The following is a 72,089-nucleotide window of genomic DNA, read 5'->3' on the forward strand; positions in this document are numbered from 1 at the left end:
ATCTATAGAGATAGATCGAGAAGGTGGCTTGGTCTTTCACGGTCGACATATATAGACAGAGTGCTAAAATGATTTAGCATGTCTAAATCCAAGAAAGGTTTCATACCTATGAGGTATGGAATTTAGCTTTCGAAGTCTATGTACCCACACACAGAAGACGAGAGGATTTGCATGGATAAGATACCTTATGCGTCCGTAATAGGATCTATCATGTATGCTATGTTATGTACAAGACCCAATGTATCATATGCTCTGAGTGTTACGAGCAGATACCAGTCTGATTCAAGAATGGATCATTGGGTGGCTGTTGAGATGATCCTTAAGTACTTAAGAAGAACTAAGGATATGTTCTTAGTTTATAGAGATGGTGATATGACCATACGCGAATATACAGATGCTAGTTTTCAGACGGACAAAGATAACTCCAAGTCCTAGTCTGGATTCATATTTATATTAAATGGAGGTGTAGTTAGTTAGAAAAATTCCAAGCAAGACACTGTTGTAGATTCTACTTGTGAGGCGGAATACATTGCAGCTTCGAAAGTAGTAAAGGAAGCAGTTTGGATCAAGAAGTTCGTTACTGAACTTGGAGTGGTTTCATCTTTTATTGAAGCATTACCTGTTTACTACGACAACACTGGAGCCATTGCGCAAGCAAAGGAACCGAGGTCTCATCAGGGATCAAAGCATGTACTTTGCCATTATCATTTGATCAGGGAGATCATTAGTTGGAAAGAAATACAACTCAAGAAAATTCCCACTGAAAGGAATCTAACGGATCCTTTGACAAAGACTCTACCACAAAGCAAGTTTGAGAGTCATGTCTGTGCTTACGGTTTAGGACACTGTGATGATTGGCTTTAAGCCAAGTGGGAGTGTTAGAATTTGAGGGATGTCCTAAGGCAATCGCCTTACGATTTTTTTTCTATTTATTTAATAAGTATAGATTCACTATTTGAGTACATATTATATGTTTAATTATCTTAAACTCATTACTGAATGTCTATAATATAATTCATAGCATGAGAGAATTTTTGATTGGATCATAACTAGTGATTATATCTACATGTATAATTATAAATATATTGAAATTTTCCTAGTCATCGAATTGATGTTTTCGGACACCATCAATTCTGTAAGACTAGCACGGGTTATACTCCTTTGTTCGGCCAAGCAGCTATTTTCTCACTAGCTGGAGACATTGGGATGTCGAGAGTTAAATGTGGATGTTGGTTATGGTAACTAGTTCATTGGAGTGACTCACTGTAAGACTTCATATGGTTCTCTACATATATATAAATATGTCTGTGAAGTTCTTACTATAGCACGAGTGTAAGTTTCCCTCGACTTGAGGTATACAAGTCATCTTGGTCATGGAGACTTATACTTTGACATCTTAAGCAAGCATCTCATTGAGGTGTGGACCCGAGATGATTAGGTATAAGTTGAAGTGCCTGAAGGTGTTTGGATAACCCACACAGGATTCACCGCTCCTTGCGAAGAGACGTATACCCTATGGCCACTCGTTAGGATTATTACTCAAAGTCTTTGGCCAAAGCATCACATGTTAAGAGTGTGAGACTCTTGTACACATGTACGAGTAATTTGAATCGGTAGAACAAGGAAGTATTACTTGGGCTAGGTGTGACATAGTCAACCTATTAGGGACAAGATGTTGGATCGAGAAGTGCTAGAGGGGGGGAGGGGGGGTGAATAGCACTCGTGGCTATTTCGTTCGATTCGAATTCGTAAAGCGTTCGAGTGTAATGCAGCGGAAATAACAATAAAAACAAACACAGAAAAAGACCCAAGTGTTTTTACTTGGTTCGGAGGCTTGGGCGACTCCTACTCTAAGACCCTCGCTCGTTGAGCGATTACTGTGGGCAATTCACTATCAAATCGCAAATTTGGTACAAAAAGAGATTACAATTGAAAGTACTAACAGTAACTTATACCGACAACACGAAGAGGAAAACTTGTAGCTTTGGGTTGTCGAAAACTCGTCGTAGCTTCGCCGGGTCATTTTTTGAGCAGCACGTTGATGAATAACAGCTTTTGAATTGATGTTCTGAGCCTCTGCCTCGACCCCCCTTTTAAACAGTGCTGGAGGCTCCTCCAAGCCTGTCCGAGGCGCCTCTAGGCCGCCGAGTCGCACGCGTGGATCAGCTCTGATCTGGTCGCGTCTTATCTCATTGAAGGCGCCTCAAGGCTGGTCCAAGGTGCCTCCAACGCCTGGTCCAAGGCGCCTCCAGCTCCTCTGGACAGCTGGCTTCGGCTTGCACCCGAGGCGCTTCCAAATCCCATGGAGGCGCCTCGGACACTGTTCATCTGAGGACAAATGTGCTTCTTTGTTCCTGCAAAATGTGTTAGTCTCAAACACAAAACCCTGCAAAACAAAGTTAGCACAGACATATTATAAGTGATATAATCGACAGTCATCGGACTGTCCAGGTCTAACTTCGGATTTCCAACTGGAAACCCTAGATCGACCCGACGCCTACTGTTCCCTCTATGGGGAACGCGTCCTCACCTACTCCACTCAGGAGATTTACCTGTTGTCAGTGCGATCCTCCAGATCGACTGGACTTTTGCTCAACGTTCGAAGCTTCCGGACTTTCTGCTGGACTTCCGCTTCCCGGCCCGTCCAGCCTTTCACTTGGTTCGTGACACCAGGACTTTCCACCTAGGGTTACCCCCCTAGAACTTTTGCTTAAAGCTCTCGACCCGCCAAGACTTTCCACATAAGGTTTCCACCCCCTATGACCTAGGGTTATCACCCCCTAGGGTTTTTCACCTGCCTAACCGCAGCTAGGACTTTTGCCTAAGTATCACTTAGGACTTTCCTGCAAGCTCCATGAACTTGTTAGATCACATGACGACTTAACTTTGAACCCTTTGCCATTATCAAAAACTTGGGTTCGATCGTCTGATGCTTCCCGCACCAACACAAGACACATAGACCATGTCCTAAACTAAGTGGGTATAAGACGAGTGAAAGGAATGAGGCATGACTCACTGTAGCTTCTGAAGGGTTTATAATTAATTCTAAGATCAACTATGATTTTATGACTAATTGGGGATCATGATGTACTACTAGATGTCATTTATGATCGTTCTATAATTAAGTAGTTAATTATGGACAACCAAGATAAACTGTTAACATATTGAGTCACACATACTAACAAGTCTCTAAAAGTCATAAAATAAGTTAAAGAATAAGATTCTTAGATCAAGAGATAAATGTTTGGTTGGACCATACATAAGACAAATATGGAAATATTTGTCGCAATGGAAGCACGGATGTGCCACATATCTTATGGAAGAGTTGGACCATATTGTTGGTGCAGATTGCACTAACGGTCTAACTCAGGTTTTGATGAATGAAAAAGTAAGTTAAGTTAGGTTTAATGTAATCTAACGATTTAACTAAGTGTGCAGGAGAAGTTCAGATGGGTCGACGAGCTGACCGTATATTTGGCAAGAAATCCAGCTAGGTTGACGGGCCGACCGGATAGTTGGTACGAAGTCCAGATAGGTCGACAGGCTGATTGAATATCTAGCAAGAAATATAGTTAGGTCGACGGGCCAACCGGGTAGCTGGTATAAAAGCTGGTATAAAGTCTAGATAGGTCGACGGACTGACTGAATATCTGGCACGAAGTCTATTTTGGTCAACGGGCCGATCGGATAGCTGGCATGAAGTCCAGATAGGTCAACAGGCTAACCGGATGTCTGGAAAAGTAGTTAGTTAAGGTAAGTCACTGGAGGAGAGTGACTTGGTGAGGACGCATTTCCCGTTTGAGGAAACAGTAGGCGTCAATCTAACTTAGATCTATTTAGAAAATCTAAGTTGAGATCTTGACTAGATTCTGGTCTCGAGGAGACAGAATCTAATTACTACTTTTGACTATAATTATGCTAACATTTGTTTTGCAGGGTAATATAACTTGTATTGTCTCGGACTAACTTTATTTTGTAGGAATAAAGGCTGTTGGAAAAGTTGGTCTGGGCGCCCGGAATGCCAAAAGTTATCTCGTCGCCAGCTTGGAGCGCGCTGATTGGATTGGCTGACATCATGGTTCAGGCGCCCGGAAGAGATCCAGGCACCTGGAACTACCTATATAAGCAGCCTTCCGCCAGGAGCAAAGGAGAACAACATTCTTCTGCAATTGCCTTCTTGCGCGCTGCTCCAAAGACGCTCCTGCGACACTGTGAAGCTTCTCCGACAACCTGAGACTCTGATTTTTATTTCCCTTGTTATCGGTAATTTTATATTATAGTTCTTGTACTTATTGTGTAACCCTTTTTATGAACTATTAGTGGATTACCCGACGAAAGCACTCGACGAGTGTGGGCCTTGGAGTAGGAGTCGACAAAGGCTCCGAACCAAGTAAAACTTGGTTTGTTAGCGTTTTTCTTATTTTTCTCTTCCGCTGCGTACTTGATTTAATTATCAATTTTCGACGATTACTATTCACCCCCCTCTAGCGTTCTTTCCGATCCAACACATATTTGGTTTAATCATGAATTAGTCATGAACCAATTTAGTTTAGTTGTGAACCAAACTAAAGGGTTAATGGACTAATTTTTGGTTAAGGGATAATGGGTTGGATTTGAGCTTTCCAATCCAACTCATTAATGAGGGCTATATATTGATATGGGTGAGACAAAATTATACATAATTTTCATTAATTGGCTTGTGAGGTTTTTAGAAAACCTTAACCCAATTTCTCTTCTCCTCTCCCTCTCCCCTTCTCTTTGCCGCCGACCACACAACAACAAGGAGAAGTTTTCTCCTTGTTGCCGTGACCACCACAAGGGAGAAAACTCTCCCTTGTGTGCTTCTCTTCTTCCTCTTGATCCCTTTTCTTTGCTCGTGGCTAGTAACTTTCGAAGGAGAGACTTGTACTCAAGGATTTGTCTTGAAGAGCTCAACGTGGATACAAATAGAGGCGAGGTTCGACAACGTCGCTATGGTGATGCCCTTCTTGTTACAGGTCATTCGTAAGGTACACCTAGCGTAAATTTACTTTCCGTAAAAATTTAATTATGCGATCATGTTTGACATGTTGTATCCTTATATGCATGTAATGCGTGTGATGTAATAATTTAGAAATTATTATTATTTTATTTTCCATTGTGCATGTTTATAAAACATGTTTTTGCAAACACCACATCCGGCATATTCCAACAATTTATATGCAACCACTGATTGTAGAACTGAAACAACTATAGGACAAAGGTTTTCCTATATATGTTGTTCATATAATTTAGATATTTGTAATGAAGGCTACTTTTTTATGGACCATAAATGACTTTTTGACTTATGGTATGCTATTAGGATGGAGTACCGCTGAGATCTTAAAATGCCCAATATGTATGGAGAGATCAAAGTCAATCAGATTGAAATATAGGAAGAAGTCGAGTTATTCTGATTGTCATACACAATTTTTTATAGGATTGAATAGAGTGCTAGAAGGGGTGAATTGCGTGTGTCACTTTTTTAGGGTTTTTTGAAACTAGAGAGATAACAGTAGAAATAAAGAATAAGAGAAATAAACACAATGTTAACAAGATTTGTTTTTACTTGATTCACAGTATGTACTACTAGTCAAATGCATGTGATCGTTGATCACTTTCATTAGGCAATCCATTAAAGATTCAATTAAGTACAAAGAATAGAATATGAATACCAAGTATAGAAATTAAATATACTGACACAAGAATGAAGTGTAGGCTTGATCGTAGTTGTCGGAGCAGTATTTCAGTGTTATAGTAGAGTTTCATAGCAGCGTGAGAGTTGATCAGCGTAGAAGAATGTTGTTTTGAGATTTTGGTCGAAGGCTCTTTTTATAGCCTATTCTAGGCATCTAGAGCATCTCCAAGTGCCTCCACTGAGGCTTATACGATCCACCTTCATCGCTAAGTTATCAAACTCTAAGTGCCTAGACCACTCCCGGGCGCCTAGACTGCTGACGTAGCAACACCTCATCAAAGTTCTATTCAAGTTGCCTCTATCACTTCCCAATGTATGGATTCCTCTCAGGCACCTGGAAGTTGACGTGTGCTAGCCGACCAAGGCATGGCAACTTAGCTTTACACATGGGTGCATCTGGTTGTCCAGACCTCCGAACGCCTGGATCCCTTCCAGGCGCTCGGAATCCCTTGACTCTGGTTACCTTCCCATATCACAGAGTTAGCACAACAAGAATAATAATAACAGAGAAAAAAAATAATTTGACAGTCTCAATATTGTCTGGTCTTGACTTTTTAGTTTTTAGTGAAACCTTAGGTCAGATTGATGCCTACTATTTTCTCTCAGAGAACATTTCCTCACCCACTCCTCTTAGAGAGACTACATGTTTGCCAAACATAAGTTCTCCAAACCTATTTAAAATTTTGCTCAATATCCAATCTTGACCTTCGGGACTTTTCTCTAGACGTATGGTCCTCGAACCATTTAAACTTCTACCTGGTGTCCTCGACCCTCAGGACTTCCCGCCTAGTGTCCTCGACCACTAGGACTTCTGCCTAATGCCCTTGATCTACCAAATCATCTACCCAGTCTACTAGACCAGGACTTCTTTTACCAATTCCATAGACTAGGACTTCCTTACCTAGCTGTAACTAGGGTTTTTCCTTTGCCTAGCGTCCACTATGACTTTTGTCTTGCCTAGTATACAATCAACTTGACCTACTAGGACTTTTTGGTCAAACTGCCTGCACTATTAGTCAACCTTATTAGATCATAATGAAACTTAACTTTGAACCTTTTACTAACATCAAAACTTAGGTTCGACTATCTAGTGCCCCTTGCACCAATATTTTTTGCCACCAAATCATAATTTCAAAAGAAATAAAGATGAATTCACTAAGAATAGAATTAAAAGAACACCTCCGCCATTGAGATTAATAGTGAATAGATTTAGTGTAAGGTCCCACGAGTCAGGTTAAAATAAAATAATAGATGTTTATTAAGAAATGAACTTATAAAATTTTCTAGGAAATTTTAGAATTTTTTTAGGATTTTAAATGAATTCGTATAACAAATTTTAAGGGGATAGATCTATTAAACCCAATAAAAGTTTGTTGTAACACCCAATTAAGTTGGGAGTTAATTGAGTATATAAACCTAAGTTCATTATTAAACCCTAAGTTTAATTGTCCTAAAGCCTTCCTCCGCTCACCCCTCTCCCGATTTTTTTTTCCATATACCACTCCCCATCGACGCTGCTCCGCCCGGTCCAGCTATTCGATGTTGCTCGTTTGCCGAAGCAGCCCGAAGCCAACAACAAGCTTCAACCTTGCCTCCTGATTCTCGTACAGTTGTTCCTCATTGGCCGCTGATCATCGACAAACCAATCTTCCTCCTCCTTCTAATCCAGCCCACTAGTCACTTCCTCCTTGCACCCGACAGTGGCGCTAAATAGGGAAAGGCAAGTAGCTTTTCCCCTTGTAGGTATGAGATAGGTTTTCTTTAGGTAGGCAAGAATAAGGGTTTGGATGTTCTCCTATTCGACGCTAGGGATTTTTGCTCGATTTTCTATGTTTTGCTCCAGATTCCTTTTGCTTCAGTATATGCGACTGAAATCAGAATTTGTTTGTCTTGTCTTGATGAATTTTAGTAAGGGGTGTAGAAGGTGATTTGCGATTTGTTGTGTTCTTGTTTTTTGTTATAACTCTGGATTTCCTCGGGACATGTTCGGTAGGTTGCGAACAATCTTGTATCTATCTTGTTTCTTCAAGACAAGTCAGTTTTGTGTTCTTGGGCAGATCTAAAAGTGGGGGTTTGATTTGGAGATTGTGATTCGAATCAAAGATCTTGTTCGTTACTTCATGATAGATGAAAATGTGAAAAAAGAGGGTGGGATTGCAATTCAATTTTAGTTTACTTTCATAACAGAAAACTTGCTATACCTCTGTTCAAATTTCATTAGTGGTTGTTTCTCCTTGCTATCTTGAAATGCCAAAGCTGTTCATGAAATGTTTGGTGTTTTATGTAGCTCTTCTTATGAGAATAGGCTTAATCACTATGCATGTAAATTGTGGGATTTGCAATTTGATTTTGGGTGTTGGCTCTTTAAAATCGCTTTGGAAGCTCTGATCAAAGTCAAAATGGAGTTTTGGTTCATTGAGAATGTGACCGTGAGATGATAAATGATCCCTCTTTTCTGGGTAGTTCTCTCTAATAGGAAGTGGTATTGTTAAGTAGTGGTGCTAACATTATTTCCTTTAAGTCCTTAAGTTGTATAAATTCTGCAAAGATTTACCAATAGATTATGCATGAAAAGTATTTGTTGTTCCATTATTTCTTTATGATCCTTTGATTCATATTCATTTTGCATACAATTCCCAATAGATCATGTATGAATGTTAGTATAGTAACCATGCCTATTTACATGCGTGCAATAATATATTTTGGTTGTGTTTTATTTTATCCTCATATGGTATATTGAATGAATATGGTATGGGTGATGACAATACGGGATGGGTGTTCTGGGGTGAGCTCCAAGGAGGACTCTTCCAAACATGAATAAAAAAAATGTAGAATGACTATGAATGAACGATTTATGTTCTCTTAAGAGGTACCTCCCACGGGTCATGAATATGGACTGAATGATTGTGTTTTAATAAAGGTTACCACAAATACATCATGCTTACCGCTGGTAAATTATGTTGAAGTTTTCCTTATTTTGTATGTTATCAAATACAACTTGTACTCATAGTAAATGATGTTGAAGTTCTTTTATTGTGGATATTATAGCATGTTTGATTTTCCTTGAAGTTAAATTGTAAAAGAAAGTTCATGTTCATAATTCCTGGTTTTAAATATTGCCCTGTTGTTTCTATCATGTACCTACTTGTGGGAAATATATTTGTGGGTCGATAGACTCACAATGTAAATGATATAGGTGTAGGATATGGCACCAATGGGGTGACAGAGGATGTGGAGGTGGAGTAACTAAGGAGATGAGATGGAATGGATAACACACTATCTAGGGGGCTTAAGAGCATGTTAATAACTATAGTCTTTTTGTAAAATACTGAAAAAGGGAGAATAACTATAAGGGATTTTTTTGGAATTTTTAAAAATTTTCTAAGAATTTTTCGGAGGCTGTATGGTGTAGGTTACGGGGATAAAAATTGGGTCACGGGAAAGCCTGTTTAGGCTACCCCATTTAAACGAGGAAATGTTTAATTTAATTTATTTTTATTTCTCTTTTTCAATTTTTTTTCTTTCTTTTTCTTTCCTTCCTTCGTTTCCTCTCCGCCCGATTCTTCCCCCAACCCGACGATTTCCATCTTCTCAAACCGTCGAACCCCTTCCTTTTCCTCTCCCTCTCACGACGTCGAGCAGCGCCGAAGCCTCCTTCTCTTCTTCTTCGTCGAGCTCGCACCGCCGTTTGACGTCACACCCCTCTAAGCCGATCGCCGGTCGCCACCGCCTGCCGCCTACTGACAACAACTTTCCTCTCCTCTGGAGGCCAGATCGGTGACGCCACCAAGCCACCGTCGCCCGATTCGACCGATTTTCCCGTGGCCTAGGTTGGGCTCACAGCCGACCGACTTCCTCCTCCTTAGGCACGCGACATCACCGTCCTTCTCTGGCCTAGCCATCCCTGCCCTAGCCATCCTCGACGCTGATTTTCTCCAGCCGACCTTCCCTCTATGCCCTGGGATCACAACACCAGTCGTGCCCTCTCTTCATCGCCGCCTCACTCCTCTTCGATCTTCGCTGTGAACGTCCTACCGTCGGGCACAGTCGTCGCTGGAAGAGGGAAATATTAGGGGAGGGCTGAAGGCAGAGCATTGCTGTCACTTGAAGAGTTCTCCAGTGGATTTCACCAGTGGAGAGGAAGAGGTAAGAGGAATAGTTTTGGTGGGAATTAGGTTATGGTTGGACTAGTGATTTTCATTCCTTGATTTGATCTCGTGGTTGATTTTTTTGATCAGTAGGGAAGAATTTAGCAACGTGGTTTCGTTCTGAGGTGTTCTTGTCCAGCAGCTGCTTACCTTGAATTGCAGCAGCTGGCAACCCCTCATTCCAGTAGCAAACGACCCTTCATCAGTAGCTATTTACCTTGAATTCTAGCACAAATCACGGCTGTGAATTTAGGTAAGTGTAGGAAATGAATTACAAAATTAGTTGTTTATGTGTAAATGAAATTAGGGTTGGATTATTAATCTAATGAGTTGATTGGGGATTAGGTAACTAACCCTAATTAACCGTTGGATTTAATTTAGATAGGTTGAGGTTTATGGTTTAGGGTTTTTCCCTAAATCGTTCTTAAGGATTTTATTTAGCTATTCATTTGAGTTGTAGCTAAATAAAAAGGTATATATATTGGTGACACAGGACTTTGACGCGAGACGAGCATCTTGACGTCGGATTTGGGCTGGATTAGACCTTTCTATTGGAGGCGGGTATCTTGACTTATCTATTTTGATATGTCATATTGATATGCTTAGTAATATTTAACAAATAGTAATATTTATGTTCACTGTTGCATCGGTATGTCATTATCTATTACCTGAGCATGCTATATTTATTTCCTGCTATTGCATTCATATTCCTTTGATTAGTAATATTTAACAAATAGTAATATTTATGTTCACTGTTGCATCGGTATGTCATTATCTATTACCTGAGCATGCTATATTTATTTCCTGCTATTGCATTCATATTCCTTTGATTATATATGCCCCTAAGGTAATGATATACCATGCCTTATTATGTTCAGGACCTAGGTTTTTATACCATATCTGATCTGTGTACCTAGACCATTGATTTGATCCATTTGTCCTATGGTACACATTATGTAGAGATGGATAGGATCAGGATATTTCTAGGCTTAGTGTCATGCATCATCTCGCATGATTGCATGCTGTGCGATTGTTGGCTCCATTATTGTTGAGCACATCGCCAGTTACATGGATTTGCACACACAACCACTCATGGGTTAGTAGTTCTTATCAGGCAGGGTGTGTTGCAGCAGGTTGCTTTGTCAAGGGCTCCATTGGTCCACTCATGGGTAGTGTGACGCAGCATTGTAGCAGGACATGGATCCATCCTCTGGACTGGCTCAGGGAGATGAGAGTATTGTGCTCCCCCACTTATGATTTGGGATAAGGAGGATAGGTGTACTTCGACAGCATCCCGTCCACTCGGTCACTCAGGAGCAGTGATGGAAGAGTGCACGGTTGTCACAACCCTACCCACTCGGTTTCACCATCGTGTGTGAGATGACTGATTGGCATTAGGGGTGACCAGAACATGTCATTGACATCATATGTATTGATGCATTTATTGCTTGTGTTTGCTGCACTTATTTGCTGCATATTTGGTGGATGCATATGTTTGACATGCATACAGGATTTATGATACTCTCAGTCTGATGACCTTGTTATCTCTATACCAGGTCCTGGTTAGTACAGTTTTTCTCCTGTTTATTTCAGTTTACATTTTATCATTACTATATCAAGAGACTATACGCATAATTATTGCTATTAGTTATTTCTTACTATACATGTCAGTAGTTACCCGCCGAGGAGTTGACTCACCCTGTTGTTATCACTATTTTCAGGTTGAGGCTATTCGGAGAATTCCAGTCGCTAGTCCCCCTGCAGATCACGAGGATATTTATTTGGTCATTTGGTTTTTATTATGATGCTTGTTACGATTTTACAAGTGCACGAATTTGTCATCAGTAATATAAAAGATTGTGGAACCCACAAGGACTGGTTATAAGCACTAGTGATGACACACTTAAGATTAGCTACACTATCGATGGTTGTAAGTAATCTAAGAAAAGAGATTAGAAAGCGAGGGATGAGAACTAGCAACAAGAAAAATCAACCTGGTTAATGAAGAGTTTTAGGAGTTCAGTTTCATCGTGGTGGTATTGACGTGTCTTATACTATCCTATACTTATTGTCCATCGACAAGCATTCACCGGAAGCTAAAGCAACTATCCTTGAGCACCAAACAAAGACGATCCCTATGAAATCCTGTTATGGTTAACCCCTGTTACTAGGGCGTCTCGGTAGATCACAAGGACATGAATCTTATTGATGTTATCAAAGATAGAATTAAGAAACTTAGTTTGGTCTCTTACTTCTTTGTGGAGGCGTCACCTCTCCTTTCAAGGAAGTACCCAAGATGTCTGTGAATAGGGCCCCTCGAGTGTACGATCTAAGGTATTCCCTCTACGAGGTTGGCAATCCCTACACAATCAATCAACACGACAAAGAGATTGAGTAGTCGAAATAAAGCAAGTGAAATCATCCAATGGATATAAACGTAATATGAGTTTTACATCAAAACCAATCCACAATTACCCCCTCATCCTAGAACAAGGACTCTACTCCATAGACGTTAGAGAAAAACCCGAAGACATAGTAAATCTAAACATACAATCCTCAAAAGCAAAGAGAGAAAGAAGAAGTATGCTTATCCAATGACGATGAGTGATCTTCGGATCTAACCCTTTGCTTCTGGGGTTGATGTGGTGATGAAAGGTCGCTGGATCGATGTCTTAGACGGCGTGGAACAACACCAAAGTGATTCTCCTCTTGTCGGCTCGCCTCCCGGCTCTCTTCCTCGAAAAAGGGTTAAAACCCCTTTTATAGGCTAGGGTGTGGCGCGGCGGCACGACCGTGCCCTAACTTGGCTTTGGATGCGCTGCACGGCCGTGACGATTGGCACAACCGTGTGATGCTGGGACTCGACTTCTGGGGGCACGACCGTGCAGGGTTGCATGGTCGTGTGTTGCTTGGCCTTGGTCATGGGGAGCACGGACGTGCAGGGTTGCACGACCGTGTTCTGATCCACCTCTGGATTGGCCGCACGGCTGTGCAAGGGTTGCACAACTGTTCATTTCTCCTCTTCTGGTTGGCTACACGGTCGTGCAAGGGTACGACCATGCATTTATCCTCTTCCGGTTGGCCACACGGCCGTGCAAGGTTTACACGACTGTGTTCTCTAGCTCACTCTGGTGCATCGACAAATGCTGTTTTCGCTCCGAAAGTTGTTCCTGTCAACACACAACCAAACGAAGAGCAGATATCTATACAAAAGAGTATATATGATAAATACATGATAAAAGAGGTGATCATACAAAGGATACGTACGTATAAAGCAAGTAAATGTGCATAAAAGCATGCATAAACTATCATAATATTTACACACATCACACCCCCAGACTTGAACCTTTGTTTGTCCTCAAGCAAAACACTACAAACTATGTTCATGAGCGCCTGGCATGTGTTTCATAATCCCTAGTGCATTCGCCTAACTCTATCAACTAGTTTCATTGATAAGCATGATTGTGGAGTTACCTAAGTATGACCTAAGCATATGTTCTTTGTGCTCGGTGCAATAAGTAGCTCAAACTCTTCAAGTTTCAATTCTTTGTCCTAGCTAAGTCATCATGCAATTGAGTTCCTAATGTTTCCGGTGATAGACACTTACCTACCACACACATGGTTCATTTTTCTTAAGTTACACAAGGTCTCAAAGGATACTTCTCGGAATCAAGAGAAGCATAATATTCATTTCCCCAGTAACCTAACTCGGTCTCAAAGGGGTGAATTGTTAGTTTCCACTCACGACAACTATTTTTTTATCCCTTATTTTTTTTGGTGCTATAGTGTAGCACTAATCACACATGCGGGATGCATATGTTGGGATTTAGATTTTTTCAAATGAGCTTCCATGATCCAAGGTCATCTAGTAACCAAAATGTAAATAAGAAATCCCCATGGGAACACAAGTACTAAACAATTTAGATGAATCATAACTATTCCAAAAATATTTCTACTTTTCAAGCTTAAGTACTTAGGTGTAGTGTAAATAAGATCCTTAAGGTTAGACCAAAACTTATACCAAACTCCGTACAATACTTAGCTTATTTCATGCTACTAGAGATAGAGAAAGGAGATACACCAAACATACTAACACTATCTTGACAACTCATAAACTAAGAAAATGCTAGTCATTTTACTATCGGACAAGTAGCAGAAAAAGTAGAAGGTTTGATGTTCTCAAATATGTCTCAAAACTAGAAATACGAATAAACAAAGCAAAGTGCAAATGAGATGCAAATAAAAACATGAAACTAGAAAAATGCAGATAAACAAAACAGACTGATAATAAAAATATGCAAAGCAGAAAGAAAATGCAAAAAGAAAAGAAAACGTGAAAACTCGACTCAGGTTGTGGTGCAGACAGATACAACACCCCCCAAGACTTAGACTTTTCATCGTCCTGATGAAATCAATATGGTGGCGGGGTGAGGGATAAGGGGGTCCCCGATGTGTGTCAGGGGGAAATCTAGGCATACCAGGAAGATGGCCAAGGTGTTGATGATATTGATACAGGGCATCTACTTATTGTATAGTGATATCCATATCATCCATAAAATTTCTCATTCTTTCTTGGTCAACATCATAGTCTTGAACGAACCCTGCCACCTGACTATAGAAGTCCCTAGTGAACTGAAAATGATCTTGTACCTCCCTAAACTGGTCGTCAGATAACTTGAAGCGACCCTCCAACAATCGTTGTTGGGTATTTTGCTTTTCATGAAGGGAGTCCAAAGAGGTACGGAAGTTTAAAAAATCAAACCTAGAGGATCCCGTACCATATGCAAAAGAGTGTCTAGGAGGGTCCGGATGTCCGGAGGGCTGCGGGAATCCTGATGACGAGGGCTCTTGGTGGTACTCGGGTTCTTCTACAATGGAGGGCACAGTCTCGGGGTGTAAATCAATAATCACCCAATTCGCGGGGTCGCGAATTGAAGTGCGCTCGGGGCAAGGAAGGGGTAATGGAAAACCATTGGTTCTAGGGAAAGCAAACACATTCTCATCCCGACAAATCATCTTCATAGCAAGACAAGAATCGATGTCGATCTTGTTATTACCATGAATCACTTCTAATCCATCAAGTGCACAACCCAGATTGAATGCTACTTGGGTGATCAATCCACTAAACACTATCATCCCCGAAGATGCCTTAGCTGCCCTCCACAAAGTTTGCAAAAAATGAAATCCCGAATCAAAATCAACTTTATTCAACATCACCCAAAGAGAATAGAGTTCTATCTTTCTAACCACCCCATCACTCTCTCCTCGACCAAAGATCATTTTTGCTCATCACTTGGTGAAGGTATCTAAAGGTCGGGTTTTGCATGCGGGATGCCTTGGCTCTAGAGGGTTCATAAGAGTCTTTTGATCCAGTTATCAATGTCCAAAATTCATTCCATCTAATTTCATCATCAAATCCTCGGGCACCACCAATGGGTAAATCAAAATAATTATTGAAATCACTAAAAGTCCACCGAACTTCTTTATTTATTATCCGAAAAGTTATAACCCCTACGTAGTCATATTCAGAAGAAAATTTAACATCAAGTGAGCTCAAAAATTCAAGGACTAGGCGGGGGTAAGTCGGTGCATGAGAATACATAATATCATTCCAGTCTAAAGAGTTTATCATCCAATCTACATCATCCCTAATTCCTAACATGTCCATAGTAATGGTATCCATATATTTAGTGCATGTGATTTTCCTAGCGACAAGGATATCATATCTAGCTTTTTGTTCATGATTTCTAAAAATAATATTGAACTCATTTTCATTACCTTCGTCGTGTGCCACCCTTTTTCCTTTGCCTTTTGAAGTAGAAGCCTTCCCTTTGCCTTTGTCGCCTCTTGGTGCATCTCCTTCGCCAGATCCACCGCTTCCTTGACGAAGTCTCTTCAAGATCTGTGACATGGTGCAAGGCTTTGAGGAGTTTCTTGTGGAAATAGGTCTTGAGGGTGGAAGGGGAGGAGAAGGAAGGAAAAATAGGGAAGTTTCTTCTCTCTTTTCGGATTCGTGGTTTGAAGAAGTTTTAGATCTAGATGTAGATATAAGCAAAAGTGAGGTCTAGAGGTGGGAAAATAGGGTTGATGAGGTGTAGTAGAGATGAGAAGGCTTTTGGGAGAAAAGGAGATGGAAATAGGGTTTTTTGGAGGGATGGGCGGCACACACGGGTAGGGGCACGACCGTGTCTTATAGACATGGCCGGGTTAGGTAGGGCTTTGCACGGCTGTGCCGATTAGCACGACCTCCTCTGTTCTCCTTTCAGCCAAGGTTGCACGGCCGTGCCGGTTGGCACGACCCAGTCCTTCCTCTTCTCTGGACACGTCTTACGGCCGTGCCAATTGGCACAACCCAAGTCATCTCTTTCTCTGGCAATCTTGCACGGTCGTGCCATGTGACACGGCCTGTGCCCTTCCTTCTTCTGCATAGGCCACACGACCGTGCAAGGTTGCACGACCCGTTGCCTTCATTCTTCTGTTGGCTTCGTATGACCGTGTGGGATCACACGGCTGACTCCTTTGGGTTCACAGTGACTCGCCCTTCGCTCATTCGGTTCCTTTGACGCCTCCATGCCCATGAAATGCTCACAACCAGCTCATGGAGACTCTGCACATCCTGAAAATGAACATCCAAAAAAAAATAAAGAAACAATAAAAATGCTCCACTAAACTCACCAAAATAGAACAACGAACTATAATGAAAAAAAAACCCTTGGGTTGCCTCCCAAGAAGCACTTGTTTTAGGTCTTTCGCTTGACCTCATTTCAGTTAATGCGGACTAAACTCGTGGAAGCACGGCTCTTCTCCTAGGGTTAATGCTCCAGTCTGCGCCTTCAGTTTCGCTTGCGCAAGACAAATGTATTTCTTATTGCTCGCTAGAGGGCAAGTCTCATGAAAACTGCACTCCTCGACTTTGTGTATATTGATCTTGCTAGAATTTCCCTGAGAAGAGGGGTTGCAGATGGAGGAATCAGATAAATCAAACTCGATCTTTTCTTTGCCGATCTCCAAGGATAACCTGTGACTTTTTACATCGGTGATGACTCCAGTTGTGGCAAGGAATGGTCTTCCAAGGATGATCGGTATCTTGGGGTTTTCCTCTATATCCAAGATAATGAAATCTGTGGGAACTATACATCCACCCACTTCTACTAGCACGTCTTCCACTATTCCCATTGGGTATCTGCATGAATGGTCTGCTAATTGCAGTGCCATAGTGGTCAGTTTAATGTTCTGGAGGCCCAGCTTCTTACATAAAGAGTACGGAAGTAGGCTAACGCTGGCCCCCAAATGCAGAAAGCTCTCGGTATGAGTCCAGAACCAATTTTGCACAGTATGGAGAAACTTCCTAGATCCTGAAGCTTTGGTGGAGAATTTGACATAAGGAGAGCGCTATAATTCTTGGTTAATGCTACGGTCTCGAAGTCGCCCTTCTGCCTTCTGTTGGATAAAATACCCTTCAAGAACTTTGCGAACTTCGACATTTGGTGCAGTGCATCTATCAGTGGTACTTCTATGTAAATTTCCTTGATCTTCTTCAGGAATCAGTTGAACTCTTCATCCTTCTGGGAGGTTATTAGTTTCTGAGGGAAAGGAGTCGTCTGACTCTGTGGGGAAACTTGAAGAGTTTCTTCAACCCTTTTAGTAGCCTCCTCTCCATCCATATTTTAAGTCTGATTGGGTATTAGGAGAGGTGGCTCCTTCTCTGAGTCAGGTTCCTTCTGAGTAATGATTTGGGGGTCTCCTACAATACGTCCGCTCCTCAGCTCAATGCGGTTGTAATGTTCAACTGGATTTATATCTGGCTTCCCTGGAAATATTCCCTCTCCTCTTGAGATGGATTGAGCTATCTGAGCTATCTGGCTGTCTTGCATCTTTTGATACTTTTCAGAATTTTTCATTCTTTGAGTTAACAGCTTGATCTCATTCTTCATCTCCTTTTGCTCTAAGAGAGCTTCTTCAAGCATCTTTTTAATTCTGGACAATTGTGAAGGTTGCTGTTAAAAAGTTTGTTGTCTAATGAGTAGTTCTGCTGCCCAGGTGAATAGCTCTGTTTTCCAGGTTGATAGCTCTATTGTCCAGGTTGATAGCTTTGTTTTGCTGCCCTTTGATCCTAATTGTTCCGGTATGAGAAGTTTGGGTGATTCCTCCAACCTGGATTGTATGTATTGGAGTACGGATTATTTTTCCTTTGGTTGTAGCTGACTATTGCATCACACTGCTCAAGTTGGTTTATTTGTGCTTGTATTGGCCCTAGGGGGCAAGTATCTTGATCATGATCCGTACTTCTGCAAGTTTTACAAACATAAACTATCGCATTGGACGTGTTATTGTTGTTTCCCATGGCCTCAAACTTCTTAGTCAGAGCGTCCAGCTTTGCAGACATGAGAGTGACTGCATCTACATCGAATTTCCCTGACGCTTTTATTGGGTTCCCTGAGAAAGAACCACCAGATCTTTCTAATGCCCACTGATGATGATTCTGTGTCACATTCTCTATGATCTCTTCAGCTTCATCAAGGCTCTTGTTCATCAAGGCTCTTGTTCATCAGTGCTCCTCCTGCTGCAGAATCGAGGGATACCTTCGTGTGATAGTTGATTCAATTGTAGAAGGTGTGTAAAACTAACCATTTCTTAAGGTCATGATGGGGGCACTGTCTCAACATACTCTTGAATCTGTCCCATGCTTCAAATAATGATTCTGAGTCCACCTGTTTGAAGCTTGCAATCAAGTTCCTCATGTGGGCAGTTTTGCTCAGTGGATAAAATTTATCTAGGAATTTCTGCTCATACTGCTCCCAAGATGTAATGTTGTTTGCTGGAAAGGAATTTAGACACTGCTTGGCTCTGTCTTTCAGGGAGAATCTGAAGAGTAATAACCTTACTGATTCTGGAGGGACTCCATTCACTTTCATGGTGTCGCAGATCTCATAGAAAAGCTCCAAGTAGTGGTTTGGATCATCGTGCGACCCTCCTCCGAATTGATTCTGCTAAACCATGTGAATTACTGCAGACTTGATCTCAAAGTTATTAGCTTCGATTGGCGGTCGAGTGATGCTAGACTGAACCCCTCATGCATAAGGTGCTGCATAATCCTTCAACAATTTATCAGCCATCTCTGAAGATTCATGTGTTGCTTGGAATGCCTTCTATAGGTTTCTTCTCTTCAGGAAAGTTCTATCAATCTCTGGATCAAATGGTAGGAGCTGTCCTGAAAGATTAGCTCTTCGCATACAAAAATAAAATATGAACTATAGTAAAGAAAAAAAATGAAATAATATTATTTTTAGTGTTTTTAATAAAAATACATAAAGTAAAGAAAAACAAGAATGCAAACTAAAGGAAAGATGCAGGAAAAGAAAACAAAGTCTAATCTAATCTAGTATAACTATCACCAATGTTATAGACGCAGTCCTCGGCAACGGCGCCAAAAACTTATTACGATTCCGCAAGTGCACGGATTCATCGTCAGTAATATAAAAGATTGTCGAACCCACAAGGACTGGTTATAATCACTAGTGATGACACACTTAGGATTAGCTACACTATCGATGGTTGTAAGTAATCTAAGAAAAGAGATTAGAAAGCGGGGGATGAGAACTAGCAATGAGAAGAAATCAACTTGGTTAATGAAGAGTTCTAGAAGTTTGATTTCATTGTGGTGGTATTGATGTGTCTCATACTATCCTATACTCATTGTCCATCGGCATGCATTTGCTGGAAACTAAAGCAACTATCCTTGAGCACCAAACAAAGACGATCTCTATGAAATCTTATTATGGTTAACCCCTGTCACTAGGGTGCCTCGGTAGATCACAAGGACACGACTCTTATTGATGTTATCAAAGATAGAATTAAGAAGCTTAGTTTGGTCTCTTACTTCCTTGTGGAGGCGTCGCCTCTCCTTTCAAGGAAGTACCCTAGATGTCCGTGAATGGGTTACCCCTATCACTAGGGCCCCTTGGGTGTATGATCTAAGGTATTCCCTCTACGAGGTTGGCAATCCCTACACAATCAATGAATACGACAAAGAGATCGAGTAGCCGAAACAAAGCAAGCGAAATCATCCTATGAATATAAACGTAATATGAGTTTTACATTAAAACCAATCCACAATTACTCCCTCATCCTAGAACAAGGACTCTACTCCATAGACGATGGAGAAAAACTCGAAGACATAGTAAATCTGCACATACAATCCTCAAAAGCAAAGAGAGAAAGAAGAAGTATGCTTATCCAATGACGATGAGTGATCTTCGGATCCAACCATTTGCTTCTGGAGTTGATGTGGTGATGAAAGGTCGTTGGATCGATGTCCTGGACGGTGTGGAACGACACTAAAGCGATTCTCCTCTTGTCGGCTCGCCTCCCGGCTCTCTTCCTCGGAAAAGGGGTTGAAACCCCTTTTATAGGCTAGTGCGCGGCACGGCGGCACGGTCATGCCCTAACTTGGCTCTGGATATGCTGCACGGCTGTGCTGATTGGCACGGTCGTGTGATGCTGGGACTTGGCTTCTGGGGCACGACTGTGCAGGGTTGCACGATCATGTGCTGCTTGGCCTTGGTCATGGGGAGCACGACCGTGCAGGGTTGCACGACCGTGTTCTGATCCGCCTCTAGATTGGCCGCACGGTCATGCAAGGGTTGCACGGCCGTGCATTTCTCCTCTTCTGGTTGGCCACACGGTCGTGCAAGTTTTGCACGGCCGTGTTCTCTAGCTCACTCCGGTGCGTCGACAAATGCTATTTTCGCTCTGAAAGTTGTTCATGTCAACACAAAACCAAAAAAAAAGCAGATGTCTGTGCAAAATGTTAGGACCAAAAGTAGCTAGAGGGGGGGGTGAATAGCTCGTCGCGTTCGCTTGGTGCGCTTCGTTGCTTGGCGTTGCTTGTTTCTTCTTGGATGTGCAGCGGAAAATACAGAAACAAACATAAAACGCTAACACTAGGATTTTACTTGGTATCCACCTCACAAGAGGTGACTAATCCAAGGATCCACACCAACGCACACACCCTCCACTAAATAAAACCTCCTTTGTGGTAACTACCAAGGGCGGAGAAGCCCTACAAGACTCAATACAAGAAGAAAGGGAAGGAGTACAAGAAATAGAAGCTTACAAGCTTTACAATGAGTACAAACCCTAACCCTAGCTTCTCTTCTTGGCTTTGATCCGCCTCTTGACTTGGAGAGCTTCCAAGATCCTTCAAGCGCGATCCGAGCTTTGTGAGTCTTGTGGAGGTGGCGAGAATCGAAGTTGTCGTTAAAGTTCGCGAAGACCACGCTCGCTGCGGCTTTAAACCCGAGCGGTCGGATCGATCGATCGAATGTTCCGAATCGATCGGGGCTGGATCGATCACGGATCGATCCAGCGCTATCCTGCGCGAAAGCGCTGGATCGATCCACGGATCGATCCAGGCGCTCGATCAGTGGATCGTCCATCCGACGATCCGATCGTAGCGACCTGAATCGATCCACGGATCGATCCGAGTTTCTGAAAGAAGCTGGATCGATCAGCGATCGATCCACATCTGAATCGACGGATCGATCCAGCGCATGATTTTGCCCAAAACCAAGTCCCAAACCTCCCTCACCAACATCCGGTCAACCTTGACTGTTGGTACATCATGCCTCGCATCGGTCACTCCTTGACCTGCTAGGACTCCCCACCAGTGTCCGGTCAATCCCTTTGACCCACTTGGACTTTTACTCGTCGTGCCAAGTATCCGGTCACACTTTGACCTACTTGGACTTCCACTAGATGTCTGGTCAACCTTGACCCATCGGACTTCCTTCCTTGCCAAGTATCGGTCAATCCCTTTGACCTACTTGGACTTCCCAACACCGGATGTCCGATCATCCTTGATCCATCTGGATTTCCTTCCTTGCCAAGTATCGGTCAATCCCTTTGACCTACTTGGACTTCCCAACACCGGATGTCCGATCATCCTTGATCCATCGGATTTCCTTCCTTGCCAAGTATCCGGTCAATCCCTTTGACCTACTTGGACTTCCCAACACCGGATGTCCGATCATCCTTGATCCATCTGGATTTCCTTCCTTGCCCGGCTTCACTCACGGGACTTTCACCTAGCTTCACTCACTAGGGTTTTCCATCCGCCTAGTTTCACTCACTAGGACTTTCACGGCTTCACTCACGGGACTTTCACCTAGCTTCACTCACTAGGGTTTTCATTACGCCTAGCTTCACTCACTAGGACTTTCACTGGCTTCACTCACCAGGATTTCTTACGCCTAGCTTCACTCACTAGGACTTTCACGGCTTCACTCATTTCCTTCCGCCTAGCTTCACTCACTAGGACTTTCACTGGCTTCACTCACTTTCATACGCCTAGCTTCACTCACTAGGACTTTCACTGGCTTCACTCACCAGGATTTCTCACGCCTAGCTTCACTCACTAGGACTTCCTACTGCCTAGCTGCAGTTAGGACTTCCATCAAGTATCCGGTCAACCTTGACCTACTTGACTCTTCTTCGATTGATGTCTTATTGTCAAACATCTAAACCCTAACCAAGACTCAGCTTGGTTAACCAGGTCACCCTTGACCTGAGGGATATTGCACCAACAATCTCCCCCTTTTTGATGTTTGACAATACCACAATAACACTTACAATCCCACATGTAAGTTAGGCTAATCCTATAGCCTCCTTCTTCATGCCACTAGGTAATGAACCCATAAATTAAGCTTTCCATTCTCCCCCTAAGAGGGCAAACTCCTCCCTCTAGGTAAGGAAAACCTAACTTACTTCCTTTCATTCTCCCCCTATTGGCACACATCAACCCCCTACAAAAAAACATCAACCCGTCTTTGGACACACATCAACCTATGCTCCAATTTTGGGCACACTTCAACAACTCCATTTGTTGAAGACTCTCCCCCTGAAGAGTTGCTCATCGTGATCACACTTTTACTCATTGTGATCAACTCAATATTGAAGGTCCCATACCCTTCATTTATCCTTAACTTCTTCCTCAATGTAGACAAATACCCAACCTTGAGCATTTTCTAACATCTTGAGTTCCCACTTGAAATGATGAGGATATCCACTCCCCATTTATCCCCATTTCAAGTTTAAATGCTCAACCTTGAGCAAGTTCACAACAGAAGGTTAACCACCTTCCAAGGTTCATGAAAAATAATTTTCATGTCTTTAAAGAGTCCCTCCCCCTAAAGACATGGTGGAAACTTCTGTCATTGCACCAACAATGACTTGGAATCCCTAAACCTTTAGGAAACCCAGATTTAGAAGTTTTGAGGTTCAAATGTTCAAAATTTGAAACAAACCTCAACCTAAACTTCAACTTAGCCTTCCTTTACCATTCCATCCTTGTTTTCAACACGAAAACACCCTTTTTATGTATCCAAATGTATTTTAAGGGTTTGGAATGAGTACCTAGACTAAAAATAGGTTCAAAGTGCTGAAATCAGGCTTTCCCAGCCAAAATCAGCAACTTGGATCGATTGGAGTTGGGTTCCAATCGGTTGAACCTTTATGAATCGATCCACTGATCGATTCAGACTACCTGGATCGATCGGCTGATCGATCCAGCGAGCTACTGCTCGCGAGATTTGCCTTCTGAATCGATCCATGGATCGATTCAGGTACTCCAATCGATCCATGGATCGATCGGAGCTCTGATAGTTGCTGAAATTCCATTTCAGTCAACTTCAGAAACCCCTAGAAAATTCTACAAAAATCCAAAAATTATGAAATTTCGTGTAGACATTGTTTAGGGTATATATTATCAAGGAAAAATAGTTTTCTATGAAAATACATCATATTTTCAAAGATTGACACAAACTTGAAAACTTGCAAAAACTTTAGTGTTTTCTTCAAGTTTGTGTCTAACTATTCAATGGTGATTACTATCAAAAGATAGCCTTCACCAAGGTTTTCCAAAATCATTTTTTAAAACTTTTTCAAAACCAATATCCCACCATATTCCTTGGGCTTAATGCACATGACTTGTACATTAGCTTTCCCAATGATGAGAAACCACATAACTATGTGTTTTGATGAACTTAAAAACTCAAATGAATGCACTAAATCAACATCTTGAGCTTTGTTCATCATCCTAACATCTCACTTGTATCTAATGTGCACTAAAGCACATACAAGTCACCTTATAGTCTTTGTGAGATGTAGATTTTGGTTTTGCCCTAATCTAGGGATCATGCATATCTATCTAGACATTTCAAAGATATTAGACATCCACCTAGGATGTCACTTGTTAATAAGTGTTGTTAAATGCCATTTATCCTTAATTACAAGGAATTAAACTAATGCATGATAATGTTATGGCATACATCAAAAGGAAATAATTTTCAAAAGAAAATATCCTATAACTACATGATGTATGAATGTCATGACATGGTATTCTTGTATTTTTCATAATAAGTCATGAATGCAAAATACACATAAGATAAAATATGATGTCATGGCATATTATGAGCAAACAATCATGGCAAGGTTTAGCATAAATAAAATATACCTAGATTACCTATCTAAGTATCCTTAAAACCTTAGCTAAACTTACAACTTAAACCTAGATTGCCCTTAAGTGCGTCAAGAAAACGCCAAAACCTAAATTGGCATTTCTAATTCCCTTGATTAATTTATGCCAATTGAAATTAAGCATATTCCTCAAATGTTGGCATATTTCATTTTTCCACAAGAGTAGCACTTTAAAGTTAAGGCCCGGATTGCCTTAAATTTCCTAAGAACATACCAAAATCCCAACTTGGTAGCTCTTATGAATTTCCCAATATGTGCCTTTTAAGATTAAAATCAACTTTTCACCACTAGGCACATTTTACTCTTTCAAGGAGTAAATAATAGTTCCATTTCATTTTCAAAGGTTAACAAAAACCTTGAAAATGCTCCTTGAGTGTCAATTTCCTCAAAGTTGGGTTAACTACCCTTCTAATCGGAGTTGACACTCTCTAACCCATTTATGGGGTAGAGAAAATGCTCCTAGGAACCCAACACCTATTGGTGCTCCTTGGATGCTCTAGGTACTCACTAGGGATAACTTCCCTAGATACCTTCCTAGTGACCTTGTTGGGCTTCTTAGAAGCCTTGGTCACATTTTCTAGGTCAACCCTAGGGATAGCCTCCCTTGTGACCTTGTTAGTGACTTTCTTAGACTTCTTAGAAGTCTTAGTCACTTTGGTTGCAAAAATACTCTTAGGGATGACTTCCCTAGTATTCTTAACTTGACCTCTAGACCTAGGGTTTATTCCATAACTATATGGAACTCTATGGTAAGAGGGCACATCCTTCTTAGCCTTTGGTTTGTATCCCAAACCTCTATGGCCGTTGGATGACCTTTGTGCTCCTAGACCTAGGCTATGCTCATTTTGCCCTAATAGGATATTTTCCATCCTTTTTAGGGTCTTTTCCATTTTATCAAGTCTTGATCTCAAGACTTGATTTTCTATCATTAAATCCTTAGAATTTGGTTTTTCATTAAGTCCATGAGCATTTTGGTTTCTAGGCTTGTATCTAAAATCCTTAGAGTTATTGCCTAGACTTTTACCTACATTCCTAACCTTAGGTGTAGTAGTCTTAGCATGAAGAGCTACATGTTTTTCCTTAATGCTATCATGCTTCCTATGTTCATGGTAAATAGCATTGAAATGATATAAATTTGACCTAGCATGCTTTTTACCATAACGTAAAGGGGTAGGCTCAATAAATGATACCTTCTTCTTTACCTTGGAGGCTCCCCCTTGATTAGTGCCTCCTTGAGCCTTGACCATCTTCTTCCCCTTGGGGCATTGACTACGGTAATGCCCCTTTTGATTGCAAGAGAAACATATGATATGCTCCTTGCTCTTCTTTGTGTTGGGGATGGTCTCCTTGGGCTTCACCTTGCCCTTTTGTGCCACTTGGCCCTTCTTCTTGGCTAATTTAGGGCACTTGCTCTTGTAGTGCCCATGTTCCCTACATTCAAAGCATATAATATGATTTTTATTATTAATTGAAACATTTATACCTTTGCTTGTAGGGTGGCATCTTTTTCTTTGGATCCGGAGGTAGAAGCTTCCTCTTGATCGGACCTTGATTCTCCTCCATTTGATTTTTCTTGACTTGTGGAGGTAGAAGCTTCTTCCTCCTCTTCTTCTCTTGACCCGGATGTAGAAGCTTCTCCTTCTTCTTGATCCGGTGTCACCAAGGATTGCTCCCCCTCAATCCTAGAGGTGGAGGCTTCATCATCTTGAATATGAAACAAGGAGTATGCTCCCTCCTTGTTCCCTTCGTTGCATTCCCTTGAGGATGAAGCTTCTTGGATTTCCTCTTCTTGGGAGGTTGAGCATCTATCAACCTCGGAATCCTCCTTTTGGTCTTGCTCCAAAGAGTCACCCTCTTTGGATTCTTCATGATCTTGTACAGTGGAGGGGATCTCTTCATGAAGCTTGGCCAATTTGCTCCAAAGCTCCTTGGCATCTTCGAATTCTCCAACTCGAGCCAAGATGTGGCTAGGCAATAAGTTGACCAGAAGCTTGGTCACTTTGTCATTTGCCTCGCCCCTTTGAATTTGCTCTGAGCTCCATCTGCTTTTCTTTAGAAGCTTGCCCTTGGAGTTTGTTGGAGCTTTGAAGCCTTCCATTAGAGCAAACCATTGCTCTATCTCCATCATAAGAAAATTTTCGATTCTTGATTTCCAAGAATCGAAGCTTGTGGATGTGTATGGTGGAGCCACCCTTGTGTCAAATCCAAGTCCATCTTGGAATTGCATCTTGAAGTTAAGCTTGATAAAATATTGCACTTGAAGCATTTGCCCCAACTTCTTCAAACTCTAGCTTTTCTTGTTATGCTTGACCCTTCCGGCGATGATTCCGGTGAAGAGCAACCTCGCTCTGATACCACTTGTTAGGACCAAAAGTAGCTAGAGGGGGGGTGAATAGCTCGTCGCGTTCGCTCAGTGCGCTTCGTTGCTTGGCGTTGCTTGTTTCTTCTTGGATGTGCGGCGGAAATAAGAAACAAACATAAAGCTAACACTAGGATTTTACTTGGTATCCACCTCATGAAGTGACTAATCAAGGATCCACACCACGCACACACCCTCCACTAAATAAAACCTCCTTTGTGGTAACTACCAGGAGAAGCCCTACAAGACTCAATACAAGAAGAAAGGGAAGGAGTACAGAAATAGAAGCTTACAAGCTTTACAATGAGTACAAACCTAACCTAGCTTCTCTTCTTGGCTTTGATCCGCCTCTTGACTTGGAGAGCTTCCAAGATCCTTCAAGAACTGGCGATCAGCTTTGTGAGTCTTGTGGAGGAGCTGGCGAGAATCGAGAAGTTGTCGTTAAAGTTACGCGAAGACCACGCTGCTGCGGCTTTAAACCCGGCCGCGGTCGGATCGATCGATTCGAATGTTCGAATCGATCGGGAGCGCTGGATCGATCCACGGATCGATCCAGCGCTTATGCTCGAAAGCGCTGGATCGATCCACGGATCGATCCGGCGCTTATCGCGTGAAGCGATCGGCTGATCGATCGGGACCTCTGAATCGATCCACGGATCGATCCGAGCTTCGATCGGGAAGAATCGGATCGATCCAGCGATCGATCCACATCTGGATCGATCCACGGATCGATCCGACGCTATTTTGCCCAAACCAAGTCCCAAACCTCCCTCACCAACATCGGTCAACCTTGACTGTTGGTACATCATGCCTCGCATCGGTCACTCCCTTGACCTGCTAGGACTCCCCACCAAGTGTCGGTCAATCCCTTTGACCCACTTGGACTTTTACTCGTCGTGCAAGTATCCGTCACTCCCATTGACCTACTTGGACTTCCACCAGATGTCGGTCAACCTTGACCCATCTGGACTTCCTTCCTTGCCAAGTATCCGATCAATCCCTGACCTACTTGGACTTCCCAACACCGGATGTCCGATCATCCTTGATCCATCTGGATTTCCTTCCTTGCCAAGTATCCGGTCAATCCTTTGACCTACTTGGACTTCCCAACACCGGATGTCCGATCATCCTTGATCCATCTGGATTTCCTTCCTTGCCAAGTATCCGATCAATCCCTTTGACCTACTTGGACTTCCCAACACCGGATGTCCGATCATCCTTGATCCATCTGGATTTCCTGCTCGGCTTCACTCACGGGACTTTCACCTAGCTTCACTCACTAGGGTTTTCCATCTACCTAGTTTCACTCACTAGGACTTTCACCTGGCTTCACTCCATCTTCCTAGCTTGATCACTAGGGTTTTTCACTTGGCTTCACTCACTAGGACTTTCACAGCTTCCTGGCTTCACTCTCGCCTAGCTTCACTCACTAGGACTTTCACGCTTCACTCCAGGACTTTACCCTAGCTTCACTCACTAGGACTTTCACTGGCTTCACTCACCGGGTTCCATCCGCCTAGCTTCACTCACTGGGACTTTCACGGCTTCACTCACCAGGATCCTTCCGCCTAGCTTCACTCACTAGGACTTCCCGCTGCCCGAATTCACGACTCAGCTTGGTATCCGGTCAACCTTGACCTACTTGACTCTTCTTCGATTGATGTCTTATTGTCAAACATCTAAACCCTAACCAAGACTCAGCTTGGTTAACCAGGTCACCCTTGACCTGAGGGATATTGCACCAACACAAAAGAGTATATATGATGAATACATGATAAAAGAGGCGATCATACAAAGGATACGTACGTATAAAGCAAACGAATGTGCGTAAAAGTATGCATAAACTATCATAAAATTTATGCACATCAATGTTATATAGACTATGCTTTAGACTTGTACTAGTTCTGTTCTATGAATTACTGTATGGTCTTTTATTTGTCGATGGGTTTTCTTTTTATATTTATTTGGATATGTTCTGCTACATGCCTGTCTGGACGGCAGAAGAGGTGTGTTGATTTTATTTACGTCGTTGTGATTTATGTTTTATGGGTGTAGTTGAGTAGGATATACGTTTTGAGTTTTATGGGTGTAGTTGAGTAGGATTTTTGAGATGGGTTTCCTTATCGTTGCATTAGTTTAGTTTACTATTAAACTGCGTGGTATGTTATCATATATATATTGTTCCGACCGTGTTGGCCGAGTATGAGTATGTTGTAGGAAGTTTTAGATTATCACCCGTACAGGGGAGATGCTGCCGAAATTTCTTCTGGCAGGGACTACCTGGGGTGTGACAATTTATTTGATATCACAGCTAGGTTTCGGATGCTTGGTTTTCATATTTTGGTTTTGTGTGTTAATTTGATACCAATATTTTTGGTATCAGAGCCACTTTTGCAAGTCAAACTGGGTACTTTCAGATTTGTACGGATTTTCGTTATGTTCATGTTTCAGAATTCCGTTTTGGATTTGTACGGATTTCCGTCGATTTTCTCGTACGGGATTCCAAGGTTATATATGGGGGTTGGACAGCGACGGAACATCTTCTGATGGCAAATAGGTAAAAAGATAATTTTATAATTTTGTTACTTGTAGTAATATCTGAGTTATAACTTAACAGATATGAGGAGATCTACACGTGCATCTGCGATGAGACGTGGTGTTGGACGACCAAGTAAGAGGACTTTGGAATCTCTAGCAACGGACTTGCCAGATATGCCTACTAGGGTTGAGCCTATTGGTCAAGGACAGACTCATGATACTGTGGGCGCATCGGGCTCTCAGACTCCGATGGCTTCATTAGAGGTACCCACCCATAAATTATACACTGTACCACCCGTGGCAAACCCTGTACCTCCACCAGCAGAGCCTGCGGTGTACCCGGCACCATCGCCACCTGGACCTACCGTGTACCCAGTACCAGCGGCACCCGCGCCCCCAGTGCCTACAGTGTACCCAGCACCCGCACAGAGGTACCGATTGCTCTATTTCCGGTACCACCACCTACCGTACCTCCAGTCGCGACCATTCATATCGACCCTACAGTACCACCAGTGGTACATGTTCCAGCTTATGCAGCAGCACCGGGAGTACCTCCCCCGGTATATCCAGTGGTACCACCTGTAGCACCAGCTCCAGTGATTCCGCCAGTTCCCGTGTTGATCCCTATGCACCTCACTGATATAGTTGCGGCACGAGCTCGGATCCCAGCTTTGGCAGATTCGATGAAAAGTTGATTCACCCTATTTCGTGGAGAGACCGATCCGAGTGTGGCCCAATCCTGGATAGAGACTATGGAGCAGACCTTCTTCTACATGACTTGCTCCGAGTGGGAGAAAGCAGAGCTGGCTGCTTTCCATTTACGGGATGAGGCCGACACCTGGTGGGTTATGCAGCGTTCCATCATAGGCGAGCAGAACATCACCTGGGTCAGATTCAAAGAGACTTTTGAGAGCCGCTGCTTCCCACGGGCATATCAGATGACTCACAGGTAGGATTTTCTGAGTCTACGACAGAACAACCACTCGGTGACAGAGTACAACGCTGAGTTTAATCGGTTGACCAAATTTTATCTAGAACTAGTTGCTGAGGAAAGTTCCCGTATGCATCAGTTTATTCAGGGACTGGATGGACATCTGCAAGTAAAGCTTGCCAGTTTTGGGGAACTCATCTTACATAGAGACATTGGACCGAGCCCTTATGATTGAGTCAGCTCACCGGAGAGTGTATCCGGACAAGAAAAGGAAGTAGACAGGTCAGACATCAGGGCAGATCCAGCAGGCACAGGCGACCGGACAGCAGCAGAGTGGTCGCAATCGACCAGGTCAGGGAACTTCTAGGGCATCTGGTCAGCCTCAGAAGTCGAGGTGGTCTTCATCAGGACATTTTCGGCCTCCTCAGCAGACCCAGAAACAACCCGCCAGTGACATCCACTGCGCCCGGTGTGGATCTAGAGAGCACACCACATCAGCCTGCACCCTGGGATAGTCAGTTTTCTATTATTGCAAACTGCCTGGACACATGAGCTGAGATTGTTCACTGAAGGCTTAGCATATTGCTTCCAGAGTTTAGGGTCATGGAGTTCAGCTTAGTCAAACAAGGACTCAGCGAGGCGGGCACAGAGCCCAAACTTCACATTGCCAGCAGAGGATAGCTCCCCCTACAGCTGCTGCATATGACATGCTCGGACAGGAGCACCCCAGTGCCCTCATAGTATCACAGAGTTCTGCTGTGGGATTGCCATATCAGCTACAACCTCAGCCCTTAGTCCAGAATCTGCAGCCCAGCCTCTGGTTCAATACCAGACGTAGCCACAACCACTTGTTCAGTACCAGGCGCAATCACAGCCACCAGTACAATATTAGTCGCAATCTTCTCTTCCACCTCTAGCCCCGTATCCAGCGCCGCCTTAATGGCTGGCTCCTGCCCAGATGCAGCAGCCGCTGGCAGTGCTACCACCTCCACCTCCGCCAGAGACTGGACGGATTCATGCGGTCACTAGAGAGGATGCGCAGCGGGCCGACGAATCTATTTTCCACGGTACAATTTCCATTTATGCCTTATCTGCTGATATGCTGATAGATACTGGTAGCTCACATTCTTTATATCCCGTACCTTTATGAGGGAGTTTGGTAGATTACCCACTTTCAGACCGCAGTAACTGACCATTTTTCTACTGTCCGGTGATACTTTGGACGTCACCCATGAGATCAGAGGTTGCCTGTTAGATTTTGGCAACATGATACTTAAGGTAGATCTTTTAGTTCTAGAAATGGTCAAGTTTGATATTATTCTTGGCATGGATTGGCTGTCAACATATCATGCCACTGTTGATTGCCAGACGAGGGTGGTCACATTTCGGCCTCCGAACCAACCCTCGTGGGAATTCATTGGCATCAGAGACGACGACATATCGACTATTTTGGTGGTTCAGGTTCAGAAGCTGCTGTCACATGACTGTCAGGGTTTTCTGTTATCTTTGATTCATACTGAGGACGGCAGTAGTTCTCAACTCTCTGACATTCTAGTAGTCCGAGAGTATCCGGATGCATTTCCAGAGGAGCTACCAAGTTTGCCTCCTAGAAGGTAAGTGGAGTTTGCTATTGAGTTGATTCCAGGAACCGTGCCGACATCGAAAGCTCCTTACCGTATGACACCAAAAGAGTTGAACGAATTGAAGGTTCAACGCCAGAAGCTTTTAGACAGGGGATTTATATGCCCTAGTGCTTCTCCGTGGGGTTCTTCGGTATTATTTGTCAAGAAAAAGGATGGTACTCTGAGGTTGTGCATAGATTATAGACAGCTGAATGTAGTGACCGTCAGAAATAAGTACCCTTTACCTTTGATCGAGGATTTATTTGATCAACTTAAAGGTATATCAGTGTATTCTAAGATTGATCTGCGGTCCGAATATTATCAGCTGAGAGTCAAAGAATCTGATATTCAGAAGACAACATTCCATGCCAGATACGACCATTATGAGTTTTTAGTAATGCCATTTGGGCTTATTAATGCTCCAGCGGTATTTATGGATCTGATGAACCGCGTCTTCCTGGAGTATCTTGATCAGTTTGTTATCATTTTCATCGATGACATATTGGTCTACTCACGTTCCGAGGAGGAACATGCATAGCATCTTCACACAGTCTTAGAGACTCTTCGGCGACATCGGCTATACGCGAAGTTCAGCAAGTGTGCTTTCTGGCTATCTTCAGTCAGTTTTCTGGGACATGTGGTCTCTAGCCGAGGTATTTCAGTAGACCCTCAGAAGATCGAGGTTGTCACCAGCTGGGAGCAACTGAAATCGGTATAGGAGATCCACAGTTTCTTGGGACTGGCAGGATATTATAGATATTTTATCGAGGGTTTCTCCCGCATTGCTATGCCACTGACACACCTGACCAGGAAAGGCATGAAGTTCACGTGATCTGAGGCTTGTGAGACTAGCTTCCAGGACCTGAAGCGAAGATTAGTGTCGGCTCCAGTTTTGGTTTTTCCCGTTGGAGAGGACGAATTCGTGTTCTACACCGACGCATCTCTTCAGGGTTTGGGTGTTGTTCTGACGCAGCACGACAGAGTAGTCTCCTATGCTTCTCGTCAGTTGAAGGAGCATGAGAAGAACTACCTTGTACATGATATGGAGCTAGTCGCCATCATCTTTGCTTTGAAGATTTGGCGACATAATCTGTACGACATTACCTTTGAGATTCTCATGGATCATAAGAGTCTCATATATATTTTTACCCAGAAGGAACTTAATCTCCGACAGAGGAGATGGATGGAGTTCCTGAAGGATTATGACTGTACCATTAGCTATCACCCAGGGAAAGCTAATGTGGTTGCTGATGCACTCAGCAGGAAGTCCCAAGGGACTTTAGCTTGCCACCAAGCTTTAGTCACGGACTTGATTCAGGCCTTTTCCGAGTTGGGCCTTCAGGAGCAGGGACAGATAGAGTAGGGTATGTTGGTTACCATGGTTGCGCAGTCGTCGATCAGGACGAGGATCTGAGAGGCCCAGGCCGGTGATCAGCATTTTCAATTCATTGGCAGCCAGATAACTTCCGGGCAGCAGAAAGAGTTCACCCGAGATGATGCGGGTATTATATATTTTCGAGGCCGATTATGCGTACCTCCATCTCACCCGGTCAGGGAGGAGGTACTTCTGGAGGCTCATTGCTCCCGATTTGCTATCCACCCAGGAGGAACCCGCACGTATCGAGATTTAAGGCGTTCCTACTGGTGGAACGACATGAAGAAAGATATCGCAGAATTTGTAGCTAGATGTCTTATCTGTCAGCAGATAAATGTTAGTGCCGGAAGCATCCGACGATCAACCCCGTGTTTTAATAATGGCAAAGGATTCAAAGTTAAGTTAGTTTGTGATCTAACAGTTTGAATGAGCTTGCAGGAAAGTCCTAAGTGTGCTTAGGCAAAAGTCCTAACTGCAGTTAGGCAGATGGAAAACCCTAGGGGGTGGTAACCCTAGGTCATAGGGGGTGGTAACCTTATGCGGAAAGTCTTGGCGGGTCGAGGGCTTCAGGCAAAAGTCCTAGGGGGTGGTAACCCTAGGTGAAAAGTCCTGGTGTCGCGAACCAGGTGGAAGACTGAACGGGCCGGGGAGCGGGCGTCCAGCAGAAAGTCCGGAAGCATCGAGCGTCGAGCAAAAGTCTAGTCAATCTGGAGGATCATGCTGGCATCAGGTAAATCTCCTTAGAGGAGTAGGTGAGGGTGCATTCCCCGCAAAGGGAACAGTAGGCGTCGGGTCGACCTAGGGTTTCAGGTTGGAAATCCGAAGTCAGACCCGGACAGTCCAGAGACTGTCAAACACCTTTCTTATCATATCTATGTGTGCTAACCTTGTCTTGCAGGGTATAAGGGTACTTTATGGACTAACACGTTGTGCAGGGACAAAAGTGCACACTTGGCCTCGGATGAACAGTGTCCGAGGCGCCTCCATGGAGCTTGGAGGCTCCTCGGGTGCAAGCCAGAAGAAGTCAGCGCAGCAGAGCTGGAGGCGCCTTGGATGAGTCTGAAGGCGCCTTGAACCAGAGCTTGGAGGCGCCTTAGAGTGGCTTGAAGGCGCCTTAGAGTGGATGAGGTGCGACCGGATCAGTGCTGATTCACGCGGCTGACTCGGCGAGTTGGAGGCGTCTCGGATGGGCTTTAAGGTGCCTTCAGTAGTGTATAAAATGACATCTCGACTAGTAGCTCAAGATATCTTCTTCCAAGCAATCTTTTTGCATCCAGCTGCTAACGAGACAGTCCGACAAACCTACAACTCGACGCCGACGACCCGGAGCCTCAGATTTAGTATTTTAGTTGTCGGTATAAAATTTATTTACAGCTTTTTCTGTACTTAGCTTGTAATAACTTTACGAAATATAGTTGTTTCCCACCGGAAGCAATCAACGATCGTGAACCTTGGAGTAGGAGTCGCCACAGGCTCCGAACAAAGTAACCAATTTGTGTTAGCGTGTGTTTGTGTTTAATTTCCGCTGCGTTTTACTCGATACGTTTTAATAGAATGAAATAACCACGAGAGTTATTCACCCCCCCCCCCTCCTCCCTCTAGCGCTTCTCGATCCAACAGTAAAGGCAAAGCACCAGAGACCTGCCAGATTACTTCAGCGGATTCCTATTCCTGAGTGGAAATGGGAACACATTACCATGGATTTGTGGTGGGTTTGCCTAGGACACGTTGAGGCCATGATACGATTTGGGTAATCGTTGATCGATTAACCAAATCTGGGCACTTCTTAGCGATCTGGAAGACTGATTCCCTGGATCGATTGACAAATCTGTATTGCCGAGAGATCATCAGATTACATGGAATTCCTTTGAGTATTATCTCGGATAGAGACCCTCGGTTCACGTCCCGATTCTGGCAGAGTCTGTAGCAGGCCTTGGGCACTCGTCTCCGTTTCAGTACAGCTTTCCATCCGCAGACAGATGGGCAGTCAGAGCAGACCATTCAGACTCTAGAGGACTTGCTGAGATCTTGTGTATTGGATTTCGGAGGTAGTTGGGAGGACCATTTGCTATTGGTAGAGTTCGCCTACAATAATAGCTTTCATTCGGCTATCCAAATGGCAGGCGTTCACGACGTATTCCATGTGTCTATGCTGAGGAGATACATAACCGACCCAGCACATGTGCTATCTGATATACCAGTTCCCCTTCAGTCTGACGTTACCTACGAGGAGGTTCCGGTACGAATTCTAGACCAGAAAGAGCATTAACTGCGGAACAAGACTATCCAACTGGTTAAAGTCGGATGACAACATCATTTAGACGAGGAGGCTACTTGGAAGCTCGAGGATATGATCTGAGCTCGATACCCCCATCTTTTCATTTGAGGTATGTGAGTTAATTGTCGTTCAACATTTATACTATCTATTTATTGTTGGTACTTGCTGATGGTAATAACGAAAATTTGGGGGCCAAATTTTTTTATTAGTGGGGGTGAATGTAAAATATTGAAAAAGGGTGAATAACCATAAGGGAATTTTCTGAAAATTTTTCGGAGGCCGTATGATGTAGGTTACGGGGATAAAAATTAGACTATGGGAAAGCCTGTTTAGGCTACCCCATTTAAACGAAGAAATGTTTGATTTTTTCCTTTTTTTTCACTTTTTATTTTTTTTTTCTTTCTTTTTCTTTCCTTCCTTCATTTCCTCTCCACCCAATTCTTCCCCCAACCCGACGGTTTCCATCTCCTTAAACCGTCGAACCCCTTCCTTTTCCGCTCCCTCTCACGACGCCAAGCAGCGCTGAAGCCTCCTTCTCTTCTTCTTCATCGAGCTCAAACCGCCGCTCAATGTCGCACCCCTCTCGGTCGATCGCTGGTCTCCACCGCCTGTCGGCTACTGACGACAACTTTCCCCTCCTCTGGAGGCCAGATCGGTGACGCCGTCGAGCCACTGCCGCCCGATTCGGCCGATTTTCCCGTGCCCTAGGTTGGGTTCACAACCGGCCGACTTCCTCCTCCTTAGGCACGTGACATCACCGTCCTTCTCTGGCCTAGCCATCCCTGCCCTAGCCATCCTCGACGCTAATTTTCTCCAGCCGACCTTCCCTCTGTGCCCTGGGATCTCAACACCAGTCGTGCCCTCTCTTCATCGCCGCCTCACTCCTCTTCGATCTTCGCTATGAACGTCCTACCATCGAGCACAGTCGTCGCTGGAAGAGGGAAATATTAGGGGAGGGATGAAGGAAGAGCATTGCTGTCACTTAAAGAGTTCTCCAGTGGATTTCACCAGTGGAGAGGAAGAGGTAAGAGGAATAGTTTTGGTTGGAATTAGGTTATGGTTGGACTAGTGATTTTCATTCCTTGATTTGATCTCGTGGTTGATTTTTTTGATCAGTAGGGAAGAATTCAGCAATGTGGTTTCGTTATGAGGTGTTCTTGTCCAGCAGCTGCTTACCTTGAATTGCAGCAGTCGACAACCCCTCATTCCAATAGCAAGCGGCCCTTCATCAGCAGCTGTTTACCTTGAATTCCAGCATAAATCACGGCTGTGAATTTAGGTAAGTGTAGGAAATGAATTACGAAATTAGTTGTTTATGTGTAAATGAAATTAGGGTTGGATTATTAATCTAATGGGTTGATTGAGGATCATGTAGCTAACTCTAATTAACCGTTGGATTTAATTTAGGTAGGTTGAGGTTTATGGTTTAGGGGTTTTCCCTAAATTGTTCTTAAGGATTTTATTTAGCTATTCATTTGAGTTGTAGCTAAATAAAAAAGTATATATATTGGTGACACAGGACTTTGACGCGAGACGAGCATCTCGACGTCGGATTTGGATCGGATTGGACCTTTCTATTGGAGGCGGATATCTTGACTTATCTATTTTGATATGCCATATTGATATGCTTAGTAATATTTAACAAATAGTAATATTTATGTTCACTGTTGCATCAGTATGTCATTATATATTACCTGAGCATGCTGTATTTATTTCCTGCTGTTGCATTCATGTTCCTTTGATTATATATAACCATAAGGTAATGACATACCATGCCTTATTATGTTCAGGACCTAGGTTTTTATACCATATCTGATCTGTGTACTTAGACCATTGATTTGATACATTTATCCTATGGTACACATTATGTAGAGATGGATAGGATCAGGATATTTCCAGGCTTAGTGTCATGCAACATCTCACATGATTGCATGTTGTGCGATTGTTGGCTCCATTATTGTTGAACACATCGCCAGTTACATGGATCTACACACACAACCACTCATGGGTTAGTGGTTCTTATCAGGCAAGATGTGTTGCAGTAGGTTGCTCTGTCAAGGGCTCCATCAGTCCACTCATGGGTAGTGTGACGCAGCGTTGTAGCAGGACAGGGATCCCTCCTCTGGACTGGCTCAAGGAGATGAGAGCATTGTGATCCCCCACTTATGATTTGGGGTAAGGAGGATAGGTGTACTGCGACAGCATCCTGTCCACTCGGTCACTCAGGAGCAGTGATGGCAGAGTGCACGGTTGTCATAACCCTACCCACTCGGTCTCACCATCGTGTGTGAGATGACTGACTAAAGTAGGGGTGATCAGGACATGTCATTGACATCATACGCATTGATGCATTTATTGCTTGTGTTTGCTGCACTTATTTGCTGCATATTTGGTGGATGCATATGTTTGACATGCATATAGGATTTATGATACTCTCAGTCTGATGACCTTGTTATCTCTATACCAGGTCCTGGTTAGTACAGTTTTTCTCCTGTTTATTTCAATTTGCATTTTATCATTACTATATCAGGAGACTGTACACATAATTATTGCTATTAGTTATTTCTTACTATGCATGTCAGTAGTTATCCGCTGAGGAGTTGACTCACTCCGTTGTTATTACTATTTTCAAGTTGAGGCTGTCCGGAGAGTTCCAATCACTAGTCCCCCTGCAGATCACGAGGATATTTATTTGGTCATTTGGTTTTTCTTATGATGCTATATAGACTACGTTTTAGACTTGTACTAGTTTTGCTCTATGGATTACTGTATGGTCTTTTATTTGTCGATGAGTTTTCTTTTTATATTTATTTGGATATGTTCTACTACATGCCTACCTGGATGACAGAAGAGGTGAGTTGATTTTATTTGCGTTGTTGTGATTTGTGTTTTATGGGTGTAGTTGAGTAGGATATAAGTTTTGAGCTTTATAGGTGTAGTTGAGTAGGATTTTTGAGACGGTTTTCTTTATCGTTGCATTAGTTTAGTTTACTATTAAACTGCCTGGAAGTTTATCATATATATATTGATCTGGCCGTGTTGGCCGAGTATGAGTATGCTGTAGGAAGTTTTAGATTGTCACCCGTACAGGGGAGATGCTATCGAAATTTCTTCTGGCAGAGACTACCTGGGGCGTGACACTTTTGATTGTTATGTGGATGTGAGTTGGAGACTATTCATTTAATGTTTTCATGTTTTGTCATTGGGAGTTTAATAAAATTTTCATTCGAAAGATATATGTTGAGAATTGAAGTTTGCATGTGATGAAAATTTTCTTTGGGTCAAAAGTAAATCTGGTATGTTATATGTTGAATGTCTTAGGAAGGGAGTTATGGGTCGTTTCATTTAGTATAGAGTGCTTAACTTTCCATTTGTTATTGAAGAGTCACATTGTATAACATATGAATATGGAAGCACACATAAATGGACTAAACGAAGTATATTTTGGGATTTACCATAATGGTGTTGGAGTGTATACTAAAAGCCTAAGCTTTTGTAAATATTTATTTTGAATAAAGAATCACATTTAGTTAAATTGTCTACATTTAGTTGTAGTTGTTCAATTAATTTATATTGTGGATAACATAGTATGTGGTGCCACATACAGAAGATGATGTTATCAATACCTTATAAATTATAAACAGTAGTTCATGACCAAAATGGAAAGGAACAAACCATTGGAAGGTCATAGTGTAATTATGAATTAGTTTATCTTGACTATATAATTACACTAGTACACTTAGAGTGTATTGAGTAGAACCATTTGAGGTCGTTTCTTTTATACTGACTTTATAAAGGAACAAATACCTCAGTTATTATGGAAGTGTGTGCTCTTAATCCTAATATAATAACAAGCACATATATTTGATATTTATTTCTTTAATTTATCAATGAGTGAGATTTAGTTCGATGAATCAATAAGCCCGATAAGTTGGGAAATGATATCACTTATAGTGTGTGTTGTTGATTATAGAAGGAAACTGTGTCCTAGAGATACTAGGTTGATAATGTCCCCAATAGGAGCTCATAAGGATTGTCATGTTAAACCCTGCAGGTGGACTTAGTCCGACATGACGATAAGGTTGAGTGGTACTACTCTTGGACTAAGATATTAATTGAATGAGTTGTCAGTAACTCACTTAATTAGTAGACATTCGATATCTTAAACACAGGGAGACTAACACACTCATAATAAGAAGGAGCCCAAAAATGTAATTTGGGATTGGTGCGGTAGTTCGATAATAGTTCTCTAGTGGAATGAATTATTATTGATAAAATTAAGTTGTGTGTTCGGGGCGAACACGGGATTTTTAATTTTATCGGGAGACCAAAACTAATTCCTCCTCTCGGTCCCTATCGTAGCCTCTTATTTATAGAGTACTATACCCACCTTCTATACCCACCTAAAGGGGGCCAGCCAAGCTAGCTTGGGAATCAAGCTAGGGCCAGCCTAAGCATGGTTTATGGGTGGCCGGCCCTAGCTTGAACCCAAGCTAGAAGGGGCCGGCCTTAATGAAATTAAAAGAATTTTAATTTTAATTTTTATTATGTGGAAGACATAATTTATTAAATAGAATTAAAATTAAAATATCTCTCTTAAAAAGATCTACAAAAGATTAAAGAAAGAGATTAGATCTCTTTCCTTATTTGTAGATTGGAAAGATATTTTATTTTCTCTTTGAAAATTATTCACATGTTGAAAAATTAAAATTATAAAAATTTCTTTTTATCAACCATGAAGGGATTTTTGAAGAGAAATTTTATTTTTAAAATTTCCGGAAACAAATTAGGAAGTTTTAATTTGTTGATTGAAACTTGTCTAATTTGTCTCTCTATGATGTGGCCGGCCATTATAAGTTTAATTGGGAAATTTTATTTTATTTTTCTCAATTAATTCATGTCAAGGAAAATTAAGGAAATTTTATTGTAATTAAATTTCCTAATTTACCAAGGCTAAGGAATATAAAAGAGTGGGTCGGGGTGCCTTCATGAGGTACAACCTCTATTATTTTTCTCCCTCTCTTTTCCTTGGTGTTGTGGCCGGCCATCCTTCCTCCCTCTCTTCCTCTTTATGGTGGCCGAAATCTATCTCTTGCTTGGAGCTCTTGTGGTGGCCGGATACTACTTGGAGAAGAAGAAGAAGGAGGAGAAAAAGCTTGCATCCCTTGGAGCTTGGTTGGTGGTTTTTCTTCATCCTTGGCGAAGCTTTTGTTTTGGCCGAACCTAGCAAGGAGGAGAAGAAGGTGTGTTGGTGATTTCTCATCTCGGAAGATCGTTGCCCACACAACGTCCGAGGTTAGAAGAGAAATACGGTAGAAGATCAAGAGGTCTTTCTAAAATGTATAACTAGTAATTTTTCCTTTCCGCATCATACTAGTTATTTTTGGAAATAAATACCAAATACAAGAGGCTTACGATTCTAGAATTTCGAATATGTTTTTCGATGTTGTGTTCTTTTGTTTTTTCTTTTCCTTGTGATTTGATTGTTCTTTTCGGTTAACCTAAAGTTATTTTAGGAAATTAAATATTAGCTTTCCTTAAAAGGTTTTGTCTAGTCGGTGGTGGTTGTTCCCATATCCAAGAAGGTCATGTGCCTCACCACGTCAGTACTGTGAACCAATTATGGAAATTAATATTTAATGGAATTAATAACTTAGGTGATTTGGATCAAACGTGTAAAGTTCCGCAGGAGATCCAAGTCAAAACCTAAAAGAACAAATAGATTAAGTTTTGGATCAAACGTGTTAAGTTCCGCAGGCGATCCAAAATTTAATTTAAAAGAACACATGGTAGCTAGGAAAAGGTTCAGACCTTTGTACAAAATTTTTGTACAGTGGAACCTCTAGGTTTTCCGAGTAGCAACCAACAATTGGTATCAGAGCTAGGGTTTTGCCTCTGTGTATTTGGTATTAGTTTAATCATGCACATGTCATACATAATTTAGGCAGGTTAATAGTAGGATGTGCTAACTTTGTGGATGCAGAATCCAACTATTATGGCTTATAGTTTTCTTTATGTGTGTGATTGGACCCTTGGACATGTCAAGGGCAATTATATGTGTGTGCATGATTGTATTATAAAATACAGCAGGAGCTGTATTTAGTTTTTATTAGGATTTTATTTTTGATCTAGTTACATGGACATTCCTTTTATGGAATATAGGATCGATGGATGTAAATTTTTATTTATGTTCGATCTAGTTTACATGTACATTCCTTCGAGGAATATAGGATCGGAAAAATGTAAAATTCTATTTATGTCGCGGATCGAATCTTGCAAGGCGTGGAACCTTTTTGAGGACCAGAGGCGCAGCGGAACAAGGAGCAAGATGGATGCGACATCTAGACCCAGTGGCGGTGGCCAAATATGGCAGCAGCTTGGGATGACAACACACGGAGGATAACCATAGATAAAAGCCATAATAGTTGAAAATTAGATTTTCTATTTATTGCTTTTATATTGTGCTGTGTCTGTATGTTAGTATACAGCTTTAGTAGGCTAGCATAGTTAAAATTCCTCATTTATAAATAACTAAGTGGGAGAGGGATTTTAAATAAATTCCACGGTCTCCATTACTGGTTTGTAAGTGATGCAAACAAGCTTGCGCGTTGGCTCTGAGTGCCTTCCTCCATATTGGATGAGCTTGTTTGTGAATCACTAGAACAAACTTCCATTTTGGATGACTATAGGAAGTTAATTAAGAGCGTGTGATCTTCTCCATCGGAAGGGGCACAATCTTATTAATGGACTTAGTGTCAAGTAATGGTATACACTTAGGCATGTTTAATAGTATCCTCCCCATCGGAGTCACTGCTATTATTCGTGTGACCAAAGGATACCAACTATTAATTTTATTTGTCAAAAAGTTAGGTTGACAAGATAATAAAATTAATGGGTTGAAACCCTCCTTTTACAAATGTTGAATTTGTATACGTCCACACTATCGTGGCATACAAAATTCACGGTGTTTCGAGGTGTTGGTTAATTTAAAATAGTATTGTTTGAGGAATCAATATTATTCTAAATTTAGAGTTCTGATCAAAAGTTATTTGTGATTCTTAGGATGACTTTCAACCCACTGTTCATCTTACTACAACAAAATAGACTTACTGGTCCTAATTATATAGATTGGAAAAGGAACCTGGACATTGTTCTTACTGCTGAAAGCTATAAGTTTGTACTGACTGAACCTTGTCCTGATGCACCCACTGGTGAATCTACCCAAGAGGAGATTGAATATCATAAGAGATGGGTAAAGGCAGATGAGATGGCGCGGTGTTACATTTTGGCTTCAATGTCAAATGTATTGCAACATCAGCATCAAGATTTACCAACAGCTTATGATATTATGAACAATCTCAAGGAACTCTTTGGTCATCAGGATCGGGCTTCTAGACAAGAAGCCATGAGAAAGATAATGACAACCACCATGCAAGAGGGTACTCCTGTGAGGGATCATATCCTAAAGATGATGGCTTATCTGAACGAGATACAGATCCTTGAAGGAGAAATTGATGGGGAAACTCAGATTGATATGATCCTCCAAACACTACCTAGAAGTTTTGAGCAATTCCGCCTGAATTACAATATGAACAAAAGGGTATATTCATTGGCGGAACTACTGACATAATTCCAGACAGCAGAAGGTTTGTTTCGTCACAATTCTCATATTCACTATGCTGAAAATGCTTCTACTTCTAAACCGAAAGGAAAGAAGAAGAAGAAACAAGTAGGTTCAGCAAAGAAAGTGAATAAATCTCAGAGTACGGGACCTAAAGCTGGAATGAAGAAGTCGAAGGGCAAGTGCTTCATCTGCAAGCAGTCAGGGCATTGGAAGGCGGACTGTCCTCGTAAAAATCAAAACAACAAAGGTATATCTCATGCTCTAGTTATTGAAACATGTTTAGCGGTGTTATCTACCAGCACCTGGTGTGTAGATACGGGAGCCACTGATCATGTCTGCAGTTCCTTGCAGGGGTTCCAGGAAATCCGACGACTAACTGAAGGAGAGATTACCGTCTACATGGGCAATGCTACTAAGGTGGCGGCTGTTGCAGTGGGAGACATCTACTTATCTTTTAATAGAAATAGAAATTTGGTTTTAAGAAATTGTCTTTATGTACCCAGTTTTAGAAAGAATTTAATTTCAGTTTCTAAACTGTTTTTGGATGGATATTCAGTTTCTTTTAGTAATGATGTAATTATTAAGAGAAATAAAGTGATTATCTGTTCTAGTGCATTAGTAGACAATTTGTATACTTTAAATCCAATTTCTCCCACAAAGCAAAACAAGGAAATTTATAACTCATCTTCTAATTCTAATAAGAGAAAAGAACCTTCGGAAATGAACCAAGCATATCTTTGGCATCTAAGGCTTGGTCATATTAACTTAAGTAGGATTCAGAGGCTTATGACCGATGGACTTTTGGGTTCATTAGAGTTGGAAAATTTTTCAACTTGTGAATCTTGTTTAGAAGGTAAAATAACCAAGAGGTCTTTTAAGGCCAAGGGGTATAGAGCCAAAGAAGTGTCAGAATTGGTTCACTCTGATTTATGTGGTCCTATGTCTGTCCAGGCAAGAGGAGGTTTTGAATATTTTGTCTCTTTCATAGATGATTATTCAAGATACGGATATATTTACCTAATGCGCCGCAAGTCCGAGTGCTTTGATAAGTTCAAAGAGTACAAGGCTGATGTGGAGAAACGACTAGGTAAAAGTATCAAGATACTACGGTCTGATCGTGGTGGTGAATACCTCTTAGGAGAGTTTAGGAATTACTTATCAGACGCCGGGATTCAATCCCAACTGTCCGCACCTGGTACACCTCAACAGAATGGTGTGGCAGAACGAAGGAATAGGACTCTTATGGAGATGGTTAGATCGATGATGAGTTATTCGGAATTACCAAATTTGTTTTGGGGATACGCTCTGGAAATAGCAGTGTACATTCTGAACTTAGTACCTTCTAAATTAGTTTCTTCTACTCCCACAGAATTGTGGAATGGGCGAAAGCCCAGTCTAAGACATATTCGGATTTGGGGTAATCCAGCACATGTGCTGAAACCAGATGCTGATAAGTTGGAATCTCGTACAGAAGTTCGTGTGTTTGTGGGGTATCCCAAAGGAACGAAAGATGGTTTATTTTATAGTCCTAAAGACCAGAAGGTCATTGTTAGCACCAATGCCCAGTTTTTAAAAGAAGACTATATAATGGATCACAAGTCCAGTAGCAAAGTTGTTTTAGAAGAACTTAGAGAGGACACGTCTACTTCAGTACCAACAGTACAAGATGAAGTACCACAAGAGACTGCAACACGTGTCACACATGATACACAACCACAGACTGTGCCCCGTCATAGTGGGAGGGTTGTAAGGCAGCTTGAAAGATTCATGTTTTTGGGAGAGTCTTCGGACTTGATCCCAGGTAAACATGAACCTGATCCCCGAACATATGGCGAAGCACTCCAAGATATAGATGCAGCATCTTGGCAAAAGACAATGAATTCTGAAATAGAGTCTATGTACTCTAATAAGGTCTGGGAGCTCGTAGAACCACCTGATGGTGTAAAAGCCGTTGGGTGCAAGTGGATCTACAAAAGGAAAAGAGGGACAGACGGGAAGGTAGAAACCTTCAAAGCTAGACTTGTTGCGAAAGGGTACACTCAGAAAGAGGGAATCGATTATTGTTGGTTGCTACTCGGAAAACCTAGAGGTTCCACTATACAAAAATTTTGTGCAAAGGTCTGAACCTTTTCCTAGCTACCATGTGTTCTTTTAAATTAAATTTTGGATCGCCTGCGGAACTTAACACGTTTGATCCAAAACTTAATCTATTTGTTCTTTTAGGTTTTGACTTGGATCTCCTGCGGAACTTAACACGTTTGACCCAAGTCACCTTAAGTTATTAATTCCATTAAATATTAATTTCCATAATTGGTTCCCAGTACTGACGTGGCGAGGCACATGTCCTTCTTGGATATGGGAGCAACCACCGCCGACTAGACAAAACCTTTTATGGAAAGCTAATATTTAATTTCCTAAAATAACTTTAGGTTAACCGAAAGGAACAATCAAATCAAAAGGAAAAGAAAAAAACAAAAGAACACAACATCGAAAAACATATTCGAAAACCTAGAATCGTAAGCCTCTTGTATTTGGTATTATTTCCAAAAATAACTAGTATGATGCGGAAAGAAAAATTACTAGTTATACCTTTTAGAAAGACCTCTTGATCTTCTACCGTTTTCCTCTTCTAACCTCGGACGTTGTGTGGGCAACGATCTTCCGAGATGAGAAACCACCAAACACCTTCTTCTCCTCCTAGCTAGGTTCGGCCAAAACAAGAAAGCTTCACCAAGGAAGAAGAAAATCACCAACCAAGCTCCAAGGGATGCAAGCTTTCTCTCCTTCTTCTTCTTCTTCTCCAAGTAGTATCTGGCCACCACAAGAGCTTCAAGGGAGATGAAGAATTCGGCCACCACAAAGAGGAAGAGAGAAAGAGAGGATGGCCGGCCACAACACCAAGGAAAAGAGGGAGAGAACAATAGAAGTTGTAACCCATGAAGGCACCTCTACCCCTTCTTTTATATTCCTTGGCTTTGGAAAATAAGGAAATTTATTTATAATAAAATTTCCTTTACTTTCTTTGACAGCAATTAATTAAGAAAAATTAAATAAATTTTCCTAATTAATTGTATGTGGTCGGCCACCTCATGTAGAGCAAATAGGATAATTTTAATCAACAATTAAAACTTCCTTATTTGTCTTTAGAAATTTTTAAAAAATAAAATTTCCTTTTAAAATCCCTTCATGGTTGATAAAAAGAAATTTCTATAATTTTAATTTTCAACATGTGAATAATTTTCAAAGAGAAAAAATAAAATATCTTTCCAATCTACAAATAAAGAAAGAGATCTAATCTCTTTCTTTTAATCTTTTGTAGATCTTTTAAAGAGAGATATTTTAATTTTAATTCTCTGTAATAAATTATATCTTCCACATAATAAAAATTAAAATTGAAATTCTTTTTAATTTAATGGGGGCCGACCACCTAAGCTTGGGTTCAAGCTAGGGTCGGCCACCCATGAACTAAGGCTTGGCCGGCCCTAGCTTGAACCACAAGCTAGCTTGGCCGGCCCCCTTCTCATCGGTATGAAGGTGGGTAGAGTACTCTATAAATAAGAGGCTACGATAGGGACCGAGAGGAGAAATTGGTTTTGGTCTCCCGATAAAATTAAGCATCCCGTGTTCGCCCCGAACACACAACTTAATTTTATCAATAATAATTCATTCCACTAGAGAACTATTATTGAACTACCGCACCAATCCCAAATTACATTTTTGGGCTCCTTCTTATTATGAGTGTATTAGTCTCCCTGTGTTTAAGATGTCGAATGTCCACTAATTAAGTGAGTTACTGACAACTCATTTAATTAATATCTTAATCCAAGAATAGTACCACTCAACCTTATCGTCATGTCGGACTAAGTCCACCTGCAGGGTTTAACATGACAATCTTAATGAGCTCATTTTGAGGACATTATCAACCTAGATTACTAGGACACAGTTTCCTTCTATAATCAACAACACACACTATAAGTAATATCATTTCCCAACTTATCGAGCTTATTGATTCATCGAACTAAATCTCACCCATTGATAAATTAAAGAAATAAATATCAAATATATGTGCTTGTTATTATATTAGGATTAAGAGCACACACTTCCATAATAACTGAGGTATTTGTTCCTTTATAAAGTCAGTATAAAAGAAACGACCTCAAATGGTCCTACTCAATACACTCTAAGTGTACTAGTGTAATTATATAGTCAAGATAAATTAATTTCTAATTACACTATGACCTTCCAATGGTTTGTTCCTTTCCATTTTGGTCATGAGCTACTGTTTATAATTTATAAGGTATTGATAACATCATCTTCTGTATGTGACACCACATACTATGTTATCTACAATATAAATTAATTGAACAAGTACAACTAAATGTAGATGATTTGACCAAATGTGATTCTTTATTCGAAATAAATGTTTACAAAAGCTTAGGCTTTCAGTATACACTCTAACAATTATGAGGAGACCTTTTCACCGGTAGCCATGCTTAAGTCTATCCGGATACTCTTATCCATTGCTGCTCATATGGATTATGAGATTTGGCAAATGGATGTCAAGACAGCTTTCCTTAATGGAAGTCTTGAAGAGAACATCCATATGAAGCAACCAGAAGGATACATTGAAAAAGGCAAAGAGCATCTAGTGTGCAAGCTCAATCGGTCCATTTATGGACTGAAGCAAGCTTCAAGGTCTTGGAACATCCGGTTTAATGAAGTAATCCAGTCATATGGATTTATTCAGTGTCCAGATGAGTCTTGTGTATACAAGAAGTGTAACGAAAACGTGGCGGTATTTCTTGTACTATACGTAGATGATATTTTGTTAATTGGCAACAATGTCAAGGTATTATCAGACGTAAGGGTATGGTTGTCCAAACAATTTGATATGAAGGACTTAGGAGATTGTGCACACATTCTTGGGATCAAAGTTATAAGGGATCGTAAGAAAAGAATGTTGTGTCTGTCCCAAGCTTCATATATAGATACTATCCTTACTCGTTTTAGCATGCAGGATTCCAAGAAAGGTTTCTTACCTTTTAGGCATGGAGTAGCTCTATCTAAAGAGATGTCTCCGAAGACATCAAAGGAGATAGAGGACATGAAAGCAGTTCCTTATGCCTCGGCTGTAGGAAGCTTAATGTATGTAATGCTATGTACGAGACCTGATATCTGTTTTGTCGTGGGCATGGTTAGCAGATATCAGAGTAACCCTGGACAAGGACATTGGACTGCGGTAAAGCATATATATATTAAAGTACCTGAGAAGGATTAGAGATTATATGCTAGTTTACCAAGCAGATGATTTGCTCCCTGTGGGATACACTGATTAAGATTTCCAATCAGATAGGGACAACAGTAAGTCTACATCAGGCTATGTGTTTACTTTAGGAGGTGGAGTCATTGCATAGAGGAGTGTTAAGCAGAAATGCGTTTCGGACTCAACCATGGAAGCTGAGTATGTAGCAGCCTCTGAGGCAGCTAAAGAAGCAGTATGGCTCAGGAACTTTCTAATGGACTTAAATGTGATTCCTGGTTTGCCCAAAATCATCACAATTTATTGTGATAATAGCGGTGCAGTTGCAAACTCGAAGGAACCACGAGCCCATAAGACAAGTAAACATATAGAGCGCAAGTACCACCTGATACCAGATATCGTGAAGCAAGGAGAAGTTGTCATCGCCAAGATTGCATCAGCAGATAACCTGGCAGATCCTTTCACTAAGGCCCTTCCAGCTAAAGCTTTCGATCGGCATGTGGAGGGAATGGGAATCAGATGTATGGCAGAAGATATGGAAGCTTAGTCGTTAGTATAAGTGGGAGATTGTTGGAGTGTATACTAAAAGCCTAAGCTTTCGTAAACATTTATTTTGAATAAAGAATCACATTTGGTTAAATTATCTACATTTAGTTGTAGTTGTTCAATTAATTTATATTGTGGATAACATAGTATGTGGTGTCACATACAGAAGATGATGTTATCAATACCTTATAAATTATAAACAGTAGCTCATGACCAAAATGGAAAGGAACAAACCATTGGAAGGTCATAGTGTAATTAGGAATTAGTTTATCTTGACTATATAATTACACTAGTACACTTAGAGTGTATTGAGTAGGATCATTTGAGGTCGTTTCTTTTATACTGACTTTATAAAGGAATAAATACCTCAGTTATTATGGAAGTGTGTGCTCTTAATCCTAATATAATAACAAGCACATATATTTGATATTTATTTCTTTAATTTATCAATGGGTGAGATTTAGTTCGATGAATCAATAAGCCCGATAAGTTGGGAAATGATATCACTTATAGTGTGTGTTGTTGATTATAGAAGGAAACTGTGTCCTAGTAATCTAGGTTGATAATGTCCCCAAGATGAGCTCATAAAGATTGTCATGTTAAACCCTGCAGGTGGACTTAGTCTGACATGACGATGAGGTTGAGTGGTACTATTCTTTGATGAAGATATTAATTAAATGAGTTGTCAGTAACTCACTTAATTAGTGGACATTTGACATCTTAAACACAGGGAGACTAACACACTCATAATAAGAATGAGCCCAAAAATGTAATTTGGGATTGGTGCGGTAGTTCAATAATAGTTCTCTAGTGGAATGAATTATTATTGATAAAATTAAGTTGTGTGTTCGGGGCGAACACGAGATGCTTAATTTTATCGGGAGACCAAAACCAATTCCTCCTCTCGGTCCCTATCGTAGCCTCTTATTTATAGAGTACTATACCCACCTTCGTACCCATGATATAGGGGCTGGCCAAGCTAGCTTGTGGTTCAAGCTAGGGCCGGCCAAGCCTTGGTTCATGGGTAGCCAGCCCTAGCTTGAACCCAAGCTTAGGTGGCCGACCCCCATTAAATTAAAAAGAATTTTAATTTTTAATTTTTATTATGTGGAAGATATAATTTATTACAGAGAATTAAAATTAAAATATCTCTCTTTAAAGGATCTACAAAAGATTAAAAGAAAGAGATTAGATCTCTTTCCTTATTTGTAGATTGGAAAGATATTTTATTTTTTCTCTTTGAAAATTATTCACATGTTGAAAATTATTCACATGTTGAAAATTAAAATTATAGAAATTTCTTTTTATCAACCATGAAGGGATTTTAAAGGAAAATTTTATTTTTTAAAAATTTCCAAAGACAAATAAGGAAGTTTTAATTGTTGATTAAAAATTATCTTATTTGCTCTACATGAGGTGGTTGGCCATATACAATTAATTAGGAAATTTTATTTAATTTTTCTTAATTAATTGTTATCAAGGAAAGTTAAGGAAATTTTATTATAAATAATTTCCTTATTTTCCAAAGCCAAGGAATATAAAAGAAGGGGTTGGGGTGCCTTCATGGGTGACAACTTCTATTGTTTTCTCCCTCTTTTCCTTGGTGTTGTGGCTGGCCATCCTCCCTCCCTCTCTTCCTCTTTGTGGTGGCCGAAATCTATCTCTTGCTTGGAGCTCTTGTGGTGGTCGGATACTACTTGGAGAAGAAGAAGAAGAAGGAGAGAAAGCTTGCATCCCTTGGAGCTTGGTTGGTGGTTTTCTTCATCCTTGGTGAAGCTTTTGTTTTGGCCGAACCTAGCAAGGAGGAGAAGAAGGTGTGTTGGTGATTTCTCATCTCGGAAGATCGTTGCCCACACAACGTCCGAGGTTAGAAGAGGAATACGGTAGAAGATCAAGAGGTCTTTCTAAAAGGTATAACTAGTAATTTTTCCTTTCCGCATCATACTAGTTATTTTTGGAAATAAATACCAAATACAAGAGGCTTATGATTCTAGTATTTTGAATATGTTTTTCGATGTTGTGTTCTTTTGTTTTTTCTTTTTCTTGTGATTTGATTGTTCTTTTCGGTTAACCTAAAGTTATTTTAGGAATTTAAATATTAGCTTTCCTTAAAAGGTTTTGTCTAGTCGGTGGTGGTTGTTCCCATATCCAAGAAGGTCATGTGCCTCGCCACGTCAGTACTGAGAACCAATTATAGAAATTAATATTTAATGGAATTAATAACTTAGGTGATTTGGATCAAACGTGTAAAGTTCCGCAGGAGATCCAAGTCAAAACCTAAAAGAACAAATAGATTAAGTTTTGGATCAAACGTGTTAAATTCCGCAGGCGATCCAAAATTTAATTTAAAAGAACATATGGTAGCTAGGAAAATGTTCAGACCTTTGTACAAAATTTTTGTACAGTGGAACCTCTAGGTTTTCCGAGTAGCAACCAACAAGTTGAAAATTTTTCTGGGTCTGCTGAGTGGATACATGTATGGAACATGATATCTGGTTGATTATGAGTGGATTGGTTTGTGAATCCTGGCAAAATTTTTGATCATATAACTCCATATGAATGATTAGTAATGGTTTCAGATATTGAGGGAATAAATTTTATTGAAGTGTTAAATGTAATCAATTTTTCATCAATGTCAAGGCTGGATGAAAATGGTTGAGTATTGTGTCGGATTTGGATAACATAGAAGGTAAAATATGGAATGTCAGGTTGATTGGATTAAGTATGTTGATTTTTGCATATCTATGAGGTGTGTTCATATGATTATTATGTGTTGTAGGAGTTCTTGATAGACGGTTTAAATTGCACGTAGTGGGTTTCTAGTAGATTATACCCGAGTGGTTAGGCATACATGTCTGATTGTTTATTGGAGGTATTCGTTGATTAAATCTATGTTGTGAAATGGGCACATGTGTTGAGTGTTTTATTGGAGGTATCTTATCGATTTAATCTGAGTTGTGATATGTGCAGATGTGTTCGGTGTAATATTCGAGGTATTTTATTGATTATATTTGATTTGTGGATGCACTTGTGTCTATTAGGCTTTGTTGGAAGTATTACGTTGATTATACTCTTGGCATAGGTGTATATATACCATGTGAGGTTGTTTGAGGTGTATTGTCGATTATACCTATGTTGATATATGCACACGGGTTCGGTAGGTATTGTTGGAGGTATCACACTGATTTATACCTGTGCTATGAGTGTGTTGGTGTGTACAAATTGGAGGATTATGTCGATCATACATATGTTGTGTGAGCAAGTGTGCCAGGTGTATTGTTGGTAGCAGCATGATAATTCTGCTTATGTTGAATGCAGGATGTGGAGTGTCTGCATTATGTCATTTGTTGGATTACCCTATCAACCCATATTCTTATCAGTGGGTGACTCACTACGATGTTGATAGAATTGACGATGAGTTTGATTTGATTGCTGGATTGTTATACCTTAGGTTACCCACAGTGATCCGTGATAGAGAGATCTCGTGCAGTCTCTAGCTGGATAGTTAGGTGCCTTGCGCATTTATGTATTGTTTGTGGTGGAGTGTTGTTCCCACAGGTTATGGATCGTTTGTGGTGGAGCGTAGCTCCTACATATTATTGTTTGTTGTGGTAGAGTGTTGCTCCCACATAGTTCGGATTGCTTGTAGCGGAGCATTGCTCCCATATCTATTGCAGATACATGTTATGGATTATTTGTAGTGGAGTGTTACTCCTACATATGTGGTATTTTCTGTGATGGAGCGTTGCTCTCACACTGGAGGATCTATGCTTAGATGATTTATATCGTTGGTGATCAAATTCCTGACTTGTTGTTGGGGATCTTATGGTTAGGAATGTCTGTGATATACAGATATTATGTGTCTTGGTGTTACCATTAGGGCTTGCGGAGCCTTAGATGTTTTCATGGATGCGATGATTTGGGTATCCCTAGGATATTGGATCAGAATTCGTTATCGTTATTGACGATGTGGTGTTTTATTCCTGATCTGAGGTGTATCACGTACACCATTTTCGAATAGTTCTAGAGATATTTCGACGAAAACGTCTATATGTGAAGATCAGTAGTGCTTATTTTGGTTGTCTTTTGTGAGATGTTTGAGACACACGGTCACCAGTGGGAGTATACCGTGGGTCCACAGGAGATAGAGGTTGTTACCGTTGGGAGTAGACGGAGTCTATAGAGAAGGCTCGCAACTTCCTTGGTTTGGCTCGATATTTCCGGAGATACGTTGAGGGTTTTTCCTGGATTACTATGCCACTTACACGCTTGACCAGGAAAGGCATGAAGTTCACTTGGACTGAGGATTATGAGATCAGCTTCCAGGAGCCGAAGTGGAGACTGGTGTCCGCTCCGATTTTGGTTTTACCTTTTGAAAAGGACGGATTCGTGCTCTATACCGACGCATCTCTACAGGGTTTGGGCGCTGTTTTGATGCAGTACGTCAGAGTAGTCTCCTATGCTTTTTGTCAGTTGAAGGAGCATGAGACGAACTACCCTGTACATGATCTAGAGTTAGCTGCCATCATCTTTGCATTGACGATTTGGCGACATCATTTATACGGCATTACATTTGAGATTCTCACTGATCATAAGAGTCTCAAATATATTTTTACTCAGAAGGAACTTAATCTCCGATAGAGGAGATGGATGGAGTTTCTGAAGGATTATGATGGTACTATTAGCTATCACCCGAGAAGAGCTAATGTGGTTGCCGATGCACTTAGCAGGAAGTCCAGAGGGACTTTAGCTTGCCACCGAGTTGTGGTCACAGACTTGATTTAAGGTTTCTCTGAGTTAGACCTTGAGGAGCATGGACAGACAGAGCAGGGTATACTTGTTACCATGGTTGCTCAGTCGTCGATCAGGACGAGGATCCAAGAGGCCCAAGCTGGTGATCATCATTTGCAGTTTATTTACAGTCAGATAGCTTCCGGGCAGCAGACCGAGTTCACACGAGACGAGGAGGGTGTTATACACTACCGAGGCAGATTTTGCGTGCTTCAGTCTCATCCGGTCTTATAGGAGTTACTTCCGGAGGCTCATCGCTCATGATTTGTTGTCCACTCAGGCGGTACCCGTATGTACCAAGATTTGAGGTGTTTCTATTGGTGGAACGACATGAAGGATGACATGAAGGAAGACATCGCGGATTTTGTAGCTAGATGTCTGGTCTGTCAACAAGTGAAGGCCGAGCACCAGAGACCTGCCGGCTTACTTCAGCAGATTCCTAATCCTGAGTGGAAATGAGAACACATTACTATGGACTTTGTAGTAGGTTTGCCGAGGACACGACGAGGCCATGACGCGATTTGGGTAATCGTTGATCGATTAACCAAATCCGCGCACTCGTTAGCGATCCGGAAGACTGATTTCCTGGATCGATTGGTAGATCTGTTTTGCCGGGAGATTATCAAATCACGTGGTATTCCGTTGACTATTATTTCGGATAGAGACCCCCGGTTCACGTCTCGTTTTTGACAGAGACTGCAGCAGACCTTGGGCACGCAGCTCTGTTTCAGTACAACTTTCCATCCGCAGACAGATGGACCGTTAGAGCGGACCTTTCAGACTCTAGAGGACTTGCTGAGGTCTTGTGTATTGGATTTTCAGAGGCAGTTGGGAGGACCATTTGTCATTGGTAGAGTTCGCCTACAACAACGGTTTGCATTCGGCTATCCAAATGCCACCGTTGAAGTGTTGTATGGTAGGCCTTGTCGGACACCCACCCTCTGGATGAGGTTGGGAAGGCCCAGTTGTTGGGACCTCATAGAGCCTAGCATGAGGCAGAGTTGGTCTGTACTATTAGACAAAGGATGTCAGAGGCATAAGACTGCCAGAAGAGTTATGCTGACCGGAGTCGGAGACTCTTAGAGTTCTCCATTTGCGACCATGTATTTCTGCGAGTTTCACCCACGAAAGGGGTGAAGAGATTGGCCTCAGAAGTAAGCCAGCTCCGCGATACATTGGATCTTTCCAGATCTTGGAAAGAATTGGAGCGGTAGGTTACCGGTTGGCACCACCACCGTCCCTAGTAGGAGTTCACGGCGTATTCCACGTATCTATGCTGAGGAGATACGTACCTGACCCGACACATGTGCTGACAGATATCTCAGTTCCCGTACAGCCTGACGTGACCTACAAGGACGTTCCGATATGGATTCTGGACCGGGAAGAGCGTCAGTTGAGGAACAAGACTATCCGGCTTGTTAAAGTCGGATGGTAGTACCATACGGACGAGGAGGCTTCTTGGGGAGCTCGAGGATATGATCCGAGCTCGATATCCCCGTCTTTTCACTTGAGGTATATGATTTAATTTACCGTTCAGCATCTATACTCTTTGCCTGTTGTTAGTACTTGCTGATGGTAGATGATGAAATTTGGGGACCAAATTTTTGTTAGTGGGGGAGAATGTAAAATACCGAAATATGGCGAATAATGATAAGGGAATTTTTCAGAATTTTTGGAAATTTTCTGGGAATTTTTCGGAGCTCGTATGGACGAGTTTACGGGGATAAAAAAGAGGCCCGGAAAAGTCTGTTTAGGCTACCCATTTAAGTGAGGAAAAGTTGATTTTTATTTATTTACTTTTCCTTTCTTATTTCTTTTCTCTCTCATTTTTATTCCCCGCGTGCCATTCCTCTTCTCCTCCGCCGAACTCACCCGTGCCCTAACCTCCTAGCGCCGAAGGTTACCTCTTCCTCTCTGATCGAACGCCGGCCAAGCTTCTTCTTCCCCTCTCTTCCTCCTCGCCAGCGTTTGAGCAAGAGCCGGCCGACTTCCTCTCTTCCCGGAGCACGCGACACACTGACCCTTTTTCCCCTTTTCTTCTCTGTGCTTGTGCCCTAGCCATCTTCTCGGCAGAGCCTTCTCCACCCCGACGGTGCCACACCCGCAGTACATCGCCGTGGCTTCTTCTACACTAGTCGGCCGACCCGTGACTCCCTCACCCTTACGAGGCATCGTCATTCCTCCTCAGCACTAGCGCCGACCCTTCTTCTCCTTTCCCGAGTGGAGGTTGCCTACACGTTGTGCTGTTCAGTGGGTTTAGGAATTAAGGTTGTTGTGGGTTGTTCTTGGGTCCGACAGCCACCTTCCAGCGGCTACCTTTCTCCGGCAGCAACGTCCCTGTTGTGAATTGAGGTAAGATGAGTAAATTATTTTCTTGAATTTAGGTTGTTGTTGGAATAATATGGTTGAATCCCAAATCTGATCCGGGGTCTCCACTCTTGCCATTACCTTTGATCAGAACAGTATACTAGAATCCTGAAGAGAAGAGGTTGCTGTGGGTTGTTTCTTGGTCCAGCAGTCACATTCTGGACTGTGTATCAGTTGAGGAGGGTGAGAAGTGAAATCTTGATCTCTGAGTTGCGGTGGTGAGTTGCAGATTGACTGCTATACTTTAAGGTGAGCATTTGTGCAGTGATAAATTTTAAGTTAGTTAAGTGTGGATTATTGATGTAGGGTATTTGATTTAGAGGGCAACACCATTTACCTTGCTTCGGTCAGGTTTACTGGCAGCAAGAACGGCTGAGAAGTAAGGTAAGGTGTAGAGCATTTGATACATGCTATAGATCATTGTTTTGATTCGATTATTTTTAGATAGATGATCATGTGTAGATTAATTCTTGTGTACAGGATGATGGTCATGTGATTAGGGTTTTACCCTAAATTAATTTAGAAGATTTTATTTAGCTATTCGTTTAAATTTGTAGCTAAATAAAAATGTACATTATATGGTTGACACAGGATTTTGACGCGAGACGAGTATCTCGATTATCGGATGGGACCTTGTCGATTGGAGACGGGTACTTTGACTTATGTCTTTTGATATGCATAATAATGTGTTTAACATATAGCATGATTGTATTTTCCATTTGTTTCGGTTGGTCACTACATGATTTATTACATGTTTGCTTGTTTACTCGTTATGCACTACATATTATTATTTACCTGATCATACCTGCTTTATAGGTAGTGACACAACCATATGATACATTATGTTCAGGACCTAGGGTTTATTTGATATCCTATCTATTTGTGTACCTTCCATCTGATACATTGACTTGTGGTACACCTTTTATTATGTATGGATCTTGCTATGCTATTCATGATATTGCCATGTTTAGTGTCATGCATCATCTTGCATGATTTCATGCTGTGCGATTGTCAGCTCCATTATTGTTGAGCGCATCGCCAGTTACATGTATCTGTACATAGCACCACTCATGGGTTAGTGGTATATCAGACAGGTGTGTGGCAGTTCTGCTGTTTGGCTCCGTTGGTCTGGTGACTCAGCGTGGTAGCCGGCAGACAGTTCCGCTCTATTTGGCTCCGTTGGTTTAGTATAGCAGCGTTGTAGCTGGCAGGCAGTTGGACTTTATTTGGCTCCGTTGGTCCGCTCATGGGTAGTGTGACTCAGCGTGGTAGCCGGCAGAGAGTCCTCCCCGTCATCGTGTACCGGGAGATTTATTATTTGGGTAGGAGTATGTGTGTACTCCGACAGCATCCCGTTCACTCGGTCACTCATCAGGGGCAGTGATGTCAGAGTGCACGGTTGTCACAGCTCTACCCACTCGGACTCACCATTGTGTGTGAGATGGCTGACTGGCGTCAGGGGTGACCATGTCATTGGCATCATATGCATGATGCATTTATTATTTATGTTTGTTGCATTTACTTACTGCATTTATTTGGATGCATATGATTGACATGTATACAGGATTATGACACCCTCGGTTTGACGACACTGTTACCTTTATACCTTGGTCCTGGTTAGTACAGTTTTCTCCTGTTTTTGTTTCAGTTGCATTTATTCTTCTCGTATTCAGGAGACTGTACACATGATTAGTGTTGTCTGTTATTTACTTTATTATGCATATCAGTTGTTACCCGCTGAGCGTTGGACTCACCCCCGCCTCCGTTGTTATTTTCAGGTTGATGCTGTCAGGAGGCCGTTCCAGTCGCTAGTCCCCATTACATGTAGTGCTAGTCCTCTGCTGATCACGAGTCGTTATTTTAGTTTTCTCTATCAGACTATGTTTTGGTCTTGTAATGTTTTACTTATGGATCTTGTATGGATTCTTATCGTTGTTGGATTTTGGTATGATTTGGATATGTTTTACTCCATGCCTGCCTAGACGGCAGAAGAGGTGAGTTTGTCGGATTTATGTGTTATGAGTGTAGTGGAGTATGAAAAATCGGATTTGAGCTTTACGAGTGTAGTTGAGTAGGGTTGTTTTCGAGTCATCGTATTACTGTTTTATTTGTTTACTATTAACTGCGTGGTGATTGTTTTATTATTGTTATTATTCCAGCCGCATGTGGCTGAGGTATATAGTGATTATAGAAAGTTTCATATTGTCCGCCGTACAGGGGAGATGCTGCCGAAATTTCTTCGGATAGAGACTCCTCCGGGGCGTGACATAGGGTAGAGGGGGTGAATAGCCAATCACCAATGTCGTTCATTTTCCTACACTTGTTAGTGTAGTGGAAATATAAAACAATAAGTATGAAAGCTAAAGATTATAAAGAAATACAAACAAACAGCTAACACTTTCATTTACATGGTTCAAAGATTAGGACTCCAACTCCACGATATGTCTATAAGGTGGATGATCCCTCAATCTGTCATGGATCAATCCCTAGAACTCTAGCTAGCACAAGCCTCCTTGTCGATGGAAAAACCTCACCACAAACTCCATCAAGACCTTGGATTGCAATGAGAGCTTGGAGACTCTAATTAGGGGTTAACCGCCTCTAATTTCGTCGCCCAAGCTAGTCATCCCAAGCTCCATTATATAGAGCTTAGGGGAAAATATCTAAACTATTTTTCTACTATCAATCGACTAGTAAAGTCATTAGTAGACTAGCCTCCATGGAAAATTGACCATTACACCCCCAACGACTTGATACCAATCGACTGGTCTTCATGGGCTAAGAGAACAAAAGTATTTTATTCGCTACCAGTAGACTGCTAACTTTAGCAATCGACTAGACCAGTTGACTAGTAACTTTAGTAGTCGACTAGTAACTCTGTAACAACAAACCATAAATTCAGCATCCTTCTAAGTTGTTGGCTCTCAACCACCAGTCGACTATATACTAGTCAACTGATAAATCCTAAGCCTAGGATTTTACCCCGAGTACAATTACTTATACACTCATCCTCACCCGCACAATTTGACCTTGCCTTCTAGCCTCCTCCATTAGCCTTACGTCCCTTAGATGCTTCCCCATCCTTCACGCTTTGCCTTCAAGAGATTCCTTCGACCTTGTCCATACTGTCGAGTCTTCTATTGCCAAGAGGCTCCTCACCTCCAGGACTTCAACCTTGCCAAGAGCTCCTCACTCAGGGGCTCATTCTTACCAAGAGCTCCTTACTTTGGGACTTCATCCTTGCCAAGTTACACTTGGACTTACGTTGCCAAGCTACACTTGGATTTATCTTTACCAAGATCACACTTGGACTTTTCTTGTTGTACCCGCCACCTGCGCATGCATATATTAAATACACAAATAACCTAACTTAAAACTTTACCTAAACATCAAAATCTAGTGTCACACTGATTGCTCCAACAAAATATAATGAGCTAGAACAAGCATAGAGGAGTTCGCAAGCTAGTGATGATACTCACGGATCTGAGTCCTCTATTGGTAATACAATGAGTTTATGGCCAAAGGTGAGTGAGAGACTGAAAAGGGGAAGGATATTGAGAATATATTTTTTGAGTAAAACTCATAGGGTTGATGATATATCTTCTTCCACCCTACCAACAGTAAGGGCACAAATAAATAATTTAACTGAAGAGGTTATAAGCAATTTGAAGGGGATAATATTATAAAGGGAAGAGGAAATGAGAGAAATACATCGATAACATAATTTCATAATGCGACATCTTCAGTTAGGCTCCACTTCAAGTCAGATTCATCCTGGTTCTAGTGGTGATGGTGACGACGATGACGATGGTGGTAGTGATGATTCTTCATAATTTTGTTATGTATGCATGTTATTTATCTTAGAATGAGTGTTTTTGAACATGTGTTAATTAATTGAGTTTGTGAACCCTTCATTTTTATATTTTTATTAATATTGTTAATTTATTTTGAATAGGTTTAGTGAGGCAAAGGAAGGTAATGGAAATTGAAAATTCACATCGGATAAAGCAAGTCTTTACATTTTAAGTTTTGTGTTAGTTTATAGATTTTTTTTAATTAAAAATGATGTTTTTTGTTTGTTTGTTTTTTTATAGAGAAAAGAAGAATAATGAAAGGAGAAGGAAATATCTCTCGACGAAGACTGATGATTTATCTTTCCATTGTTTTAAGACAGTTTGGTATGAGATATTTGTATTTGGAGATATGATGATTTGTTGGACTTTTAGAAGGTTATATTGGAATGTTGGATGTTTTTGGGTATGATTACTTGTAGGAATGACTTGTATGAATACTGATATATTTGTTTTGATTTATTTTTGGTATTATTTCATTTTGGATATGTTGTTTTGACTTGTATGGATTATAGATTTGGTTTAAAATGTTGAATATGTTGGAATATTGTGTTTGTTGTAAACAGGTTTGGAATATCACATTTGTAAACATGATAAAATGTATAAATGGACAGACTGTGTCAACAAAAAATTTATCTTTTGAGATAAATTTGCGATTAATTATGTTTTCGTCATAAATTTACAACAAAATAAAATTATTATAGATTTGATGATAAATATATTTTTATTACAAATCTACAATGAAAATAGAATTTGCCATAAATTTGTAATAAAAATTGAATTCATCTTAAATTTACAACGAAATTGGGTTTGTCGTAGATTTGACGACAAATCCATTTTCGTTGAAAATCTAAGATGAAAATGGGATTGTGCGATGATTTTTTTATTGCAAAAAAATTATAACGAATTTGACAAAGAAAATATAATTCATCACATAATTGATGACGAATTTATATATTTTCATCTCAATGTTTGACAACGACTTATTTATGACCAAAATATTTCCAGAATTAGTTTTAAAATTTACCGTAAAATTCGACATAAATTGTCATATTTTTTTTATAGTATGAGTTAATTCCTAACAGGTAAAAAAGTTTCATTGAATGTTTGACTTTTTCATGTAAAAAGTTGTTAGGTTAGAACAAAATGCTTTTAATAATTTATTATGGAGGCAGTAATACTGAATTATTTAAGATAAATAATACCACTTTTGCTCAATACCATTTAATATCGACTAATATGACCGTAATAATACGATCCCTACATGTTAAAATAAAATATTTATTAGTATGGATAGGGTAGGCAGCTACAACTTATTATACTATAATATTAAATAATATTAATCAAAATAAAGTGTTTATTTTGTATCACCGAAATGCGTTTAATTAAGGGTAACATAAGTTTGAAATTTTACACACGTTGTGTGAACTAAATCCCTTATATTAGGCGAGCCAATGAGTGAGAGATTTGGAGGAAGAAAAATTGGTCTAGAAAAAATAATTTTAATTTTTAGGATTCCTCTTATTTTTATTTTTTTTAAGTGAGGTAAGACTCTAATATTTTTATAATTATATATACTTTTAAGGGTTTCAAAAAATTGAGATGGGGCAACTGCCCCACCAAAACTATAAAGGGCAGAGCTCCATGTACAGGTAATATTCTCTTTTATAAAAAAAATAATTTAATCCTTTATATCAGACATTACGGACTCATCATTCATTAGATGGAGAATATCGTCAAAATTTCGTGATCCCCTGCCGAACCTATTCCAATAGCTTTAACTCGGATCATGGGAATTGCCGAAATTGCCGAAATACTTCGTATCAACAGATCGATATATCAATATTGATTAGATCCGAAATCTGTTAACCAAACCTATGCAATAGTGCAATGTTAGGATGACGTTCGAGAATCCTAGCAACAAACTACTATAACAAACTCCTCCTTATAAAAACTTAATTTAATATCATACTTGATCTTAGCAAAAAAAAACTAAGAAAAATATACTTTTTAATATTGTCGATCCAAGGTATTTATAGAAGCTTCTCTGCTCGCAACGTTACAAATTCTAAGATATGAGACTAAATAAAACTCTACACTAATTGAATAATGAAAAAAAAATCTCAATAATATACCACAGCTGAGTCTTGAACTCTAGATATGTATTTGTGGAAATTACTAATAAACCTTAAAATTATTTTTTTGTATGAATAGTAAAAAGGACATTAACGTAATTTTATTTTAGGCTTCACCAAAGTTAATTAGTAAAGGGGTAGATTCTTAATAAAATAATATGATAATTAATATTATATTACTATATTTGGTGAAAGATTTATATTATATATATAATCTTTGATTACAAGAGTGATTATTTTTTTTTATTTAGTGTCTATTATTTTTTTATAAAGAATGTAATTTCTATTATTATAAAATAATAAAAATATCCTACCTATGCCAGTAACGAGAGGCGGTGGCAGCCGTGTCGAGAACCAGTTGGTACAAGAAATAGACTATAAGTATATTTGACATTTAAATTTTAGTTAAGCATTGAACTTGAAACGTAATTGAATTATATATTGTTAGTCTTATAATCCAAATTATAAAATTTTATTATTTTTTTAATTGAGATTATATTATATTATATTATAATTTTAAAATCGTATCACATAAAGTAATTAATATTATAATATAATGTTTATTATATTAAAAGCTAATTAGGCTTCACTAAATGCCTGAATCAAAAGGACGAGAATTTCAATAAAAATGGAAAAATGGATCTTCTTTCGTTAATTTACCAAAGGACGTAGGTAGAGATTTAAATTTATCAAAAGACGTATGCTATTTTGATATTTACCAAAATATATATATTTTTAAGTGCATTTTCTATTTTATCCTTCTGACAAATCTGACATTTTTCTTTTCACTGTCGTTTCTCATTCTCTCTTCAATTTACTTTCTCCTATGCATGCAGCTAATCTAATTTTTCCTCTCTACTTTTCTCTTTCCTGTTTTTTTTTTCCCATGCGTGCATGCATAACATGGGCTTGATATATAAATCATATCAGACTCATAACGTTTAGAGTTTAGTTGATTTTTTGATAACATTAGAATACATTTGGAGAAGTCGAAATAATCAATAGATAACATATTTGAATTTTTGCAACCCCATAAATCAACAGAGACCGATCCATTATTTATTTCAGTTTCTACGGAGGTGTAAAATTCTAATAATGATGAATTGACAAAAATCCTCATGCGTGGGCCTGATATGAATCATATCAGGCCCAACGTATGTGGATTGTTTTTCTGATTTTTTTTATTATATTTTAACATCTTTTAGAAGTTGAAATAAATAATAGATAGCATATTTGAACTTCTTAGAACATTAGAAATCCATAGGAATTGAAATGAGTGCAATTGCAGCTCTCTAGATCCATCAATAGGGTTTGACCGAAACCCACTGATCGACCTAGAGACCTCAGATTGCAGTCATTTCAGGTCTTGTGGATTTCTAAAATTGCAAAGAGCTCAAATATACTCTCCATTGTTATTTTTGACATTCCTAGTAGTGGACCAGAGGGTTTCAAAAACTTAAATCTCTCTTTATTTTTTTTTTTTCCTTTTTTTTTTTTTCTGTTGTTAGGTCGGAGATATCAGGCCAATAAAAAAAAAAAGAAAAAGAAAAAAAAAGGAGAGATTAAAGTTTTTCAAAATCTGGTCAAAACTCACTGATGGACCTAGAGAGCTCCGATTTCAGCTATTTTAGATCCTGTGGATTTCTAAAATTTCAAGAAGTCTAAATATACTCTCCATTGTTATTTTTGACATTGCTAGTTGTGGACCAGTGGTTTTAAAAAACCTAAAACGTATGAGGATTATTTTGCTGATTCTTTCTTATTATATTTTAACATCTTTTAGATGTTGAAATAAATAATAAATAGCATATTTAAACTCCTTGCAAGATTAGAAATCTACAGAAACTGAAATGGGTACAATCGGAGCTCTTTAGGTCCATCAATGAGTTTTGACTGAAATTCACTGATCGACCTAGAGACCTCAGATTGCAGCCATTTTAGGTCATGTGGATTTCTAAAATTGCAAGGAATCCAAATATGCCCTCCATTGTTATTTTCGACATTTCTAGTGGTAGACAGGGGTTTTGAAAAACTTAAATCTCTCTATTTTTTTCTTTTTTTTTTCCTTTTTTTTTTTTTTTTTTCTGTTGTTAGACCTGATATCTTCCCATATCAGGTCCAATGTGGGTTTGATCTCCTATAACATATTAACATGTTTGAGAAAAAAAATTGATAAAAAAAAGAGAAGATAAAAAAGAGGACAAGAAAGAGAAGATACATTGCATGCATAGTAAAAAGAGAAGAGAGAGAAATGACAAAGAAAAGAAAAAGAAAATCAGTTAAATTTGTCATGATGATAGAATAGAAAGACCATGATAAAAAAGTGCACCCTTTAATAAATACTAAAATAGTATACCTCTTTTAGTAAATTTAAAAATTTAAGTACACGCTTTGGTAAATTACCAATCTTCTTTTGATTTTTACGCGCATTAATTAAATGGAGTTAGCAGTGGACATTTGGGGCCTTAATTTACAGCTGAACGATATTCATATTAAAACAATCAGATATTTCACCCGCCAAATAAGCAGATTGATTTAAAATATTAAAATTATTCTTCAATTCTTTTAAAAAAATATATTTTCACTTGTTTTGTAAAGGTAGAAGCTATCACCAAGGATGGATAATAAGAAGCTCTACTTAACGGAAAGAATGAAGAGTTGGACACGCTGTGGCACTCACAAGCTCACGATCAACAGCGAGCTTACAACCAATTCTCCGTCGTGAGCTCGCTACCAATGATCACCATGAGACTCTGAGTTTGCTCGCTGATGGGAGACGGTGAAGTAAAGATTTTACTATCATGTCAACCTCTTGCCAAAGAGTAAGGTTGCTATCATTTTAATCAACAGTGATGAGGGCAATTAGGTAAGATGGTGAATGTTCAAACTCAAAGAATATGGTGACTTCTAACCCTATCGAGAAAAAAATTAGCATTCAATCAAAGCGGTTTATGTCATAGCTAAAATCATAAGACCAATCTAACGTTTTATAATTCACAGCTTAACAAAATGAACTAGCTCCGATACCATACAAGTCCACATATATTGCTTAAATATAAACAATGACTATCAAAATGGTGTGAGTAGGGTTGTAAATAAGTCAAATTGAATTAAGTGTTTATGGTATTTAAATTTGTTTAATAAGATAAATAAATCAAGTCAAGTCAATCCCAATATAAAATGAATCATGTTAAAATAATTATTTAAAATTGACTTGATTTCTTTTTTTTATGATTTTAATCTTAGTTTAAATTTGATTTGAGCTTGATTAGTTTAAATGTTATTAAATTCTCAATTCAAACTTGTATAATTGTTTAAAATTTTTATATTTTAAACTTGTTTGATTGGTAATTAAATTTGATAATACAAACGTATTTGTTCATTTTAAAATTTTCTTTATTTATTTAGCATGTTTATAAAAGTTTTATCGATAAACATGGTTCACAAATAGGGGTGAGCAATTGGTTTAAACTGAATCTACCAACTGATTAAATCGAAAATCGAACCAACCGAATCAATTAAATCGAAAACTGAACCGACCGAATTTTTCCTGAACCAACTGAACAGACCAAACTTTTTTAAAAAAATCGAACCGATAAAACATCGGTTAATTCGATTTTCGACTGAAGTACCTGAATTTTTTGATTTATTTTGGTTTGATTTGATTAGGTTTGATTCCGGTTTGGTTCAGTTGAATTCATATTATTGGTTTGGTTCCTGTTTAGTTTAGTTCAACTCATATAATATCGGTTTAAACGAATTTCAATTTTTAAAACTGAAACCAAACTGATTAAATCTATATTTCTAGAAAAAAAATGAATTTCCGAATTAACTGAACCAAACTTTTAACTTCGGTCGGGTCAGTCGATTAATTCGGGTTAACAGAACCTTTACTCACCTCTATTCACAAATATTGTTCACAAATACTATTCACAAATGTTATTCAAAAATGATATTTACGAATATTAACGAGCTGAGTACATATATATTCAAATTTTTTTATTTATTTTAACGAGTTATTCAGTTTTATTTATTTAACTAATATTATGTGTATTGAATGAACATAAATAAATTTTTATAAGTTGAACACTAAACTTATTCATAAAATTTGATTCATTTTTATTTACAGCCCTAATGGTCAGCTTATGGTTACGAACAAAGTTACTCAATCGAATGAGGTCAACTTATGGTTACAAACAAAGTTACTCAATCGAACGAGATCTTATGATCGATCAATGAAAGATGATCAAAGAGGACTAGATGTTTTATTCCCAAAATAGAAAACAAAACAAAAGAAAAACAAGATTAGCAGAGTTATATTTGCATCTCAATCCTGAATTTCAGCTACAGTCACTCTAAAATTCTACTCCAACGAAGTAAAAAACACAAACCAAAACAAAAAAGAAAAATCCTTCAGAATCTAATATGCAATCTATTATAGTAACACAGATGAACAAGCAAGGGATGATGATACTAGTCCAAGAAGGTTTCCATGATGTCCTGGTAGATCCCTGCGTCTGATCCTCTGTAATCCATTCCCTGAGCTGTTCCTGCATGTTGGTGATGATGCTGGTGGTCGAGCGATGTCGCGGGGAACGTCAAGCTCCTCTTGAACTTGTTGCTGCTGCTCTCCATCTTCCTGCCTTTGCAGGAACGCTGGCTCTCTGTGCTCATCAGGTCCTGATCAGCATTGCTCGCGCTGCTAAGTGCCAGATGGTGATCATCGCCCATGCCGGGCTTAGAGTCGGCCGGTTTTTGCTCCAGCATCTCGGTGCCGAAGAGGAGCTTGGCGTCGTCCGTCCTGCCGGTGAGAGCAGTGAAGAAGGAGAGGCCGTTGGGCCACTTGAGGTCTGGTTCATGCTCCTGCCCCATTGGGTTGTAAGCAGGGGTAGCTGCCATGGCAGGGATTGGAGCAAGCGAAGGGTGGCTCCAGTTGAAGATCGGAGGAGGCGGCGGCCTCGGGATTTGCTTCATTGACGAAGATGGTGAAGGAGAGCTGCCCCTGGTGGAGGAAAACAGCTGGGAGAGGAAGAACCCTGATTGGTATCCTAATGACTCAAACATGTGCCTCATCCTCAGTACAAAGTGCAGGTCTTCAGGTATCTGATACATGAACAAAGCTTCAAACACGAGCTCAACGACGACGAGGAGGACTACCAATAACACTTTACTTACAATTTTGCAGGAGCCAAGTTGCAAAAGTCCATGGCCAGCCTGAATCACAGCGATAGTCTGTTCGACAAAGATTTGTTAAGTATAAAAACAGAGTAAAATTTTCTTCTTGGAAGAACAGAGGAAGATTTTGCCTGGATGCCAGAAGCAAATTGATCATTCCACTCAGGAGGAAGCTGCCATGAACAGAAAAGAAGAAGAAAAGAAAAAGAAATCAAAAACAAAAGTGAAAAAAAGAAAAAGTGTTTGGAAGTGTCAGTAAAAGTGAGCTACAGCATCGAAGGAGCTCTGCCAGTAGTTGGAGATGTTGGGTTCAGATTCAGAAGGTTCCTTGAAGACCCATTTGTGACACTTATCAGAAGCAACCTTCCCCATCAACCTGCTCGCATCGATCGCTCGATCAAATTAAAGTCGTAAAAAGAGAGGAAAATAAAGGATAAAGAAAAAGAAAGAAAAAGTGGGAACCAAACCACCCTCCTTCTTCCCTTTTGCAGACCGATAAGAACAAGGAGCTAGAGGACAGGGAAGAATCGAAAGGGAGATAAATCAACATCTTGTGGCAAAACTCTAAATGCGCTCCCCCTTTTAGTGGAAAAGATCATTAATGGACACCACCTACCAAATACCCACCCTTCTCCGTAATTATACAGCTGAATGGACATCTTGCTGAAGGCCTTCCTCACGGGGTCTTCCCCTGCATCCATCTCGTCGACTCGGCTCCGGCAGAAGCCATCCTCCCACATCAGCATCCTAAACCCCATAAAGATTCAAACTTTATCATCAAAATCCAAACTTTGCCATGGAACTTAAGAACGCAACTCACAGATTGCCATTGTCGTCGCCAATCTTGCAGCCATTGCCGCCCCTGCACCTCCTGCAAGAGAAGAAGGGGGAGAATAGTTCGTGTGGTGAAAGAGAGGGAAAGGAAAGAAGGGGGAGAAGGAGGAAGGTACGGGCGAGGGCGAATGGTCCAGAAGACGGAGTAAGTCCAGTCCGAGTTGAGGCAGAGGTTCCTGAGAGACTCATGGAGAGCCAACATGCCCACAGCCTCCTTGCTTCTACTACCATCTCCTGAGCCCACCATCTCTTTGTTCCCTTTGTTTTCTCTATCTTCCTCTCTCTATATACTTATCCTCTTTTTTCCCCTTCCTAATTACCTTCCTCCACTCAACAGTGGCGCAAGGTAAAGGGGAAAAAAAAAGTTAGAAGTTACGAGGGGCACTCTTTCTTCCTTCCTTATCTGTCTTCTCAGCTTCGCTTTCCCTGCTTGAGTTGGTTAGCAAAAGGGTAAATTTTTGACGGAATGCTGTAGATTTCTGGAGTCGTTAGCATCTGGTTATTACTTCTAGGCAGTGGCGAAATTGCTCCTTGCAGCTCTACATGAGGATGCTCGCTCGCTATGCTGCCTCCCTTTTCTTTACGGGTGGTCCTGTGCCTTCGCCCCTTCAAGGTTTATCACCCTCGTGTCACTTTCATCTTGTACCACTCCATTTACAACCCTACCCTTCTCCCTCTTCAAAGTAATTGGTAAAAGATAATTATGTTGGTTCCTAGTATCTCATTAACCCGTCCCAGAGTTATTGGAGAGTCCTTAAACAAGAAGTAAGTTATGGACGGCACCGCAAACTACTAGACCATCTAGAGAATTTCTTCCTCTCTAAATAAAAAAAATAAAATAATAAATTCAATTAATCTTATTAACTAGTCCAATCATATAAAATTTTTCATAGATTACTAAATATTTTTTAATTGTACGTCTCATTTAAAAAAAATCTATAAATATATTATAATTAAAAATTAAATTGTAAATATTTAAATAATAATTTAAATATTTTATCGCTGGATCATAGCGGCCATCTCCCTCTCCCAACACGAAACGATGAGGAGGAGCATTTGACTCGTGCAGCTGGCCGGCGATGGTTTGCTGCAGGAATGATGATCGGTGAGGGAATTGGAAGGAGGGAGCTCACGTGAGGGTGGTTTGGGAGGGCACTGGGGCGGTGCCTCGTGAGGCATAAAGAAAACCAAAGGGGGGGAGGGGGCAGAGGGAGATTGGCTGCGCTTTCGCCAGCAATTCGATGAGCTCACGAAGAGTTCGCAAGAAGACAAGAGCAGAGAACAGTGAGACAGTGTAGCTGATGGCACGGGATGGGCAACGAGGGAGAAGAGGGGAAAAGGCCGAGAGCAGATTTTGCGGGGATATGACATCCTCAAACTAAACAAATTCTGTCTCTGATTCACTTTGATTCGGTTCGACTTAGACTCGTTTTGATTCGATTTAGATCGTTAATTGAACTCCAACCGGTTATTTACTGGACTAGTCTTATGTTTGACACGGGATAAAATTACTCCATCTATAATATTTTTATCTTCGCCTTATATTAGCGGTTTAGGCTAGGACTTTAAATAAATTGAACTTTCATATAATTTAGTATTCGATTTCATAATAATTTATTTATATTCGTTTAATATATATATATATATATATATATATATATATATAATTATATGCTGCGCGCCTGTACAGTGCGTGACTGCACACGCAGCGTATCAATCGACGTTTTTTTATTTTTTTTATTAGTTTTTAAATTTAAAAATAATTAAAAAATTTCACATTTCCTTATATAAATTTCTAATACATTAATATATCCCCTTAACATATTACAATACTCAATAAATACTCAAATTAATTTTATTTTAATATTTTTTTTAAACCAAACACTATAACCTAATTGGAAAGTCTAAACCCTATAGGTAAAATCTTAAAAAAAAAAATAGCTTTAATACTACAACCAAAACCTGAACCCTAGAAATAAAATTATAAAAAAATTTTTAATTATTTATTAATTTAAAAACTAATAAAAAAAATAAAAAACGCTGATTGACATGCTGCTCGCGCACAGTACAAGCGCGCAGCATATCAATCCTATATATATATATATATATATATAAAAGGATTTGTTATCCTGCGCGACGTCACAGTGCGTGCCGCGCAGGATAACAACTGTTTTTATTTTTTTATTTTTTATTTTTAATTTATGAATTAAAAAATAATTTTAAAAATTAAAAAATAAAATATTTTTTTAAGAGTTTAATTCTAGGGTTCAGGCTTTGGTTGTAGTGTTAAAACTATTTTTTTTTTTTAGATTTTACCTCTGGGTTTAGGCTTCCCAATTAGGTTATAGTGTTTGGTTTTAAAAAAAAATTAAAATAAAATTAATTTAATCATTTATTGAGTATTGTAATATGTTAAGGGGATATATTAAGGTATTAAAAATTTATATAAGGAAATGTAAAAATTTTTAATTATTTTTTAATTTAAAAACTAATAAAAAAAAATAAAAAACACCGATTGATATGCTGCGTGCGCACAATCGTGCATATCAATCCTATATATATATATATATATATATATATATATTATTAATTAAATAAATAATATAATTCGTTTAACTAAATAAAGAAGCCATATGTGTAAGTAAATACTCTTACATTCAACAAGATTAGAAGCCAATTGATCGTAAGCCATTCCACCCTTCCTTCGATCACCCTTGAACTCGAAACCATCTTGTGATGAGGTTTGAGTTGAATAAACCCTCATGTTTTAGGTAGGATACTACATGATCTGATCCCACAAACCCTACTACATGATCTGGTCCCCCAACCCTACTCTCTATATAATATTTTTGTCTTATGTTAACGGTTTAGGATGTATATTGACGAATGCTACTTGTCTAAAAAGGCTCACGACGAACATTTTAACCAATAACTACCAACTCTTGAAACTTAAATAACGGCATATTCAATGAGCTCCTCTTGTTCACTCATTCACCATATATAAGTAAATACCCTTACATTCCACAAGATCAAGAGCCGACCGATCGTAAGCCATTCAAAGTTCAAACCTTCCTTGGATCACCCGCAAACTCGTAACCCTCTTGTGACGAGGTTTGAATTGAATAAACAATCACGTTTTAGATAAGATACTACATGATTTGATCCTCAACCCTACTATATAATCTGGTCCCCAATCCTATTCTATCTATAATACTTTTGTCTTAATTTTCCAATTATGTTAGCGGTTTAGGATGCATGTCGACAACTCCTACTTGTCTAAAAAAGCTTACAACGATCGAACGTTTTAATAAATAACTACCGTCTCTTGAAACTTAAATAACGAAGCCGATCAATCGTAAGCCATTAAAACCTTCCTCCGATCGCCCACGAACTCATAGCACTATTACGACGAGGTTTGAGTCGAACAAACCCTCATATTTTAGACAGGACAGATACTACAAGATCTGGTCCCCTAACCCTACTATCTGCCTCTCCCCACCCCCCTCCTCCTCACCTGCCTAACCATGTACAGAAGGAATCTGTATCTTTACCATCTTCCAATGGCCTTTTTCTAGCCTTTCGTGAATAAATTATCCATGCTATCTCTGACACATGAGTGGGGTTGATGGAGATTTGTGTGTGGGGAGGAAGACAAGTGAGGACCAAAGGAGATACAGCAGCTGAGGAAAGAGATTTGGACCACTACAGTTTGTTTTTCGTTTCGTTTCATTTCGCTAGCTCTCGTTCAATCTCGACCTCTCGATCGTATCTCTAGTCGTCTTTAAAGTGTTCATCTCCTAGAAATGCAATAGTTCTACGAGCAGTAAAAGAAGTGATTAGCCCCATGCTCAAAGATCCAACTTGCCCCCTTCCTCCTGACAAATGCAGACTAGAGTAGCAATATAGGTACAGAGTCCAAAGATTCCACAAAAGATATTGCAGAAATCAATGCACACAGCTGAGTGATGAATAGGAAGTCTATGATCTAATTGCCAATTTAAGTA

General features: G+C 40.2%; 1 protein-coding gene and 1 non-coding gene across 3 annotated transcripts; one reads left to right on the plus strand and one right to left on the minus strand.

Annotated features, from left to right (window-relative positions):
• The first annotated feature begins 18,501 nt into the window (after positions 1-18,501).
• LOC122018259 lies at positions 18,502-18,607 on the plus strand. The gene has a single exon (XR_006121686.1). It is a non-coding gene; the product is annotated as a small nucleolar RNA R71 (small nucleolar RNA).
• Positions 18,608-66,319: 47,712 nt separating this feature from the next.
• LOC122017461 (protein RICE SALT SENSITIVE 3-like) lies at positions 66,320-68,697 on the minus strand. Of its 2 annotated transcripts, XM_042575085.1 has the most exons (7): positions 68,202-68,694; positions 68,072-68,122; positions 67,879-67,998; positions 67,522-67,627; positions 67,383-67,424; positions 67,252-67,308; positions 66,320-67,179 (listed from the first exon to the last, which is right to left on the minus strand). In XM_042575085.1, exons 1-7 carry the CDS (start codon positions 68,330-68,332, stop codon positions 66,550-66,552), a joined length of 1,137 nt encoding a protein of 378 aa, XP_042431019.1. In that variant the 5' UTR covers positions 68,333-68,694; the 3' UTR covers positions 66,320-66,549. The 2 variants fall into 2 exon arrangements, with proteins under 2 accessions (XP_042431019.1, XP_042431018.1); XM_042575084.1 differs by having other exon boundaries at positions 68,072-68,697.
• Between the last annotated feature and the right edge of the window lie 3,392 nt (positions 68,698-72,089).

Source organism: Zingiber officinale, chromosome 8B (genome assembly GCF_018446385.1).
Source record: "Zingiber officinale cultivar Zhangliang chromosome 8B, Zo_v1.1, whole genome shotgun sequence".
NCBI classification, from domain to species: Eukaryota; Viridiplantae; Streptophyta; class Magnoliopsida; order Zingiberales; family Zingiberaceae; genus Zingiber; species Zingiber officinale.

Coding starts and splice junctions, on each gene's coding strand:
- LOC122017461 (XM_042575084.1), bottom strand. CDS start 68,316: ATGGTAGTAGAAGCAAGGAGGCTGTGGGCATGTTGGCTCTCCATGAGT. Junction 67,999..68,071: donor GGCGACGACAATGGCAATCT/GTGAGTTGCGTT, acceptor TATGGGGTTTAG/GATGCTGATGTGGGAGGATG. Junction 67,309..67,382: donor AATTTGCTTCTGGCATCCAG/GCAAAATCTTCC, acceptor TTTGTCGAACAG/ACTATCGCTGTGATTCAGGC.